Source organism: Mesoplodon densirostris, chromosome 3, assembly GCF_025265405.1.
Source record: "Mesoplodon densirostris isolate mMesDen1 chromosome 3, mMesDen1 primary haplotype, whole genome shotgun sequence".
In the NCBI taxonomy this organism is placed as follows: domain Eukaryota; kingdom Metazoa; phylum Chordata; class Mammalia; order Artiodactyla; family Ziphiidae; genus Mesoplodon; species Mesoplodon densirostris.
In genome coordinates, this window is record NC_082663.1 from 154,938,499 (window position 1) to 155,002,548 (window position 64,050).

Below are 64,050 nucleotides of genomic sequence, written 5' to 3' on the forward strand. Positions count from 1 at the left end.
AAATTTGTAAAACATATATCTGATAAAGGACTTGTGCCCAAAATATACAAAGAATCTTAAAATTCAACAAGACAACAAAAATCCAAGTGAAAAAATGTGCAAAAGATCTGAACAGACACTTCAACAACGAAGATATACAGATGGCAAATAAGCATATGAAAAGATGTTCAACATGATTTGTCACTAGGGAATTGCAGATTAAAACAACGACACACCACTACATACCTGCTAGAATGGCTAAAATCTGAAAAACTGACAATACCAAATGCTGGTGAGGATATGGAGCAAAGGGAAGCATTTTCACCATTGGTGAGAATGCAAAATGATACATCCACTTTGGAAGATGGTATGGTAGCTTCATACAAAGCTGAACATAATCATGCCATATGATTCAGCAGTCTCACTCCTAGGTATTTACCCAATCGATTTGAAAATTTGTCCTCACAAAAACCTGCATGTGAATGTTTATAGCAGATTTATTCATAATCACTAAGTACAAGAAGTGACCAAGATTACCTTCAATAGGTGAATGGATAAACAAACTAGTGGTACATTTATACAATGGAACGTTATCCAGCACTAAGAAGAAATGAGCTACCAAGTCATAAAAAGACATGGAAGAACCTTAAATACATGTTGCTGAATGAAAGAAGCCAGTCTAATAAAGCTATATAGGGAATTCTCTGGTGGTCCAGTGGTTAGGACTCCTCTCTCACTGCCAAGGGCCCGGGTTCGATCCCTGGTCAGGGAACTTAAATCCCATAAGATGCGCGACATGGCCAAGAAAATTTAAAACAAATTTAAAAAACTGTATAGTATATGATTCCAATTATAGGACATTCTGGAAAAGGCAAAACTATAGAGATAGTAAAACTATAGAGACAGTGGTTGCCAAAGGTTTGGGGAGAGGGAAGGAATGCTGAATAGATGAAGCACAAGAGATATTTAGGGTGGTGAAACTACTCTGTGTGTAATGGTGCACACAGGGTAGTTGATGTGCATGACATTATGCATTTGTCAAAACCCACCGAACTTTTAGCATAAAGAATCAGTCTTGGGAAATCGCTGGCAGTCCAGTGGTTAGGACTCTGCACTTCCTCTGCAGAGGGCATGTGTTTGACCCCTGGTGGGGGAACTAAGATCCCGCAAGCCACACAGCGCAGCCAAAAAAAAAAAAAAGTGAGTCAATGTATGCAAAATTTTTTTTTTTTTTTTTTTTTTGCTGTACGTGGGCCTCTCACTGTTGTGGCCTCTCCCGTTGTGGAGCACAGGCTCTGGACGCGCAGGCTCAGCGGCCATGGCTCACAGGCCCAGCCGCTCCACGGCATGTGGGATCTTCCCAGACCCGGGCATGAACCCGTGTCCCCTGCATCGGCAGGCGGACTCTCAACCACTGCGCCACCAGGGAAGCCCTATGTATGCAAATTTTAAAAAGTCATTTAGTAGGTAAGGGGATCCCAGGAAGGAATGCAGACTATGACAAGAAAATCTAACTACATTACAATCGACAAAACTGCCTCACTGAAGGGGATGGGGGATTAGGTGCTGACCTAAGTAACACTAGAAACAAGTGGAATCTGTAAGACTAAAGTCAAAAGGAAGTGCACATATGCACTATCCTCTAGTTGTTTCCCATGGGGATTTGGGGTGTGGTATAACAATTCTGTATATTAGGATTGAGCAATTAAGTGAATGGATGGTGGGAGCCAGGTTTCTTACTGTTGGAGTGGGAATTTATGAATAAGCAAAGGGCAGAAGGCTAGCTAGAATGAGGCATGTGATGATGGATTAGAGTTGGATAAACCAGTATGAGTTTACATTAATTATACAGAGAAATATTTAGATATGTGTGTATACACAGGTATCACACACACACATCTATCTCCTTGTCCTGTCAGCTGAGAGGACCTAGCAGCAGTGACACTCCAGGGGCAATGAGCACAACGAGTGCCCAGATCTTGGTTTCAAATACCATCCTCCAATGAAAGGGACCACGGCTCCACAGACAAATGGCTGAGTCGAGGACTGGGGTGGAAAATATACAAGATGAGGGCTTCCCTGGTGGCGCAGTGGTTGAGAGTCCGCCTGCCGATGCAGGGGACACGGGTTCGTGCCCCGATCCCGGAAGGTCCCACATGCCGCGGAGCGGCTGGGCCCGCGAGCCATGGCTGCGGAGCCTGCGTGTCCGGAGCCTGTGCTCCGCAACGGGAGAGGCCACAACAGTGAGAGGCCCGCGTACAGCAAAAAAAAAAAAAAAAAAAAAAAAAAAAAAAAAAATACAAGATGAGTCTGGAGCATCTTTTAGTTCCAGAAAGTAAGGAAATGTTTTTTAAAACTTGATGGGGGTATTGTCAAAGGAACGCAGGAGCCAACTTAAAGAGCTCTCAATGGCCAAAACTGGAACAATTTGAGGAAAAAAAAAAAAAAGAAAGAAAAAAGAAAGTAATATTGGGTTATAACCCAATGCATAAAATAAAAATACATGCATCCATACTGATAAATATCAATAAATAAGTGGGGGAGAAGAGACAAATGTCTTATGCAGAATTATTCCAGGTAATTTATGTCGATACTCTGCCCTCAAGAAAGGGGAGCATAACTCCCCACTCCTTACCTGTCAACTGCGTATAGTGACTTCCTTCCAAAGAGGACAGTGTGGAAAGGGGGTGAGGTGGGGAGAGTAACTGTACAATGGAAAAACGTGACAAACACTACCCCAGCCAGGTGATCAAGGACAACATCAACAGTGATAAATCATCTTGATAGTATGTACCCTTGATACGTTGTGATGAAAATGATACTTTGTCTGTGGTCTTCCCCCAAATCCATAACCCCAGTCTAATCATATGAAAAACAGCAGCCAAATTCCTATAGAGGGCATCTTACAAAACATCTGACCAGTGCTTCTCAAAACTGTTGAGGTCATCCATACAAGGGAAGTCAGAGAAACTGTCACAGCCAAGGAGAGCCTTAGAGACATGACAATAAATATAATACGGTATCTTCAATGAGATCTGGGAGCAGAAAAAGGACATTAGCTAAAAACAAAGGAAATCTGAATAAAATATAGTTTTATTTTAGTTAAAAATACTGTGTTAGCATGCCGTGGAGCGGCTAGACCCGTGAGCCATGGCCACTGAGCCTGCGCGTCCAGAGCCTGTGCTCCACAACAGGAGAGGCCACAACAGTGAGAGGCCCGCGTAGCGCAAAAAAAAAAAAAAAAAAAATACTGTGTTAGTATTGGTTCATTAATTGTAGTAAATGTACCTTACTAATTGAAGTTGTTGATAATAGGTGCAGGTAGATGGGCACTCATTAATATCTTTGCAATTTTTCTGTAAATCTAAAAATGTTCTTAAAAACAGTAAATTTAAAAAAATATATTTATTTGGCTGCACCGGGTCTTAGTTGCAGCACATGGGATCTTCATTGCTGCATGAAATACCTTCCTTGCAGCATGCGGGATCTTTAGTTGCAGCATGCGTGATCTTCCTTGCAGCATGCGGGATCTTTAGTTGCAGCATGCAGGATCTTTTTTAGTTGCAGCATGCGGGCTCTTAGTTGCGGCATGCGGGATCTAGTTCCCTGACCAGGGATCAAACCCGGTCCCCCTGCATTGGGAGCATGGTGTCTTAACCACTGGACCACAAGGGAAGTCCCAAAAATAGTCTATTTTTTTAAAAGGGGGAAACAAAACTGTGTGGTGGGAACCAAGAGGAGGCAGCTTTTGAAAAGTCTAAGTAGCCCTGTTTCATGGAGGTTGGGGTAGGGGTGGTCTCAAAGGCACACGCTTTCCTCCCACTGGTTTCCTCTATGTGTCTGCCCAGCCCCCAGTCCCAGCCCAGGTTTTACTGTGGCTCTAGAGTTCAAGCAGAGAGACTTTAGTGCAGGGGGTGTTTGGCAGTGTCTGAAGACCTCTTTTGTCATCACAACTGAGGTTACAACTGGAATCTAATTGGTAAGAGGCCAGCAATGTTGTCATAGGACAACTCCCTACAACAAATAATTATCCAACCTTAAGTTCAATAATGCCACTGTTGAAAACCCTGGGTTGAGGAAAGGGCTTCTGAGGATGCTGGGATGCAGGCAAGGCAGTGGAGGGACGAGTGTGAGGAGGCCTTTACTTAGCAGGTGCCTGGGGATGCTGGGCTCCCTCAGTGCAGGTACTTCTGAATCAGAAGGGTCCTCCCTGGGTTGAGGGTGGAAGGGAAGGTGGCTAAGTCAAGAACTATCTAATTGGATTACTCATGTGGGTGAATGTTTGGTTCCAGAATTTCAGGACCAAGCACAGGAGGCTTCTAGAAAGAATCTGCAGAAGGAGAGCCCAGAAGCTTCAGACAAGATACAAAGCAAGGAGTACTGGGGGCCAGCAGGAATGGCTGCCCTGCGGACACTGACAGGTTATCCAAGGACTCCCCAGCTACAGGACATGCCTGCTCCACTTTGGGAAGAAATCTTGTTACTGGGTCTGGAGCAGGGCCAGTACCAGCCCTCCCAGAGGTTAAGGAATCTTTAGGAAGAGCAGCCAGGCAAGTTTGAGATGGCAGAATCCCCCAGAACCCACAAACCATACAGAGATGAGATGGTGGGTCTATTCTTGAGTATCGGGTGGGTTTGTTACTTTCACTAGAGAGCCAGCTGCCAGTTGGAGGAACTCCCTGATGCCATGTCACAGGTCCCATCACCTCATGCCGTGGCTGTGTGACAGCAGTTCTTCTACACACCCAGAGGTAAACTGGAGGCTTAGCTCTGGGCTGAACTGGTTCTTCTGGACCTTCCCATGCTCTTCTGGGTACATTTCTCCATCCAGCCTACAGTTCAAGTGTGTAGTGGAGTTTGATGGCAGAAGAGGAAAAGGAACCCTAAGAGATACTGTGGTCAGCCTTGACAGTGAGTAAATCAGGTGTAATAACCAGGTGTCATGTCTGGGTTAATCCAGAGAAACAGAACCAATAGGAGATATATATATATATATATATATGGAATTGACTCATGTAATTATGGAAGCAGGCAAGTCCCAAGATCTGAAGGGTGAGTCAGCAAGTTGGAGACCCAGGATAGTCAATTCTTTTGTTTCATTCTGAGTGTGAAGGCCTGAGAATCAGCAAAGCCAATGTTGGAGTTCCAGTCCAAAGGCTGGCAGGCTCCAGACCCAGGAAGAGCCAATGTTTCAGTTCGAGTCTGCAGGCAGGAAAAAGCAGGTGTCCCAATTCAAAAGCAACCAAGCAGGAGGAATTCTCTCTTACTAGGGGGAGAATTTTTGTTAGATTCAGGCCTTCAACTGATTGGATGTGGCCCGCCCATATTAGGGAGGGCAATCTGCTTGACTCAGTCTACCAATACAACTGTTAATCTCATCTAAAAACACTCTCACAGACACACCCAGAATAATGTTTGACCAGAATGTCTAGGGTCCCTGTGGCCTAGGTCAGGTTGACACATAAAATTCACCATCATTTTGGGATTCCTGAGCTACCAGCTCTGCCAGGGAGCTGGCGGATCTCCAGTAGGGCAAGGATCCTTCACTTGCTCACCTCCTTGGACCTCACCCTTCTGATCAGCAATCTCCTCCATGAGCATACCTGAAAGGAAATACAAAATTTCTCTGCATTTCTGACTGTGGCAGCTATTAAACTGTACTTTGCTCAAACTCCTACTACCAGAATCCTTAACTGGCTGAGGGCTCCAGCTGCCACACTTAAAACCCATCACATGGTTTACTGAGAGCCCACCTCCCACAGGTTGCTCTAGTCATCCACTCAGAAAGGACTCCTTTGTTGGCACCCAAACATCTTTCTCCCTCTCACTCAGGGTCAGACTCTCATGGAAATCTGACAACTCTCCCTACCTCTTCTGGCTCCCTCCCTATTTCAGGCATTTCCCCCAGTAAAATAATTGCATGGTTAATCACATGGTTAATCATGTCTTGGCGTCCACTCCTCCAAGGACCTAGACTAACACACTGACCTCCTCCTTCAAAAAGACAGCATCATCTAGAGAGCACACATTTCAGAGTCGGACAGACCTGGACTGCAACCTGAATTTCCCCCACTTACTTGCTGCATCATCTTATTCAAGTCACAATGTCTCTGAACTTCAGTTTGGCCAGAGCTGTTGGATGATTAAATAACATATTAAAAGTAACATGAAATCCAAATTTCTTTCAGGAATTTAGTATCTTGGTCTATTTGGGCTGCTTTAACAAAAGCATCATAAACTAGGTAGCTTAACCAACAAACATTTATTTCTCACAGTTCTAGAAGCTGGGAAGATCAAGATCAAGGTGCCAGCAGATTTGGTGTCTGGTGAGGGCCCTCCTCCTGGTTCATAGATGGCTATCTTCTTGCTGTGTTCTCACATGTCAGAAAGGGCAAGGGAGCTCTCTGGGGCCTCTTTTATAAGGTCACTAATCCCATTATTCAGGGTTCCACCCTCATGACCTATTCACCTCCCAAAAGCCCTCATCTCCTAATACCATCACAATTGGGGGTTAGGACTTCAATATATGAATCTGGGGGGAGAGGGGCACATTCAGTCTATAGCATGTAGTTATGAGTATTGTACTGCTGTCAACGTCTTAGTTTTGATAAACGCACCATGGTTATGTAAGATGTTAACCTTTGGGGAAGGTCGGTGAGGGGTATTCAGGAACTTTTTGTAATATCTTTATAATTTTCCTGTAAATCTAAAATATTTCCAAAGGAAAAAAAAATTAAAGATAAGTTACAAATGAACAATGTAGTAGTTGCTCAATAAGTGATAGAATCCTCCCCTGCCCTTCAGGCTGACAGAATTGGGAACCGCCTCTGCTATTGTATCTGTATGAGCCACGCCCCCCTCACCCACAAATGTTTAGTTGTGGACGCCCCAGGCTGTGATACTGGATTAGAAAGAAGTATTGTTTTATTTAACAGAAAGGTATTTTGTTGTCTGAAAGTGCAGCACTGAGTATTTCCTCACCTAGGAAGGAAGAAGTTTGTCCTTGATGACCATCCCCAGGGTGCCCCACTTCATAGGGGCCTCCCTGACTACCCATTCCGGAGTTCACATGTGTGCACACACATACACATCACCCTTACTGCTCTCACAGCTATTACCATTAACTGAAATCATATTTATTGTCTCTCCCCCTCCTCCCCCATCCCTCTAGAACACTGGAGACCCCAGGCTCAGCGCTGAGGTATCACTACTATAGCCTCAGTGCCTAGGACGGTGCCTGCTGCCTTGTAGGCACTCAGTTTTTATGGAATTGAAGTTCTCTGGCGCAGGTTCCAGCCCCCAGCTTCAGCCACTGTTGTTCAGGCCTCCTCTGCCCTAAAGGCTGATGTCCTGCTCTTCTGTCCTGCCCTGAAGACCGGCACCACCCCTTCCCCGCACCTGGGCTCCATCTTTGTTCACTGGCCCTTTCCACCCTCTTTACCTGTCTGCCAGCAGCTGCCATGCTCCCTGCCAGCTTTAATTCTGCTTAATTTAAGCTCATTTGTACCAATTTCCTTTTTAAGAACAACCATCACAGTCCCCTGAAGAGCAGCACCTGTTCTGGGCAGCCCGTTTCCCTTTCCCTAATTAGCCCAGAGCCTCATAGAGAAGGTTCTCCTGAAATGACGGTTCCCTCCCCTCTGGGAGATTGCCAGAGCAGAGCCCAGTTCACAGGCCCAACAGCAGGTATTTCCTGGGAAGCCCCTCTGCCAGGACAGGAGGAAGCCTAGAGAGACTCAGAGATGCTGAATTCCTACCAGGCTTGCAGTCGGTGGAACATTCTGTGAAAATTCTGAATGTAAGGAGACGGGAAGTCCAAAGTGCTTTGGGGGCTGACCTGCCTCCTGAGGTGACTTTTCCTCCCTCACAGTTATGACCCACCCTATGTACTCACTGCAGGGGCGTTAGACCTCAGATAGTCCTGGGGGCTACAACACAGGAGGAGGGTCAGTTCTACTCTCGGGAAATTGGAGCGAGAAGGAGGCTCAGGAACGGTGTCCCTGTCCCAGGGAATATTTTCTTTTCACCCTGACAGCTGGCAAAACCAGAAGGCCTCACTGACATAAATTTTTGCCCAACCAGAACTACCCTTTCTGGGTAGTGCTCTAGAATCTCACCTCAGCATGGGATGAGGCAGGAGATGGGTGGGGCCCAAGCTAGACATTTACAACTGGCCTCCTGTTCACACTTCCTGGGGTGAGAAAAAGATGGGCTCCAGGGCAGACATTCATTACCAGCCCCCTGTTTACATTTCCTGAGGCAAGAGACAAACGGGCTCCGGACTACATATTTATGACCGGAATCCTAAATTTCGGGATCTGTGCTTCGATATAAGAAACAACAGTAATAGGGTAGATAACTGGACATGGGACATTTTTATGGCAGGAACAGAGAGGGGCTAAACCCTTGTTTGAGGAAAGGATCAAGAGGTCACATATTTCCCATCCTTGGGGAAAGGGAGACACTGCACATGCGCAGAAAGGCTCCTTGGGGGTCAAAAAGAGGGGGCACCACCCCAGAATATGTGATGCTAAGGCTGTCCCATAGGCCTCTGGGCTGGAATCCATCTTGGAAAAAAGTTGCGCATGCGCGTTGGGGAGGGCCCTAGGGCAGGTCAGGTGTGGGAAAGGAAATGAGATAATTGGCCAAAGGTAAACAAAGACCCCGAAGAACTGCCCTATGTAAATGACTTCACCGCCTCTTTACTGCGCTCCCCCTCCTTAGGGAGGATGCCCGCACCCTTTCTCTGCAGGTGTGTATCTCTGCCTTGCTTCTATCTTCACTAAACAGTTTCTCTGTGTGCTCTCCCGCTGTTGTGCTATGTCTCTAATAATAAAGTTTGTACCTGTTTTTACAGTTTTCGCCTCCGTGAGAAATGTATTTTTCAATGGGGGCAAGAGCCAGGGGGTCTGGTGGCTAGGATTCCTGGTTTTCATCCAGGCTACCCAGGTTCCATTCCTGGGCAGGGAATTAAGATCTCGCTTCAAGCCACTTCTCACTGCTGCCTGTCCAAGATCAGGGAGACCAGACTGTCCTAGCACGTTGTCACACCCCCCTCTCAGCTTCTGCTGCATAAGACTCATTAGCATATAATTAATTCATCTTGCATTTCATGGAAATGAAGCCAAGGTGGGAAGTGGGGGAGGCAGAAACAAAAGGCCCCTTTTCTCCACCCAGAAGAGGAGAAATCGCTGGGGCTATAGGTCGGCCAGGGTCACAGGACTGGAACTTTGGCCTCAGCCACATGAGGTGTGAGTCCCACCTCCACCATTAATAATTCACTGCGACCACTGGCAAGTCACTGAACTCTCTCAGCCTTGGTTTGCACATCTCTGAGGTAGAACTTTTAATACCTGCCTGCCTTACATGGCTGCTGAGAATAAACAAGATAATGTCAGTATCTGGTATAGTACCCATCAACTTTCCTTTGCACCAGAAAGCCACCCCCATATCCACCCCCATATAGACTACCTAGGAGGAGACAGACCCTGGAATCTGTATGGTTGGAACACAGCCCCCATTCTCTGTGCCACACTTGCAGAGCCCAGAAAATACTCATTTCTTTTTTTGTTGTTGTGGGTGGTTTGCTTTTGTTTTGCTTTTTAATCTAGACCACTACAAATGTTATAGGGAACACAATCTAGCTAATAGCAATTAGTTTTAAAAGTGAGTTCAAGGTCTGAGGCCAATTCCCTCATGTGTAGTTGTGGAAATGGCCTGCATCTCTCTGCAAGGCATATCTGTGAGGCCCTCCAAATCCTCAGCAAGCTCCAGTGGACTTTTAGGTTAGAATTGTTGACATGATGAGGTAATGTGACGCTCTCTGAAATAAGATAAAGGTGGCCTTATTGTTTTGAAGCCTTCCAATGGTAATAAAAGCTACTATTATTGGGTATTTATTGGGCTGTGTTCCAACCATACAGATTCCAGGGTCTGTCTCCTCCTAGGTAGTCTATATGGGGGTGGATATGGGGGTGGCTTTCTGGTGCAAAGGAAAGTTGATGGCAAGATTTGAACAAAAGCAGAATGTAGGGCTTAGAATTAAATAATGCATTAAGAAAATAAGCTCTATGGGCTTCCCTGGTGGCACAGTGGTTAAGAATCCGCCTGCCAATGCAGGGGACACGGGTTCGATCCCTGGTCCGGGAAGATCCCACATGCCGCAGAACAACTAAGCCCATGCACCACAACTACTGAGCACATGAGCCACAACTAGACAGCCCACGTGCTGCAACTACAGAGCCCACATGCTCTGGAGCCTGCACACGGCAATGAGAGATCCTGCATGCCGCTACGAAGATCCCGTGTGCCGCAGCTAAGACCCAATGCAGCCAAAAAAAACCCCACACAAAAACAAAAAACAAACAACAACAAAAACCCAAAAAGACACAGGAAATCCCACTAGAGAACACAGCACAATTTAAGCATCCAAAAAAAAAAAAAGGCACAGCATAAAACATATCAAGTAGATAATCCCTGACACTTAGGATGGTTCAACTTATGATTTTTCAACTTTATGATGGTGTGAAAGTGATACACATTCAGTAGAAACTGTACTTCAGATTTTGAATTTTGATCTTCTGTTTTTCACATTCAGTACAGTGTTCAATAAGTTACATGAGCTATTCAACACTTTATTATAAAATAGGCCTTGTGTTAGCTGATTGTAGGCTAATGTACATGTTCTGAGCACATTTAAGGTAGGCTAGGCTAGGCTAGGCTATTATGTTCAGTAGGTTAGATGTTTTAAATGTACTTTCAACTTAAGATATTTTCAACTTGTGATGGGTTTATCAGAACATAACTCCATTGTAAGTCAAAGATCTGTATACATAACATGTGAACTCATACTCCAATGCAGGGGGTGGGGAGGAGTGGGGAGGAGAGAGAGGAGAGGTTCATCATTGGTTACCATTGGAGATAACCAGAGAAGGCACTGAATCTTCAAACAATTGGCAAGTAAAGGAAAATATTTAAGCATTTATTCTGTGTGTCTTGTATGAGCAGTCTTACATAGTAATCAAATAATGCTAATTGATGAGGGAGAGGTGATCTTTACAAAGAATGACAGAATATCATTTTGCAACTCTTCATGAAGTAGTTCATTAAGGTAAATCTATCAGTGGATGAAACCGTTGGACAAAAGTTTATTATGGAACTTTTCTTTTTTTAAAAAAAACTGGGCTTCCCTGGTGGCGCAGTGGTTGAGAATCTGCCTGCCAATGCAGGGGACACGGGTTCGATCCCTGGTCCGGGTAGATCCCACATGCCACGGAGCAACTAAGCCCGTTCGCCACAACTACAGAGCCTGCGCTCTAGAGCCCGTGAGCCACAACTACTGAAGCCCACGCACCTAGAGCCCGTGCTCCGCAACAAGAGAAGCCACAGCAATGAGAAGACTGTGCACCGCAACGAAGAGTAGCCCCCACTCACCGCAACTTAGAGAAAGCCTGTGCGCAGCAACAAAGACCCAACTCAGCCAAAAATAAATAAATAAAATAAATTTTTTAAAAAAGAAATAAATCTAACAAGCAAAAATTACATAACTTCATTGTAAACATTAAGAAAACCTAAATCAGTGGCGAGATAAACTATGTTAATGACTCAAATAATACCGTGTTAACAGCTCAGCAGGATAATGAATTAGGTTCTCCCCAAACTCATCTATAAATTCAGTGCAATTCCAGGCAAATTTCCAAAAGGGCTTTTCACAGAACTTGATAAGCTAATTCTAAAATTTACATGGTAAAACAAAGGCAAAGAATATTCAAGGGACTCCTGAGAAAGTACAGAGTGGGGAGTTTGCTTACCAGATATCAAGACTTATTATAAGCCATGGTATTACAGTGTAGTATTGGCACAGGGATAGACAAACAGACTGATGGAACCAAAGAGAAAACCCAGAAACAGACTCATAAATGGAAATATGATACATGACAGAAAGGGCACTGCAGTTCAATGAAGAAAGAAAATTCAATAAAAAGTATTGGAACAACTGGTTTTCATATGGAATAAATGAAAGAGGATCTGTATCTCACATACTATATAAAAAAATGACAGATAGCTTAAAGATTTAAAGTGAAAGGCAAAACTTTAAAAGCCAATATGGAGAAATATCTTTAAGATCTTAGGGTAGGAAACAATTCACTAAACAAGATACAAAAAGTAAAAACTGCAAATGAAAAGTCTGATAGATTTGGCTATATTAAAATTAGAAATATCTAATTCATCAAAGATGCCATATGTATTCTTCTTTGTTTTATTGCTTTTCTCCTTCTTTCTACTTCCTTCCTTTCCCTCCTCTTCCCTTCCTGAAACATTCAGTACTAAAAAGTTAGGTGAGGAGAAGTCAGGTAGTTTATCACATTGGAGGGTGAAGGGAGAACAATGGTGGCACAGAAGGGACATCAGAGTCCAAGCAGCATGGAGGCATCTGCACAGGAGATGTATCAGAGCCTGAACAGCGTAAGCAGGGGGGCTGTACAGGGGCAGCAGCCTGGAATGGGCAAGCAGAAGGCAAGTTAGAGTACAAGGCAAGTGGGGAAGGCATCCAGACAGGGGGATGGCAAGGCAAGTGGGGAAGGCATCCAGACAGGGGGTGCATCCTTTCAAATATACATATGAAAATATATGATGTCTGTGATTTGTTTCAAAGTAACCCAGGAAGTGAAGGATGTGTGTGGAAGAGGCAGGATCAGCCAAGGGTTAAAGTCTGGTAAGTTTGGATGATGGGTACACTGGGCTGTATTAGTCTATGTTTTCCTATGTCCAAAATTCTCCATAATAAGCATTTTTCAGTGTAAACACACACACACCATAATGAAAATGAAAATATAAGCTACAAACCAGTATAAGAATTGTGCTATGCGTATAACTGATGCAGGATTAGAATCCATAATATATATTTAAAGAAAAAAAATCCCTCTATGTCAACAATAGACAAATAATCTGCTTCCCGGAAAAGGAAATATAAAGGCCCAAAAACCTGAAAAAATTCCTAACTTCAGAAAAATGCAAATGCAAATCAAAAGCAGAATTAGATACTAGTTTATCTTCATCAGATTGACACAAATTAAAAGCCAATGATACGCTGTGTTGCTAAGTCTCATGCACTGCTTGTAGGAGTGTAAATTCATCAACTGTGTTTTGGCGTCATTTAGCCAAGTATAAACTCTTACACGTGTGCACCAGGTCATGGGAGTTAAGAAGACTCAAGGTAAACTTGCTTGTAATTTAGAAAACAAAAGCAAAAACTGGAAACAAGCCAAATGTCCAATGGAGCAATGGATTAATAAACTGTGACACACAATGAAATGCCATAAGCAGTGCAAATGTATTGCATACATCAACATGAATGAATCCTGCAAACATAAGGTTGAGTGAAAAAGGCAAATCACAGAAGAATACAAAAAATATAATACCTTTTTATAAAGTTCAAAAACAAGCAAAACTAAACAATGTATTCTTTTTTTTTTTCCGTTACACGGGCCTCTCACTGTTGTGGCCTCTCCCGTTGCGGAGCACAGGCTCCGGATGCGCAGGCTCAGCAGCCATGGCTCATGGTCCCAGCCGCTCCGCGGCATGTGGGATCTTCCTGGACCGGGGCACAAACCCGTGTCCCCTGCATTGGCAGGCGGACTTTCAACCATTGCACCACCAGGGAAGCCCTAAACAATGTATTCTTCAACGACACACATACATACATACATATGTGGTAAAATATAAAGGAAAGCAAGGAATGATAAAAATTCAGGGCAGGTTTATCGTGGAGGGTGAGGATGGAGAGGAGGGAGAGGCTTCAAAGATATTCTTAGAGTTCCATTTAAGACTGGATGTTGGGCACATAAGGGCTCATTTTATTATTTTTATATACATATAACAATACACACTTATACATATATACACATTTATACATATAGAAATGTATATATATACATTTATACACATATATGATTTGTATTGACAAAATATAAAATCTCCTAATAAAAATTTTTAATCGAAACAGAAAGAAGACTATTGATATCTGTAGTAGTTATGAGCAATGAAGATGCTTTTGTCAGTGCTCCATGAGAGCCAGGGCAAGCACACATGCAGTTTATGCCTGTGGTCTCAGCATCCTCACATGCACCCCCTTTTCACTCTCAGAAGTTCTGCAGGTGGGATATACTAGCAAGAGGACCCTGTGCTCTTGGTGATGGCTGCTGTCACCATTGCTTGTCCCAAGATAAACAGAAATGCTAAGGAGAAACAAACGTGGTCTGTGGAATCAGGTAGGTAAAACCTTCCGATGAAATAGTCACTTCTACTTATTTGGAAAGCCTCCCTCAAACCTATTTTCATCATCTGTAAAATGGGCATAAATGTTACCTTGTTAGGTTGACATGAGAATTAAATGAGATTATCTATGCTCAGGACGCAAGGAATGGAAATCTCCTTTTTCAAATTACATTAGAAGAGCTCCAGCATTTGGTGGGAATCTGCTATTACCCTGGGAGGAGGGGAGCCCCACCCTCTTTCTACATCATCCTAAGACTGTCCCAGGCTTACACAGTTATGAGCAATGAGATTTAAACAGACCTAAGAGAAAAATAAATACTATACTATAGTATGTCAGATAGTGAAAATGATAAGAAAAAGCAGGAAAGATGGATAGGAAGTTGGGAGGATTACGGGAGAAGGGGTGGTAAACTATCTTCAAATTATGATGTGTTTTATGTAAGATAAGCTTAGATAGGTCACTATCAGTCAATTTTTTTATTCCTTAAAGGGAATAAAAATATTTGAATTATTTGAATTCAAAATCAATTGAATTCAAATATTTGAAGAGTGAATATTAAAACACAGATTAATTGTAAACAAAATAAATCTTTATTCACCTTCTCTCCAGATGGACAGGAAATACTTACATAAAGATGATCAAGAAAATCTGTACTTTGACCTGAACCAAGTATCTTGCATGGTAGTTGGAGTGCTAAATGTGCCAGTTGGCTGAGTTGTCCAGCTAAATTTATTTTTTAAAAAAGAAGAACACATCTTTGGAAACATTGTTCTCATCAAACATTAAAATACTAAAATGTTTTTTAAAAAAGAGAGAGAGAGACCTAAGGGACATAGCCACCAAATGTAAAGTGTGGATTTTAGGTGGATCCTGATTTGAACCAATCAACTATAAAAATACACTCTTGAGAAAATGAGGAAAACATGAATAAGGATTGGGTATTAAAAGATGCCAAGGTGTGATAATGGTATTGTGACTGGATTAAAAAAATTCTTATCCTTTAGAGATGAAGCCTAAAATGTATGGATAAATGTTAGAACAGCTACAATTTGCTTTAAAATAACCCAGTGGTGGGAGAGGAGGGGAGGGATAAAGATGGAACAAGAGCGGTCCTGAGATGCTCACTGTAGATGACTGGTAGGCACAAGGGTGCATTGTTCCCTTTGCTCTACACTCTTATTCTGTGTGAAATTTTCCGTGGGAGAAGGGAAAGATGGGAGAGGAGGATGGAGGGAGGGAAGCAGGAAGGAAGGAAGATCCTTGGAACAATGCCTCGTATCCCTCAGAGCAAGGGTCCAGCTCTGCGAGTGGTTTCTGCTGCCCTCCTGCAGGAGATAGCGTCACTGGCCAAGGAGAACTTCAGAGGAGGGTGGTTTCACGCACTATGCCACTTTCACCATTCTGTTGGGGCCAAAACCTACCCAAAGGGCTGCTGTATCAGAATGCAGGGTCTGAGCAGGCCCAGGCATCCATCCCTTGTGGGTTTCACAACCCTGGCCTTTCTCAGTCCCAGGAAACCATGCGCCAGAAGTGGGGCCACTTTCCTTTTTAAACCTCCTGAAAGACCAAACCAGTTCTGATCTTGGGTAGCCTCGACCTGCAGCGGCTTGAAGCAGGATTTTGGTTCCCTGGCCAGACCACCAGGGCCAGTGGCCAGAGACAAGGCCCTGGCCCGTCAGCTTTGTAGAAATGAATTCCCACAAAGAGGTGGAAAGTAGTGAAACAAGTAAAGTGTTTATTAGGAGGAAAAATGGTACGTGTGGAAAGACACACGTGCAGGCTCAGAGAAACAGTCGCACCCTCGTGGTAGTTTGAATCACTATTTATACAGGGGCATTTCTTCTGGGTTTCCTCTGGCCGATCACCTTGCTTTGCCTGGCTCTGAGTCCACATTTGGTTTATCTCAGGGTCCTCCCCTGTGTGCGTGTGCATCCCTTAGCCAAGATGGATTCTAGCGAAGAGGGCTATGGGTAGGTTGACATCACCTACTATGGGGTGGCACCCCCTCCCTTTTGGCCCCCTGAGGAGCCTTTCTGCACGTGTGTAGTCGGGAAGGTCTCCTTAACCTCGAGAATGAGAAATATGTGGTCTCTCTATCTTTTTTCTGGGCAGGGCTCAGCTTCTCTTTTGCTCCTGCTATTATCTTCATCTTGGAGTATCTGTCCACAGGGGACAAACTCCAGCTGCTCAGCTTGGGGCCCATCTATCTCCTGCTTCAGTTCCTCTTGAAAAACACCAAACATTTTCATTCCACTCCTTCTGGAACAGCCTGACAGCCCTTGAGAAGGAGTTTGGAGCTAAGAACAAGAGCCTGGCCGCCCCACACCCAACCCCAGGCCTCTGCCTTCTCCTGGGAAGGGGAAAGACATGGTGTGGACTCTGGGTGGGGATAATCTTTCCTGATAATTCCTGTTTCTCCCCTATTCTACCTCCCCCAACCAATACAGACAAGGAGACGTCTCACTATAGACGTGCCAGGATAAAAGTTATGTGCCCTTGGGTCCCTGTGTTATAAGTAAAGGGAAACTTTCAGGGAGACTCCAGGTGCTGAATGGGGGCTGTTCATTCCCCCTCCCAGCAACAGTTCCTCACTCAGCCACTGGTTTTTACTGCCCCCTTATGGTCATTTGCTTCCTATAGACAATCCTGCATTACAGATTTTCCACCCACAAAGCCAAGTCCGTTGGTCCCCTGCAAACCTTGCATTGGGCCAGTCTTCATTAAAGGTCAGACATTTCGCTCAGTAGTGAGAAAACTTTCTTCCAAAGCAAGTAAGTACATGAGTATCTTCCAGACAATTTCTTTGCTTCTTTTTTGGGGCGGGGGGGGGGGCATGCCCTGCAGCTTCTGGGATCTTAGTTCCCTGACCAGGGATCGAACCTGGGCCCACGGCAATGAAGGCACCGAGTCTTAACCACTGGACCGCCAGGGAATTCCCTCTTTGCTTTTTAAAAACATTAACGGTTGAAATTTTTTAAAACAAAAATTTGGGGAGAAAGAAACCTCATGAGGTGGCTATAGGGAAAGGGGATCAAGAAAATGTTCCCTGCCTCTATATGGGTGAAGGAAGCTCTGTAATTCCTGTAAAAAATGATGCCCCTCTGGACACTGCACTTGTTCCTGGCAGGGTTGTGGCTGGATCTAGCTTAAACTGAGTCCCCCTAAAACCAAGTTTCCCTGTCAAGTTTATGATTAACCTCTCTATCCAAAACAGTATTCCCTTTCTTGTCCTGCCCGTGTTCCTCTCAGGACTGAAGAGTATCAAAGAAAAGGGGAGACTGAAACGGAGCAGGACCCAGCAGGACCCTCCCAGGTACAAAAGGCCGTCTGTGTCCCCTGTTTCTTGTTTGTAGAAAAAGGCTTTAGTCTCCTATGCCTTCCCTGAGTTCCAAAGAGCAGACTCAAACAGTTACTAATTAGGGAAGTGAGGGAATGCAGAAACAAAGGAAAAGCAGTCAAGAAACAATAGTTCAGTGATAAAGCAGAGTCCTGGCTTCTTCTCAAGGGATATACATAACAATCTGACACACACCTTTGAGCTGTTCTGTAGAAACTAAGACCCCTCCCCCAGGTGGAGGATAGTGACTACTTGCTGACCACCAGACTAGACCCCAGACTGGCTGGAACCAGGTTGATGATTAACATTCCAGAAACATCACCTTATTACCTCATCACCAACCAATCAGAAGAAAGTCATACACCCTATAGCCCTCACCCCAAATGTTGCCTTTAAAAACCCTTCCCTGAAAGCCATTGCGGAGTTTGGGTCTTTTGAGCACAAGCTGCCCCTTCTCCCTGCTTGGTGTCCTACAAATAAATGCTGAACTTTGCTTCACTACAAGCGGGTGTGGGTGATTGTCTTTGGTGAATGTCAGGTTATAACAGGAGGGAAGGAGGCAGGACACAACCTTTAAAAGAATGACATAGCCATTAAGGATACAACAAAGAACGGTTAGAACTGATTACGCCCAAGATGGCAGAAGATTTGGCTTCCAGGAGACCTTGATCCTCATTATAAGCTCACTGTAATACATTAGCATTTTAAATGACACACAATGCACCATGACAGTTCCTAGGCCAAAAAGTGGATGGTGGCCCAATTCCTGGAAATCCCTACACCTTCTCCAAAATAGTTGGAATAATTCTCCCGCTCATTAGCCTATGAAATTACCCAGCCCATAAAAACAAACCACCCCATGTTTCGGGGCCTCTCGCCTTTTGAGATGGCCCACACTCTATGGAATGTGTATCTCTCTAAATAAATCCCCTTCTTACCTATCACCTTGTATCTCGCTGAATTCTTTCTGCAATGAGACATAAAGAACCTGAACTTCAGCAAGTCCTGAGGCCAGGTTTGCAATCTCAGTTAAAAGACAATGGGGGGCTTCTCTGGTGGCTCAGTGGTAAAGAGTCCGCCTGCCAATGCAGAGGACAAGGGTTTGAGCCCTGGTCCGGGAGGATCCCACATGTCGTGGAGCAGCTAGGTCTGTGCGCCACAACTGCTGAGCCTGCACTCCAGAGCCCGTGAGCCACAACTGCTGAAGCCCACACGCCTGGAGCCCGTGCTCCACAAGAGAGGCCACTGCGGTGAGAAGCCCGCACACCGCAACGAAGAGTGGCCCCCGCTCGCCACAACTAGAGAGAGCCCGGGCGCAGCAACGAAGACCCAACACAACCAAAAATAAATAAATAAAATAAATTTAAAAGACAATGGGGGCTTCCCAGGTGGCGCAGTGGTTGGGAGTCCGCCTGCCGATGCAGGGGACGCAAGTTCGTGCCCCGGTCCGGGAGGATCCCACGTGCCGCGGAGTGGCTGGGCCCGTGGGCTGTGGCTGCTGGGCCTGCACATCCGGAGCCTGTGCTCCGCAACGGGGAGGGGCTGCAGTGGTGAGAGGCCCGCATACCGCAAAAAAAAAAAAAAAAAAAAAAGACAATGGGTTCAGGGACTTCCCTGGTGGTCCAGTGGTTAAGACTCTGAGCTCCCAATGCAGGGCGCCTGGGTTCCATCCCTCGTCAGGGAACTAGATCCCGCATGCTGCAACGAAAGATCCCGCATGCCGCAACAAAGATCCCTCATGCTGCAACTAAGACCTGGCACAGCCAAATAAATAAATAAATATATTTTTTAAAAAGGACAATGGGATCAAGTCCCAGCCTGAGTTTTGGGTGGGTTCAAGTCCCATCTGGGTTGTGCGGTTACAGGGTGAGCAGACCCAAGTTCAGTTTGGTAACATAACTCCCAAGAGTCTTTTTCTGAGCCCTGATCATTCTCAGTGACTCTACCTGGTCACAGAAGAATAGCATTTGGAGGCACAGACAGCATGAACCAGAGGCAAAAGTCTCATCCCAGCTTGGGCAAAAGCCACTTAACCTTCCTGCTTCTCTGTGATGCGGCTATGACTACTGCATCCACTTCAGAGTTATCTACTGGGTGGGGGTGAGGTTCTGAAACAGGAGGGAAGGGGGCAGGACACAACCTTTGAAAGAATGACATAGCCCGAGGACATGACTTAAACTGATTAGAACCAAATAGGTCCAAGATGGCGGACAAGTCAACTTCCACTAGACCTTAAGCCTCAGGATATGCTCATTGTAACACATCAGCAAGCTAAATGACACACCCACAGGCACCATGACAGTTCCAAGGCCAACCATAAAGGTCAAAAAGGACAAGGGTTTGAGCCTTGGTCCGGGAGGATCCCACATGTCGTGGAGCAGCTAGGCCGGTGCGCCACAACTGCTGAGCCTGTGCTCTAGAGCCCGTGAGCCACAACTGCTGAAGCCCGTGCTCCACAACAAGAGAGACCACCGCAATGAGAAGCCCACGCACCGCAACGAAGACCCAACGCAGCCAAAAATAAATAAATTAATAATAATTAAAAAAAAGTAGGCAGTGGCCTAATTTCTGGAAATCCCCACCTCTTCCCCAAAGTAACTGGAATACTCCTCCCACTCATTAGCATATGAAGTACCCACCCTTATAAAAACTGACAACCCCATACCCTGAGGCCACTCTCATCTTCTGAGATGGCCCACACTCTGTCTGTGGAGTGTGTTTCTCTCTAAATAAATTCACTTCTTACCGATCACTTTGTCTCTCACTGAATTCTTTCTGACAAGACATCGAGAACCTGAGCTTCATTAAGTCCTGAGACCAGGTGTGTGATCTCAGTTAAAAGACCGTGGGTTCAAGTCCCAGTCTGGGTTTTGGCTGGGTTCAAGACCCAATCTGAGTTACATGGTTTCAGTTTTAGACCCCAGGGTGAGGACACAGACAAATGATTTGATGAAACCTGTTTATGGCTTGCTGCTTTCTGTCCTGTGTGGGCTGGTTCTCAGAACACCAAAGAGCAGGACTATCCCCGACCATTCCATACGTCTTACGCCTGAGCAGATAGTGCCAGAACATTGCGAATTATTCCAGTTTACACCCAGAGGCCCTCAACTAGAAACACATCCATCTTCTTCATAACCGTAAGTTTTTTTTTTTTTTTTTTTTTTTTTTTTTTTTTTTTGCTGTACGCGGGCCTCTCACTGCTGTGGCCTCTCCCGTTGCGGAGCACAGGCTCCGGACACACAGGCCCCGCGGCCATGGCTCGCGGGCCCAGCCGCTCCGCGGCATGTGGGATCCTCCGGGATCGGGGCACGAACCCGTGTCCCCTGCATCGGCAGGCGGACTCTCAACCACTGCGCCACCAGGGAGGCCCCATAACCGTAAGTTTAAGTGTCTGACAGTTGGGTTCTTTTTAAGTTGTAATGCAAGTGCCTGACTTAAGCTCTTGATTGCAACCACTCCAAAGACTGCCATGTGAACAAACATATTGCCAGCCATACGATTAGATAAAGATCTAGGCTGACCCCATTAAGTTCCTGTTTTAAAGATCTTTGGTTTGGCCACTTGCTTTTCTCTCCCTGAGTTTTAATTCCTGCTCTTATGTTTTACATTCACTACTAGGCCCCCACCTTCAACCCCAATAAAAGCAGAACAAGCCCATTCTCTCTCTCTTTCTCTCTCTCCCTCCCCCGACGACCTCCTGTGGCCTCAGGCATGTTGTGTACCCTCCAGAACTTGTAAGTAATAAACCTGGTTTACTTGTTTCATAGTTTCTTGATGGTTATTGCTGGGGGCGTCTTGCACTCATAATAAGAACCACAAGGGCTGGTCCAGCCACATTAAGGATAGGAAGCAGAGACCTGCACAAAACAATAGCTTTGCCCAAAGGTGACTTCTCTCTAAGCTTTTGATATTCACTATGAACACTGTGTGCGCGTAAGCAGTGCTTATCCATGACTTGGAAGAAAGCTTGCCTTTCTGACTCTTGCTGCCACAGCAATCTGGGAGAGACCAAGCTAGAGAGACTGGAGTCTCGGGAGGGAGCCCAGTAAAGTGGAAACACTCAGGGTGGGCAGCTGGAGAGTCCCAGATCATAACTCCATGTCCTTGGGAAACCAATTTAACCTCAGAAGGCTCTTTCATCATCTCTAAATGAGAGAGGACACCAGCACCCACCCCAAGGAGTGCTGGGGTGATACATGTGAGGATGGTTGAGATCTGCTCACACCACTGCTTAGACATGCAGAGAAAATGTGGTCAAGTGCATCTTCTACACAAGTCATGGCGGTTAGGGTGCCAAGACTATAGTTTGGCATCTCAATCTCCTCTGGTCCAAACCTTCTCTTCCAAGTTCCTTTCCAAGTATAACTTTGGGTTTTTTTGTTTGTTCGTTTGTTTTCCAAGTGCACCTCTGAATCAGGAATTGTTTAACAGTCTCTTCTGAACAACAGTCTGTTTCAAATGAATTTTCTGTCACTTGGATGGAAATGATACTGTATCCCATCCTTGTGCACCTCTCCAAAATGGTACCTAGGTACACATGAATGTGGGAGAAGGGCCAGGGATCCACTGGAGGTCCCTGGGTCCACGCTGACTCCTGCAGTAGAGAGTCAATCTGGTTTGGTCTGGCCGTGAACAAGTGACCACTATAGGGTGACTGGTCCCATCTGATCTTTGGGCCACTGCTGAAGTCTCTGTGTCCAGTCATTTGCCTGTGACAATGAAGGCCAGGCATCTTGCAGCCCTTCTGTCCTCACCCCAGATCTTTGCTGACCCACTTGGCTGACTATCAGGCTCCCCTATTGTGGTTTCACCCTGAAAATGAATTAAACAGAACATATGCCTCTTAAGTCCCTTCCCTCTCTCTGCCCCTCTTCGTCCCTCATTCTGTGGGGGCAGGAGGAAAGGACAGCCTGAACCTCCCTGGTTACAGTCCCTTCTGCCCAGGAGCCTTAGTGGAATCTCTGTGCACCATGGAAGAACCTCTATGATCTGGCCCACTGTTTTCTAAGATGAAACTGTTCACTAAGTATTCCCAGCCCTCTGCCTTCCAGGACCACACTTCCTGCCCTCTGTGCTGAGTAGGCCATGTGACTATTCTGGCAGCAGCAAGACCAAACATGTGTCACTTCCCCTCACAACTCAGAACCACCCACCAACCCATAATGGATGTGAAGTGTGAGTGAGAAACCTTTGTTACAAGCCACTAAGGGGCTTCCCTGGTGGCGCAGTGGTTGAGAGTCCGCCTGCCAAGGCAGGGAACACGGGTTCGTGCCCCGGTCCGGGAGGATCCCACATGCCGCGGAGCGGCTGGGCCCGTGAGCCATGGCCGCTGGGCCTGCGCGTCCGGAGCCTGTGCTCCGCAGCGGGAGGGGCCGCAGCGGTGAGAGGCCCGCGTAACACCAAAAAAAAAAAAAAAAAAAAAAAACAAGCCACTAAGTCATTGGGATTGTTATTATAGCATAGCCTAGGTGATCCTGACTGATACACTTTATAGCTCCTAAAAGAAGTTTTTAAAAACGGTGTGTACCCTCTTGCACACTTTTAAGATGACATCTAAAAATTTCACTAAACATTTAAATGGTTGCAAGGGATATAATTTCCATCTATTGTAAATACTAATATTTTAAATAAAAACTGTTACACCAGCCTGCTAAAATATCCAATGGAATCTAAATATTGAAACACTTTCTTACGCACTATCATCAGTTGTTTAAATCCATGAACAAGCTCTTCTTCAACATTTGGAAATTTTACATTTTTTCCCTCTCCTTGAATTCATGTTTCCATTCTGTTTCCATCCCACATCCTCTGTGTATCTTCACCATAAGGCAATATATTTTTAGGCTTTAAAGTCTTTTATCCATCACCTTATCAAACTTAGCTATAACAAAAAAGGCATATAAATTGAAATTTTGAAGTTTACTTTATTCCCTGTCGACCATAAATCCTAAGTGTTAAACATATCTTCTGAGTTGAATTATTATTACAAATAGAATTAATACAAAATTGACCAAAACAATATAAATATAACTTTTGATAAATAATTCTTAAACATAGAAAGCATCTTTTAGCAGGGAGGGGCAAGACAGATGGAGGGGATTAAGAAGTACAAACTACTATGTGTAAAATAAATAAGCTACAAGGACATATGGTACAGAACAGGGAATATAGCCAATATTTTATAATAACTATAAATGGAGTATAATCTTTAAAATTTTTGAATCACTATGTTGTACATCTGAAACATAAATTGTAAATCAACTATACCTCTATTAAAAAAAAAAGAAAGCATCTTTTATTGATGTATATACAGTCATCCCTCAGCATCTGTGGGAAATTGGTTCTAGGATGCCCACAGATACCAAAACCTGAGGGTGCTCAAGTCCTTTATATGAAATGTATTTGCATACAACCTACGCACATCCTCTATCCTCCCTCCCATATAATTTAAATCACCTCTAGATTACTTATAATACCTAATACAATGTAAAGGCTATGTAAATAGTTGCCAATGCAGCAAATTCAAGTTTTGCTTTCTGGAACTTTCTGAAATTTTTTTTCCCCTGAATATTTTTGATCAGTAGCTGGGTGAATCTACAGATGTGCAACCCTCGAATACAGAGGGCTGACTACACTGCAAAAAACAAATTGACCTGGTGCTAAAATTCTTTCTTATAACAGAAATAGAAAATACCAAACATTTTATGAGATGAAGACTGTAATAAGGCTATTCTATACGATTTGATAAAACAGGTTGACTCCATTTTTTAATAACACAAAGAATCTGAAAGAAATATCATAGAAATATCATCTGTGAGTTTCAGCCAATATGTCCTGAAAATGTTGGTATTCCCGGAGAACATGAGCATGGCTCAGCATCACTATCCTCTGCTGTGCCCGCTGTTCAGAGGCTTGTCCACCAGCTGAGGACGCTTCTAAGGATGAGCACTGAGAACACAGGAGCTGCTTCCCAGGGAGGTGTAATTCCTACTGTGCTCTCTTTGCTTCGCTCCTGGGGGATTCCTTCAAGTGCAAAGCATTTTTAGGCAAAAGGAGAGGTGGATAAGAGATGGAGAGATCTTAAATGTTTTCATCACACACAAAAAAAGAAATTGTAACTATGTATGGTGACAGATGTTAACTAGACTTGTGGTGGTCATTTTGTAATATATATAAATATTGAAATGTTGACCCCTGAAATTAATATAATGTTATGTCAATCATATTTCAGTTAAAAAAAAGAGAAAGAGGGGCTTCCCTGGTGGCGCAGTGGTTAAGAATTCGCCTGCCAATGCAGGGGACATGGCTTGGAGCCCTGGTCTGGGAAGATCCCACATGCCGCAGAGCAACTAAGCCAGTGTGCCACAACTACTGAGCATGCGCTCTGGAGCCCGAGAGCCACAAGTACTGAAGCCGGCGCACCTAGAGGCCGTGCTCCGCAGCCAGAGAAGCCACCGCAATGAGAAGCCCGCGCACCGCAATGAAGAGTAGCCCCTGCTCACTGCAACTAGAGAAAGCCAGCACGCAGCAACGAAGACCCAAACACAGCCAAAAATAAATAAATAAATAAATAAATTTATTTAAAAAAAAAAAAAAGAATTTGCCTGCCAATGCAGGGGACACGGGTTCAAGCCCTGGTCCGGGAAGATCCCACATGCCGCGCAGCAACTAAGCCAGTGCGCCACAACTACTGAGCCTGAGCTCTAGAGCCTGCGAGCCACAACTACTGAAGCCTGTGTGCCACAACTACTGAAGCCTGCGCGCCTAGAGCTTGTGTTCCGCAACGAGAAGCCACTGCAATGAGAAGCCCTCGTACCGCAACGAAGAGAAGCCCCCACTTGCGGCAACTAGAGAAAGCCCGCGCACAGCAACGGAAGACCCAATGCAGCCAATAAATAAATAAATAAATAAATAAATAAATAAATAAATTCTATTTTAAAAAACAGAGAGAGAGGTGGAAAAAGCAAAGAGATTAAAAATCTCCGCAACTCCCTGAACCCCAAGCTCGCATACATCTTTCTCTAGAACTTCACAATATGACCAAAATTCCTCACCTTACATTTAAGAGAGGTATGTGTAAGAGAAGAAGCCCTGCAGAACCCTTGAGTAATCATCAGAGGAGCAACCCCACAGAGGGAGATCTGGGGTGGGTGTCACATGTGAGAGGAGTAGTTGTCACCTCAGATGCTTTTACAGGCAGATCAACTTTAGCAAAGAAGCTGAGATTCTGAAAACTGACTCCCTTGAAACCATCTATGTACCTGGGATACAATTCAGTTACATAAAATACGATGTGATTGGAACATTTTCTGGCACTACCCAAATTTTCAAGATACAATGACTAAAAACTCATGGATGTATCTTTTACAAGATTTTTTTCAGGTTCCATGTATTAGTCGAAGTAGTAAAAATTATTTCCTGGTTTCCCTGCCCACACCCTCTCCTGGAAAGACTTTGTGCACCCCAGGAGTTTTGTGCACCTTGTTTGAAGAGCTCTGAACTTGTCGACCTGGCCTGGGAACTAAAGAAATTTACAAAACCCTTTTTTCTTTCTACCTGCTAGCTCTCAGCTCTGGGCTGGACTTAAAGATTTGCATTCCAGCAGCAGGACCAAGGCAAAAAATGTCTTTGGGGCCTCCCTGGTGGCGCAGTGGTTGGGAGTCCGCCTGCCGATGCAGGGGATACGGGTTCGTGCCCCGGTCTGGGAGGATCCCATATGCCGCGGAGCGGCTGGGCCCGTGAGCCATGGCCGCTGGGCCTGCGCATCCGGAGCCTGTGCTCCGCAACGGGAGAGGCCACAACAGTGAGAGGCCCACATACCGCAAAAAGAAAAAAAAAAAAAAAAATGTCTTTGGCAATTCATATCCAAGGGAATGCAAGAGAAAAAAAATCACAATGATACAATTCAAAACTCTTGTCCCCATTACACCTGTAAAGTACTTCCTGCAGTGAGTGACAAGTAGAAAGTAGTAAATAAAGGACAGCATCAAGCAGACACATCTCACATGCATGCACCTCAGTCCAAGCCTGGCTCTGAGGCTCAAATGCCATTGCAGGCATTTAGGAACTTGGTGCATAGTTGCTGCTGCTGAGCTAACAAAATAAGGCTCATAAGGAAAGCCTTTCTCCCCAGATATGAACAGTGTACCTACCACATGCCAGCCCCAATGCCTGTTCTGTCATCTAACTGCTCAAGGACATCACTGTGGCTTCAGGCTCTATGAGATAAAGGTGGAGGGTCCATGGTGGGTGGGCTGGGAGGCTTCCAGCCATCCTGGGTGGTCGCTCAGGTCTTCCTTCCCAGGTGGGAAGCTGAAATCTAAAGAAAAGGCAGAGAAAGGTTGAGAGCAGAGGAAGACCTCCCTTCTGCCCAATCCAGCTAGAAGTCCCTGGAGAACGGGCCACCTCTTTGCTAACCCCCAGCATCCAGCAGGTGAAGGAACTCAAGATCTGGAGTCAGGCAGACCTGGGCACCCACATGGCCCTGCTTTGCCCATCATCATGTCCAGGCCAGTCACTGACTGCTCGGCCGTGGAGGTCTGCACTGGCACGTGGGGATTAGACACACCTTGTCTGGTTATCACAGCCATTGACCCAATGATTAACCAGGACACCCAACAAAGAGCTGCCACCTGGCTCTTCCTGGCTGCTCCAGATTTGTGGCCCCCATGCCCTCCCACCTTGGTTTTCTAACCCAACTCATGTTGAGACAGCCTCTCCCCATATCTGATTTCATCCTCAAGACCATCTGGAGAGCTACTTTTCCATTATCTCCACAGGATGAAGGCGGGACTCTCCCAGGTTAAGACATCTGTCTGTAGACTATTAAGAGGCAACTCTAGGGCTTCCCTGGTGGCGCAGTGGTTGGGAGTCCGCCTGCCGATGCAGGGAACACGGGTACGTGTCCCGGTCCGAGAAGATCCCACATGCTGCGGAGCGGCTGGGCCCGTGAGCCATGGCTGCTGAGCCTGCGCGTCCGGAGCCTGTGCTCCGCAACGGGAGAGGCCACAACAGTGAGAGGCCCGCGTACCGCAAAAAAAAAAAAAAAAAAAAAGAGGCAATTCTAGCCCTCTAACCTCGTTCTGTCGCACTGTGGAAACGGTCCTTTCCATTGGCCCATAACTGAATCGTGAGAAAGACACAGACTTCATGAGTACAGATATCTTCTCCCATAAAATCTGGGGGAAGGAGGAGGATCCGCGTTTTGGTGTTAGAAAAACTAATTTGTAATAAATACACAAGAACTGTAAGAGGGGGTGGGGGAGGCAGGCGCTCAGCAAACATCGTCCTGCAGGGGGCGCTGTCCACTCAGGCACACGCAATCGCCTTGCTGGGTTGGGGGCGAGGGTTGGGTATGTGTTGTTTTCACAGCCTGAGGCAACCCAAGTGCTGCGTTATTTGGTGTATATCTACTTATTAAAGTGTTTGCTTTGCTATAAACAGTCCCAGAGAGCTCAAGCAAATAACACTCCTTTAAAATCACAAGATAATACATGTATCCTGCACACAAACAGAACCCTTTCAGAAATACACCCCCAAATCACTCCTTCAACAAGCCTCCCAAGCAAAGGTGAGAGTTTCTGGTCACTTCTTTTTAGCCTTAGAAAATGTCCTGTTATTGGCTTCAAAGTTGCTTAAGTGTGTGTGGTTGGTTATGTTATTCATTTTTTTTTTTTTTTTTTTTTTCTTTTTGCGGTATGCGGGCCTCTCACTGTTGTGGCCTCTCCCGTTGCGGAGCACAGGCTCCGGATGCGCAGGCCCAGCGGCCATGGCTCACGGGCCCAGCCGCTCCGCGGCATATGGGATCCTCCCAGACCGGGGCACGAACCCGTATCCCCTGCATCGGCAGGCGGACTCTTAACCACTGCGCCACCAGGGAGGCCCTATGTTATTCATTTGATACATTATTGGGTGTAATTTTTATTCGTATTGTTTCAGGTTTGCGTTTTTTAATCTTTTTCAGTTTAACTTTACTTTTTGAATATCTAAAACATTTTCATGATTCAGAAGTCAAAGCTATATAAAAATGTTAGGGGAGCCACTGACCCAAACTACCTGCCCTGGCCAGGCCCGATGGTAACCAACTGCATGAGTTATCTTACAACAGGAGGTCCTGGTAAAGAACCCAGAACTAACAAGCTACCACCAACTGGAAGAATTCGGGAAAGGTCAAAAGGAGAGAGGAGACACCCGTCCATATGTCCTACCAAACCCCCAGAATCCTTCTCGCTGGAATCCATCTTGGCTGAGCTATGCGCACACCACCAGGAAGGACCCTGAGTCAGAACGACTGGCCAGAGAGAACCCGGAAACTAACTCCATGACCATAAAACCTGAGACTGTGTGCATCCTGGCAGAGCAGTTCTCCTGGGCCCCCTTACCCTGCTGCTCTCTACTCTGGTCCCCTTCCCAATAAAGTCTCTTGCTTTGTGAGCACGTGTGTCTCCTCAGACAATTCATTTCCAAGTGTTAGACAAGAGCCCACTCTAGGCCCCTTCCTGCAACAAATGGCGATGCTGGTGGGACTTTTTTTTTTTTTTTTTTTTTGCAGTACGTGGGCCTCTCACTGTTGTGGCCTCTCCCGTTGCGGAGCACAGGCTCCGGACGCGCAGGCTCAGCAGGCATGGCTCACGGACCCAGCCGCTCTGCAGCATGTGGGATCTTCCCGGACCGGGGCACGAACCCGTGTCCCCTGCATCGGCCGGCGGACTGTCAACCACTGCGCCACCAGGGAAGCCCTACATGTAATTCTTAAAAATCTAGTATGTACTAGTAAAATGTTATCAGTCAAAATTCTAGCTATTTTAAAATGTTGCATGTCACAGCAGTAAGTTTCTTTTGTCAATTACATTGTGATCAGATGTTTAATAACCATGACTTTTTAAGTCTTTCTGTCATCTATAGACAGTTATTGTTGTACTTTGATAAATCTCAGGTTGTACTGGGAAACTGGGTAAGATTTTTTTTTTTTTTTTTTTTGGCTGCGTTGGGTCTCTGCTGCTGTGCGCGGGCTTTCCCTAGTTGCTGCGAGCAGGGCTACTCTGCCTTGCAGTGCGCGGGCTTCTCATTGCGGTGGCTTCTCTTGTTGTGGAGCACGGGCTCTAGGCATATGGGCTTCAGTAGTTGTGGCACGTGGGCTCAGTAGTTGTGGCTCACGGGCTCTAGAGCGCAGGCTCAGTAGTTGTGGTGCACGGGCTTAGTTGCTCCGCGGCATGTGGGATCCTCCCGGACCAGGGCTCGAACCCGTGTACCCTGCATTGGCAGGTGGCTTCTTAACCACTGTGCCATCAGGGAAGCCCTGGGTAATATATTAAAGAATCCCAAGGAAAAACCTGATGGCTTCATAAAACTGTTAACAAAAGGATTAGTTACATAGGACTGAGTGAACGGGTGAACACTGATATAATTTTTATGGTTTCTATCTGAAAAATTACTGGTTTAAATCTGTGTTTTCCAGCTGTAAGGAAAACCCTTCCCTGCAAACTAATTATAACTTACAGTAATTTGGTAAATTATACCTTTGTAAGCAGAATTGAAATATTTATCTTTGCTCTCTATCTGCTCCCTCCAGAAACTGGAAACTTTTAGGTTCCTAGCAGCTTTATCAGATAAATTAGGGAGGCCACCTCCTAACAGGTGTAGGAATCTTGATATTTTGGGGACCTCTGAAAGCGAGAAATTCACCAAGGCAAAATTTGATGATGCACCTTCGGCATGAATTTCCTGGCCCAGAGAGGCCTTTTGGGGAATTCAGTCTGAGACTCCTGAGAAATTACACCAAAGTCAGTGTGGAAGAGCCTATTTGGTTGATGGACCAGATTTACTTTAGAAACAAATTAATCTTGATTTGGCTATATTTGACAAAAATGAGGGTAATTTTAGAGAGAAAGAGATATTTCAATGGATATCAAATTCTAATTCTGTTTATGAGGTCTATATTCACTAAGACTCACTTCTCAGATAATTCCTTGCTATTATGTTATATTGTTGCAAAGTTTAATTGAATTATTAATAGGACACTCTAAGTTTGTTTCTGAAACTTAACTCAGTAATCTGTCTTTGGCTGAAGATCAAACGGTCCATGATCTGCAACCAGGAAGTTAATACCAGGCTATGGTCATTTAAATTTAAAGGCTCCCTGAGGTTGGGGACAATTAAACCATACTAGGGATAACCAGCCTGGTAACACCAGGAAATTGGGCTGGGTGCCTCATGGACAATAGCAATATACAACTTCCCTTAAAGATAAGGATTGTACAGAACAGACTAAGTCAGATGACCTGGGATATACTGGGCTGCACCTAATGGAAGTTCTTGACTTATATTCTTGCTTATGACCTTACTAATACTGCTAACAGTACTATATTTATATTGCCTGTTTTACAAAATTGCTGTATCTTGCATTACCAAATGTGTGACTGAGCCTCTGATAAAATGATGATATATAGTTCCATATGAGATCAATGATTGTAACAGTGTAACTCTAGATATGGAAAGAAGCAACAAGAGGGAATATTTTCCTGGACCATAAGAGACTAGTAAGACAGGTGGTCCAGAGACTTTTGGCTACTGTTAATAAGGCCTAGTCCAGTAATAGCACACTGAGTGACCTATCAGCAAAATCTTTGCCAGACCTAGGAATGAACATTCCTAGCACCATGAGATGAAACGGTCATGAAATGACCCCTAAACCATGGTCAAATTTATGACCCTGAAGGGGCCCTGCCAACTGAAAATTGGCACTTGCCATCTGCCTCTGCAAGGATTAGGTCAATGGCCACTGCAGCCACTGACCTTCAACACACCCTGAAAGGAGTTCAGGGTGGAGATCAGGAATGAGGCGCTCTGTGCTCTGGAAAAACTGGCAGAACAGGCCTTCAGATAGTTAAGATACTTTCAGGAAAAGACTTTATGAGTCCAAATTCTTGCATCTTCTCATATCTAGAAAATCACTAAAATCATTAATGGTGACATCTGCTTTGGCCATTAAGGAGAGAAATGCAACTGAAAGTCAAAATGCAGGAGCTGTGGTTCAGACATCCAAGGTAATACTAGGTGGCATTATGGACGTGATTTCAGACAAGTCCTTGTATTGTTAAGCACTTGAGTTTTCTGAGCTGTGTCAGACTTGGGATGCCACCAGCCATTCTCAAAACAATGTCTGCTGGGCTTCCCTGGTGGCGCAGTGGTTGAGAGTCTGCCGGCCGGTGCAGGGGACACGGGCTCGTGCCCCAGTCCGGGAAGATCCCACATGCCGCGGAGCAGCTGGGCCCGTGAGCCATGGCCGCTGGGCCTGCGCATCTGGAGCCTGTGCTCCGCAACGGGAGAGGCCACAACAGGGAGAGGCCTGCGTACCACAAAAAAAAAAAAGCAAAAAAAACCCCACAATGTCTGCTGACAGCTGGTAGCTGCAACCTTATGGTTTCAAGATATCCTCTTGTAACTGTTAAATTTTCAGAAAATGAAATTGCTTTAGATCAGAGAGTAGGAAAAGGAGACATGTAGTGGCCAATAGCTCCTGTTATGTATATATATTAATACCACATTGGAAGTTAAACCTACTTAGATAAAAGCAAACAACTGGCTACCTGGCTACAAGTCTCCTCAAGGTGTGAGGTCCAGACTGGGTTTCAGACTTAGTCTTCTGAATTCCTCATGGAATGAGATTTATTTTGTCTATTAAAATTCTAGTTGTCACTCCCCCAACTACTTTTAATAGGGTCTGTTACACCAAAATGGCAGGCCAAGGAATTGAGATTTTGATCATACAAGACTCAGATACAGGACTCAGAACTGAGAAATATTTCCAGTTCAGTGTCTATTCTCCAAATTGAGGCAGGACTATGCCCCATTTTAGCAGAAAGTGGCCAGAGCCGTTGTCATCTAGTTCCCTGAATTGAAACTGAGCGGGACTCTGTGGGGCTCCGGAGTACAAATCCTTTCTGTGTCCCCTGTTTCTTGTTTGTAGGATATAGGCTTCATTCAGCCTCTTTGACCTTCCCTGAGTTCCAAAGGGCAGATTCAAACTGTTGCTAATCGTGGAAGGGAGGGGATGCAGAAACAGGGGAGGAGCAATCAAATGGGGGTGCACCCTTGTGGCAGGGTCCTGGTTCCTCCTCAAGGAGTAAGCGTAAGAATATCTTTGAGCTCTTCCACAGAGCTGGGTCCCCCACCCAGGTGGAGGATGGTAACTTAAGGCTGAATTCCAGGTTCCTGGAGCACCGCTCTGTTACCTCACCACCAACCAATCAGAAGAAAGTCACATACCCTGCAGCCCTCACCCCAAATTTTGCCTTCCTTTTCTGGGCCCAGCAATGACCACCCTGTTAGGCCTCCTGTTTGGCCCCTGTCTATTTCAACTGCTTACAAGGTTCATGTCCAACAGGGTCCAACAGTTTCAGGCTAAATTGCTGTTATTACAAGGGTGAATGCCGGTTTTGGGCACAGAATACCTCGATTTAGATCAGGTGGAGAGAGACTTCTACTCTACTAGACAGGACTACGCCCACTCTCAGCAGGAAGTAGTCACAGAAGAAAGAGACCTCCGCCCCGATTCCCAAGAAGTATCTTGAGTACGAAGTCTCTTCGCAGGGAGTCAGGGGAACCACTAACCGAAACCGCCCGCCCTGGCCAGGCCGATAGTAACCACCTGCATGAGTTATCTTACAACAGGAGGTCCTGGTAAGGAACCCAGAACTAACAAGCTACCACCAACTGGAAGCATTTGGGAAAGGTCAAAAGGAGAAAGGAGACACCAACCAGTCCGTATGTCCTACCAACCCCCCAGAATCCTTCTCGCTGGAATCCATCTTGGCTGAGTGATGCATGCCCCACCAGCAAGGACCCTGAGTCAGAATGACTGGCCAGAGAGAACCCGGAAGCTAACTCCATGACCATAAAACCTGAGACTGTGTGCATCCTGGCAGAGCAGTTCTCCTGGGCCCCCTTACCCTGCTGCTCTCTACTCTGGTCCCCTTTCCAATAAAGTCTTTTGCTTTGCCAGCACATGTATCTCCTCAGACAATTCATTTCCAAGTGCTAGACAAGAGCCCATTCTAGGGCCCTGGAAGGGGTCCCCCTTCCTGCAACAAAAAGATGACCTCAGGGAAGTATATGCTCCTCCAATTCTGCACCCCAGTTCCAACGTGTGGGCTTTTTTCCCACATCGCCAAGCAATTGATAAGAGAAATGTTCACATATTGAGGTATGGGGAAGTCACTCTGGCTTATACATGAGTTAACTTGAATTTTATGCTAACTAGAATAACCTGTTTGTGGCCTATCAAACATACTTTGTACATCTGCTTTAATTATTAAAGAAAAGGGCACATTGACCAGAAGTAAAGAATGTTCATGTTAAAAATAAAGATTAAATGCCTCCCTTCCTGGGACGCCAATGCTGGTCCTCCTTCAATGGTAAGACTCCCCTCCCAGGTGCTAAGGCCATACTGACTTGCTGTGTACGTGCTGGTCTGGTTTTTTTGAAGCCTTCAAGAAATGTATCCCTGACTTGTTTAATGGTCTTTTTTCTGCCAAGATGTAAAGCTGTGTTGAAAACCATGCTTCTCTGGAGCAGTTTCTCAGAGTAATCTAGAAGGCTGGCTTCTGGTTTATAGTCCTCAGTTTGGCTCAAATAAATCTCTTTTCTTTTCTTTTCTTTTCTTTTTTTTTTTCCACCACAGCTTGTGGGATCTTAGTTCCCTGACCAGGGATTGCACCCAGGCCCATGGCAGTGACAGCACAGAGTCCCAACCACTGGACAGCTAGGGAATGCCCCAGGGAAGGGTTTTTAAAGGCGGTGTTTGGGGTGAGGGTGGCAGCTCATGGACTTTCTTCTGACTGGTTCATGGTAAGGTAATAGGGTGATGTTTCTATAATCTTAATCATCAACCTTCTGGTTCTAACCAGTCTGGGGTGTAGTGCTTGTGGTCAGCATGTGGTCACCATCCTCCACCTGCGTGGTGGGGGTGGGTCTTAGTTTCTGCAGAAGAGCTCAAAGATATGTGTCAGATTGTTGAGGAGGAGCTAGGACTCTGCTTTATGGCTGAACTACTGTTTTAGCCATCTTTACTTTCCTTGTTTAACAGCTTTTCCTTTGTTTCTGCATTCCCTCACTTCCCTAATGAGTAACTGTTTGAGTCTCCTCTTTGGAACTCAGGGAAGGTCTAGGAGACTAAAGCCTTTTTCCATAAATAAGAAACAGGAGACAAAGAGGGCTTTTGTATCCAGGAGGGCCCTGCAGGTTCCTGCTTGGTTTTGATCCCCCCATTTCTTTGATCCTCCTCAATCACGAGGGAAACGAGGGTGAGACAAGAATGGGAATAAAGTTTTGGATAGAGAAGTTAATCATAAACTCAGCAGGGAAACTTGGTTTGGGGGGCGTTTGGTTTCACTTCTGACCAACTGGCTATATCAAGAGATTCCCAAGAACCTCTCCTTGGATTCAATTAATTTGCTAGAGTGGCTCACAGAACTCAGAAAAACATTTACTAGATCACCACTTTATTAGAAAAGGATATAACGGAGTTCCCTGGTGGCACAGTGGTTAAGAATCTGCCTGCCAATGCAGGGGACACGGGTTCGAGCCCTGGTCCGGGAAGATCCCACATGCCTTGGAGCCACTCAGCCTGTGAGCCACAACTGCTGAGCCTGCGCTCTAGAGCCCACGAGCCACAACTACTGAAGCCTGTGTGCCTAGAGCCCGTGCTCTGCAACAAGAGAAGCCACCGCAATGAGAAGCCCACGCACCGCAACAAAGAGTAGCCCCCACACCCGCTTGCCGCAATGAGAGAAAGCCTGCATGCAGCAACGAAGACCCAACGCAGCCAAAAATAAATAAAAAATAAAATAAAAATTAAAAAGAAAGAAAGAAAAAGAAAGAAAGAAAGAAAAGGATATAACTCAGGAACAGCCAGATGGAAGAGATGCACAGGGCAAAGTATGGGGAAGGAGCTCGGAGCTTCCACACCCTCTCCGAGGAGCACGCCACTCTTCCCAATCTCCAGGTGTTGACCAACCCAGGAGCTCTCCAAACCCAATCCTTTTGGATTTTTATGGAGGCTTCACTGCCAAGGAATGATGGATTAAATCATTGACCAGTGCAACTGACCAAACCTCCAGTCCCTCTCCCCTCTCCAGAGGTCAGGGGGTGGGATTGAAAGTTCCAATCCTCTAATCACATGGTTGATTCTCCAGGCAAACAGTCCTCATCCTTAGGTGCGTCCAAAAGTCACCTCATTAACATAACAAAGGACACTTTAAATCTTCTTAGCGCTTAGGAAATTGCAAGGGTTTTAGGAGCTCTGTGCCAGAAACAAGAAGACCAAATATATATTTATCATTTTAAATCACAATATCACAGCTCCCTTTCACATTTAGGAAGTACGCTTATAGCAGCTGCCTTCAGGAACCCCCAACACCGACTACTCCAACTCCTACCCTGTCCCTCTTGGACAGAGGGCCTAGCCATCCAGACTCCTATCAGGGCATCGGGTGGCCTAAGCAGGCAGGGTCCCTGGAGGTCATCCAACATGCCTCTCCTCTTACAGACCCAACTGGTCTGACCCAAAGCTTTTCATGCTGCACCACAGAAATCCTGCCACTCAGCTGCAGCCTAAATTCCCTGCTTCTCCCAGCAGCAGCAGCAGCCGCCATATTCAGGCTTCTAGGACAGCTACACAGGAGCCAGTTTAGCTAGTCCCTCTCCCTCACCCAGGCATCCAGTCTATGGGCACAGAATCCAACCCTGAAGGGCTGAAGAAACCGTGAAGAGCATGCAGTTCAGCTACACATGCAACACTTGGATTCCCTCTGAATGGCTGAGGCGAAACGGTTGTCCAGGCTCAGCCTGAACATTCCCCCACCTCCACATCAGGGAGTTGGCCACTTCCTGACATTACCTGTTACATCTTGAAACAGTTATGATGTTGAAAAACGGCCTTAGGCTGAGCTGAAAATTGCTTCCCACACACACATTTTCACTGGTCCTAAGTTTTTTCTGGGGTTTCACAGAACAGACCTGCCTCCTGCGCCTGCATCTTAGCCCTTTAAACATGAAGGCTACGATCACACCTCCAGAGGGTAAATATCCCCCATTGTTCTGGCTGGTCTTGTATAACATGTTTCAAGTCATTAACTGATCTGTCCCCTCCTCCATGTATGTTCCAGTTTATCCAAATCAGGTGTTGCAAACTCAGTGCCTACGGGGGCCAAGCCAGTGACATCAGTGTGTGAGGTGGGTGGTGCACAACAGAGAGTGGCAGCGACTGCAGCAAAGAGAGTATGTACCTCGGTTACTGGAAACAAGCCAGTTGTTACCATGCAGAAGTGGGGCCCCATTGTTGCCAGTTCTCTCACTTTCCAGTAGAAACAGGAAATCTGGATTTGTATTTGAAATGTCTTGATTTCTTAAGTTGGTAATTAATTAAAACAAAACACTACATGAGTCAATACTGTGCAGGCAAAACAAAAACCTATGGACACCAGTATGTAATCTCTGGTCTACAGGCATCTATTGATAAAAACGTGTCACCTAAAACTGAATGTGACGCTCAGAGGTGGTTGCTGACCTATCCCATCCATCCTTCCTTGGGAAAGCCTCTTCCCTCCCTCTTGACGTCTGCTGTTTCAGGTCTTCACCGTCTCTCACCTGGACCAGGCCTGCAGTATGCTGACCAGCAGCCATCTCTCCCTCTCCTGCCTCCTCCTCACCACTGCCCAGTGCACGACCATCACCCCAGCCCCCGCCCTACGACCTACTGTGGCCAGACTTCGATCAGCCAGGTCTGGTTCCTTCCAGAGAGCCGACAGGCCAGGGCCTCGGTTAACATGCCCCCTTAGCCTCTGCCCCTCTTCTGATGGAAGCCCCACACTTTTCTGCCCAGTCCTCCACACCTTTACTCAAGCCAGGCCTCCCTCCAGGAGTGCCTTCCTCCTCCCCCACCCACAGGCTTATCTCCTCCCAGGGCCTTCCCTGGCAGTGTCAGCCCTTCCCCACCCCTTATACTTTGCCACATCTGTAATATGGGGAGAGTGACAGACCAAACTCAGAGGGTGTTTGAGGAATAAACGAGGTGACCCGTGTCACCTTGTTACTGAGTCCAAGCTCACTCTGCTGGCCGCATGACAGGCCAGTAAGTTGGGAGATGAGGTGTTGAGACAAGGAATAGCGACTTTATTCAGAAAGCCAGGTGTCCAAGAAGATGGCAGACTAGCGTCCTAGAGTACCATCTTATGGGGTCTGGATGCTAATTTCTTTTATAGAGCAGAGAGGGGAGGAGGTGAGGAAGTAAAGTAAAAAGGCCATAAGTCTTGCAAAATATCTCCTGGTTTGGGCCAGCCTCAGGGGAGGAGATGTGTTAAGTTCTTCTTTTCTGCAGCCATTCACAGGTGGGCAGGGTCAGGGTGTTTCCCTGTGAGCTGAACAAAGGCACTTTAGTTTAACATTCAGGCAGAGGGGCAGGGTTCCCCGAGGCAGGCCATTATGTATGCCTATAGTTATAGACAGAACAAAAGTAACGGAAAGCAAAGGTCAAAGGAAAAGAAACAGGGCTTCCCTGGTGGCGCAGTGGTTGAGAGTCCGCCTGCCGATGCAGGGGACAAGGGTTCGTGCCCCAGTCCGGGAAGATCCCACATGCCGTGGAGCAGCTGGGCCCGTGAGCCATGGCCGCTGAGCCTGTGCATCCGGAGCCTGTGCTCCGCAACGGGAGAGGCCACAACAGTGAGAGGCCCGTGTACCGCAAAAAAAAAAAAAAAAAAAAAAAAAAAGTAAAAGAAACAGATCCAACATGGAGTCAGATTTTGTTCTTCCCTGTTACAACCTGCTTGGAGCAGTACCAGGCACACAGGAAGTGTTCAATGAACATAAGCTGTGACCATTAATACCTGCTCAGCACGGAATCCACAGGCCGTCATGTGCCTTTTCACATTTGCTACTCACATCTTTCCAGGTAAATGATGAAAGAAGCCTGGATGTGGACACTGGCAGACCTGGGTCTGAATTCCATCTCTCCCACGTTTTACCCTGGTGAAGTCATACAACCTCTCTTGGCCTCTGTCTCTGCATCTGTGAAATGGAGCTAATGGTTCCCACTTCTCAGGGCTGTGATAAGGATCAAATGAAGCAATGTCTGCAAAAGCTCTAAGTAAACTGGGAAGAAATGTTATAAGAATGACCAGTTTCTGGAGGAGGAAATTCCAGACCAGCCACCATACTGCTGGAGACAAGAGCACGTGGTTCTGTCTTTGAGTAGACCTAGAACATTCTTTTGTTGAAAGTTCAACAAATAGTTCTTGAGCAGCTACTCTGGGCCAGACACCATGCAGAGTTGCTGCAAAGATGAAGGCCCAACCCTCAGAGTAAAGGCAGCTAAGTCACCTTAGAGGTGGACCCACCAGCCCTCTGATCATTCCCCCTGTCCATGCAGACCCTCACCTGGGACCTGGTATTCCCCACACCTCCTGACTTCCCTTCCCAGGCTCTTCCCACTCCTGTCAGTCCTCTCACTGCTCCCAGAATGACCTTCGTGCAACACATTCATTCACTCATTCACACAATTACATAAATATTTATTCAGTAGTTACCAGCCTTCTGAAAATAAATCAGACCAGAATCCCTGCGCCTCAAGGGTTTTACATTCTAGTAAGTCTAGTAGCTCATTACCTAATTTCTTTGCTTTAAAAGCTCCACTGGTCTTCAATTACTTATGCTAGAGTCAAGTCTTGAGCTTGGCTTTTGGGACTGCTCACATCCGGCTCCACTGCTTTCAGCACCTTCCCCCTTTCCCAGGAAGTCGCTCCCACTGGCTCCAGGTGGGCCACACCCCTTCAGGCTCAGTTTCCTGAGTTTCCTGGTTGTTTCCTCAGTCTGGGAAATTCCTCTTCCAAGTTAGAGGCAGCTGAAGGTTTTCTCTGTATGGGAACCTGTTCTCAGCCCTGCCCATGAGCTCTGCCACACTTACCTGGGAGCTCACAAAGGTCATTTTCCTTTTGTTTCCCCAGCATCTACAGAGTGGATGCTCAGCCACGGGGATCTATTTGTGTGTATGTGTGTTGAGAAAGAAGCTGGCAATGAACATAAATGGTTTTGTGGATGGCCAGAGAAGAGACGCAGAGAGCACCTTTCAGTGGGGAGGTAACAGAGGGCGTCTCAGGGAGGCTGTCCTTGTTGCCTGGGCCAGGATGTGACCACAGGAAGGAGGATCACCTGTTAGGCAGACGGGTCAGTAGGTGCAGGCACAGTGTGGCCAGGATGGGACAGGCTAAGGAGCCGTCCAGCGCTCCATGGGCCAGGAGAAGAAGGTAAGAAAAGGAATGGAGGAAGAAAGAAGGTGGGAGAGAGGAGATGTCTTCTGAGTTGGAAAGGCCTTGAATGTCAAGCTTGGTAATCTGACTTTAGCACATCAGGGGTCAAAAGCTCAGATGGAACAAGGGCGGGTTAAGGAAGTGAATGTGGCCCACGAGACCCAGGGGAAGTGCAGACTAGGGCCTTTCTGAAAGGGAGAGGCATTCCTGGCTCCCTGTGATAGAGGCAAAGGTGGAAATCTGGGCTCAGGGCTGCCATAGCTTCACATTTTAAAAAAAGAGAAGCCAGAAGTCCAGTCTTTATAGTGAAATGTTCTGATGGAAAACACCACCACCACCACCACCAAACATGTTTATGGGTCTTGAGTTGCAGCCTCTGGGCAGGGTTTTAGGTGGCAAGACCAGAGATGTGCGTTGGCCCGGTAAACTGGTGACTGGTGTGGAAAATGGCCCAGCGAGGGCCAGAGTAGAAGCAGCTGCAGAGGATTCGAGGGGGCTGCAGTAGTTCAGGTGGGCCTGAGCCAGGGGTGGGGATGGAAAGGAGGGGAGAACTGCGGGAGGAGTGTAAGGTTGTCAGACAAAACGTTGAAAGCCCCAGTTCAATTTCAATTTCAGACAGATTATTTTTTTAGTATTAAAAAGTGGTATAAAAAATAACTCATTGTTTACCTGAATTTCCAATTTGCCTAGGAGTTCTGTGTTTTCATTTGGTAAACCTGGCTGCCTTACAGACAGGTCCCAGGTGGCTCAGGGCAGGGTAGCAGCAACCTGGCTGGGGGGCCTGGTGAGGGTGGCTCGGCCCTATGAACCCAGACCCGACCCACCATTCTGGATCAAACAGCCGGTAGAATCCCAGACACCTGCACCCCTGCTTCCTTGCTCCAGTCCAGTCTCTGCACGGTGACCCTCAGGCTGGGCTCATGAACAGTGAGGAGATCCGGGGCCCCTGGAGTTGAGGAAGAACAGCAGGACTCCGTCCTTGCAGGGGGCCTCTCCCTTCAGCACAGCAGAGCACTCCCACCACGCGTCTTCCCATCAGGTCAGCTGAGCGGGGCTCCCCGTCACTCTACTTTCCCAACCGACTGCATGACGGGCAGGGCAGCGCGTGCACACCTGGGCCCAGCCAGACCCGGAGGGCAGGCGGGGGTCCGAGCCAGGTTTCCTCCTCCCTCTCTGAGGGTCTCGCTGGCTCCTCATCCTCCTTGACTTGCCTTCAATATGGTAATCCCACCAGCCTTGACCTTGAGCCCCGTTCTCTCTCCAGAGGATCTGAACCTCAGGGCTTCAGTGATATACAGAGGACGACAGCAAGGCAATTTTTTACCCTGCCTGTTTAAACCCCAAGGGTATTCTGTCCTGCTGTACCCTGCATGCTCTCCTGTCTCCCCAAATCCTCCGTTTCTCCCTCCCCCTCTCTTTCTGCCCCCCTCTGCCCTTTCTCCTCTCTTCCTTCCCTCTCCCTCCATGTCCTGGTATTCCTCAACTATTCTATTCTCTCACTCTCCATTTCTGTCTTGATCACAAAACTCCTCAAAAATTTCTCCTGGATTCCCTAAGAAACAGAGACAAACTATCACTCTTCCACCGAACACCACCAAATAAAACTGACAACAGCTGAAACTGCACCGGCAAAATGTATGATTGGCTTTAAAATGTTGGAAAAATTCAAATCTTCTTGACATAGCTTAGATCTTCAAAACCTGATCCAGGAGATTGGACTTGATAGACATAACAGTCGCAAAAGGAAATGCGAACTGATGGATGAAGAAATTGATTTTATTTTAAAATTGGATTGAATAAAAAATTGAAAAGCAGTGATAACCATGAAAATAATTTTTTTGCAAAATAAACTTTAAATGCAAAAAATAAGAAGTCGTTTGACTGTTCTGTATTTAAATTTTTTTCATCAAAATAATTTGCTTTAGGGCTTCCCTGGTGGCGCAGTGGTTGAGAGTCCGCCTGCCGATGCAGGGAACACGGGTTCGTGCCCCGGTCTGGGAGGATCCCACATGCCGCGGAGCGGCTGGGCCCGTGAGCCATGGCTGTTGAGCCTGCGCGTCCGGAGCCTGTGCTCCGCAACGGGAGAGGCCACAACAGTGAGAGGCCCGCATACCGCAAAAAAAAAAAAAAATAATAATAATAATAATTTGCTTTAGTGCAATTTATTCAAAAAATGCTTTATTGACCCAAGAAAAAATCATCAGTGTTGGCAAAAATTCTAATTAAAATATTTCCATTCAAGAAAAACACAGGGTCAAAGTGCCCCCTTCCTACTGAAGACTCACAATGTTATATATCACTGCCTGAACTCCAGACCCAAATATGCAACTGCCCATGGAACATTCTCTCTTGGATATCCCAAAGCCTCATCAAATATACATACCCAAAGCCAAACTGTTGATCTTCTCTTCCCAAATTGTTCTTCCTCTCAGACACCTGTTTCTGAGACTGGGACTATTACATTCAGTTACTCATGCCAAACACACAAAAAAACCCAAGCCCATCATCTCAACATCCAGAGTAGCTCTCAGAATCTGTCCTCTTTCCAGTTCTGCATCCAATGCCTTCATCCAAGCTTACAGCATCTTCCACATGGATTAACATAACTTGTCTCCCCAAAACCACTCTTGTACTTTCTGATCCACCCTCCACACTGATAGTTTAATAGTTTAGAAGACAAACCAGGCAGTCCAGTGGTTAGGACTCGGCGCTTTCACTGCCGGGACCGGGTTCGATCCCTGGTTGGGGAACTAAGATCCTGCAAGCCCTGCAGCGCGGCCAAAAAAAAAAAGGCAAACCAGGACCTTTCTTCCAGTAAAGGCAGTCTAGATATTTTGGACAAAACCTCCTGCTGAAGACAGCTAAAGGAGCTGGGCAAATGCTCATACAATTCTTACACACACACACTCACATACATTTTTTTGGGGGGGGGGCCCTGCAGCATGGCTTGCAGGATCTTAGTTCCCTGACCAGGGATCGAACCTGGGCTCCAGGCAGTGAAAGCCTGGAATACTAACCACTGGACAGCCAGGGAATTCACACACACACACACACACACACACACACACACACACACACACACTCACTTACTCACTCTTAAAAGCATCAAAGAGCTAACAAGATATTGAGGAACTGCTGTGCTGAGGTCCCAGGGAGGACAGGATTCCAAAGAGGTGACCCTGATACTTGATGTTGTGGTTGCCCCCAGAAACTTTTGCCAATTGGAAAGAAGTGGCTGAGAGGTCAAGCTCACCTCATGCAAGTGGCCTTGCATGGCTAGAGACAAAAATCAGAGTCAAGGGCCTGCCAAGGCCAGGGGGTGGGGGGGACTGACAAACCAGCCTGACACTGGATTCAGCCCCAAATGACTGCACCCCAGAAGTAAGGGTTAACTGAAAGCAAGCCAGCCCTGCCCTGAATGGCAGTCAGGCTCTGACTCATTCAGGTGCCCCAGAAAACATCATGCCCTAAGTATGAACTAACATGATCTCAGTTTGCTAATCCCTCGAGGCACCTGGCAAAAGCAATAGAAAATTCTCCTTGAATGACAAAATCACCCCATTTCAAGTTATCTCTACAAATAATTTCACAAACACAATATTCAACATACAAAAATAACCAGACACAGGAGGAAGCAAGATTCCTTGAGCAAAAACCTTTGGAAATAATAATCAACAGAAATAGAGCTGGAGGAACTCCAGACTACAGAACAAATTATACTTACTATGTTTAAGAAATTAAATACTAAAATTGAAAATGTTCAGCAAGGAACTGGGAACTCCATAAAATTATGTATCATACGCAAAAACAGAATAAATAGAAACTCAAAACTCGAAACTCAAATTATAAACTGAACGGATGGGTTTAACAGCAGATTTGACACGGCTGAAGAATGAATTAGAGAACAGGAAATCTGCTCAGAAGAAACGAACCAGAGAGAAGTATGGGAAGGCAAAAAGATGGAAAATACAGAAGCTACGGAAGTTACAAGATCTGACATATTTCTAATTGCAGTTCCAGAAGGAAAGAAGAAAGAGAAACCAGAACAGAGGCAACATTCAAAAGATGGGTTGAGGGGACTTCCCTGGTGGCTCAGTGGTTAAGAATCTGCCTGACAATGCAGGGGACACAGGTTTGATCCCTGGTCTGGGAGGATCCCACATGCTGCGGAGCAACTCAGCCCGTATGCCACAACTACTGAGTCTGTGCTCTAGAGCCTGCGAGCCACAACTACTGAAGCCCACATGCCTAGAGCCCGTGCTCCACAACAAAAGAAGCCACCTCAATGAGAAGCCCCCGCACCGCAACGAAGAATAGCCCCCACTCACCACAACTAGAGAAAGCCCGTGCACAGCAATGAAGACCCAACGCAGCCAAAAATAAAATAAATAAATTTTAAAAAAAGATGGGTTGAGAATATTCCAGAACGGATGGAAGATATTAATCTACAGATTTGAGAACTCAAATGGATCCCAACCAGAATAAATAAAAAGAAATCCATGTCTTGACCCAACATAGTGAAAATGTAGAAAATCAAAGACAAATAGAAAAATAGTAAAAGCATCCAGAGGAAAACAGGTAATAATGCTGGTTATTTACCTCTTGTCTCTCAGGTCTCAACCCACCCTTCCATAACCTTCTCTGTGATGTTGGGGCGAGGGTCTGAAAACCATATTTCCAAGGTCCCCTTGCCAGCTGACTTTCTGTTCCGTTCGGCCAACGGGGAGGCACTAAAGGGAGATTAACAGGTGGGAGAAGGGGATTCCTTCCTGTAGCTTCGCTTTAGCAGCCCCAGCTCCTTTCAACGCTCCCAGCACCAGCCACACCAAACCCCCTCCCAGGTAATAGCCCAAGCCAGCAGGGCCCTTCTTATGGTCAGAGTCCCAGCTGCAGGTCCTCCTCCAAGCCTGTAGGTCCTGCTAACCCTGCCTCTTCTCTTTTATCCTCCCAGGCCAAGGGGTGGCAGCTGCTTCCTGTAATTACTAATATCCGGGTAAACTCAGCATCCTCTTTTGCTCTTGCAGCCTCCAAAAATCTGTGTAAACAATCCATCTTGTGTATTATATCCCCTTTGTTTGAAAAAACAAACATAGTTTATATTTCCCTGGGTGTACCCTAAGTGCTACAGAACTCTTGAAAGAAGAGTATCCCTCAGTATCCACAGGGGATTGGTTCTAAGATACTGAAGTCCCTTATATAAAATGGTGTAGAATTTGCATATAACCTACACACATCCTCCCATATACTTTAAATCATCTTTAGATTACTTATAGTACTTAATACAATGTAAATGCTAAGTAAATAGTAGGCAGGCACAGAGCAAATTCAAGTTTTGCTTGTCGAAGTTCCTGGAGTTTTTTCCAAAAAATTTTTTTTTTAATTTTTTTGCCGTACGCGGGCCTCTCACTGTTGTGGCCTCTCCCGTTGCGGAGCACAGGCTCCGGACGCACAGGCTCAGCGGCCATGGCTCACGGGCCCAGCCGCTCCACGGCACGTGGGATCTTCCCAGACCAGGGCATGAACCCATGTCCCCCGCAGTGTCAGGCAGACTCTCAACCACTGCGCCACCAGGGAAGCCCCCAAATATTTTTGATCTATGGTTGGTTGAATCCACAGATGCAAAACCCTTGGATATGGAAGGTCAACTGTATTTGCCGCCAATCCCCATGGGAGGCTAGTATTTTTCCACCCTGCTGAAGTCAGGCATTGGCCAATAACATGTGTGGATAAACGACATCTGCCACCACTTCTCAGCAAAAGCTTTACAAACCATCACATGATTTTGCCATGGTTCTTTTCCCTCTGCTAGGAGACTAGCATGTCCCAGGTAGGAGCTGCAGCCAACACTTGCAGGACATGGAAATGAAGCTAGAAACAAACCTCTGATGTTGCAAACCAAGGAGATTCAGGGGCTGTTTGTTACTGCATCATACTCTAGCAAAACCTGACTGATTCACAATATTCGACTACATCTGGCTCCTCAACAGCAAAAATGGAAGCCAGCAGATGGCTGAACAATAGCTTCGATGTACTAAAAAGAAAACTAGTGCCAACTTAGAATTCTATACACAGAGACACTATCCTTTAAGAAGAAACATTAAATATACACATTGTCATAAAAAACTGAGAGAGGAAGGAAAATTCCTTGAGATGGCAGATCATGGATGCAGGAAGGAATGAAGGACAAAGACCATGGTAAATACGTGGGTCAATCGAACTGAAGATTGGCTGAGTGAAAGAACAGTAATAAAGTCTGTGGAGGGACACCCCTGGTGGTCCAGTGGGTAAGACTCCATGATCCCAGTGCAGGGGGCCCGGGTTTGATCCCTGATCGGGGAACTAGATCCCACATGCATGCCACAACTAAGAGTCCACATACTGCAACTAAGAAGTCCACATGCTGCAACTAAGAAGTCCGCATGCCGCAACTAAGACCCGGCACAGCCAAAATAAATGAATATTAAAGAAAAAAAAAAAAGCCTGCAGAGTTATACAGAGAACAGTACCTCGGAAATCAAAGGGTAGTAACTGGAATTTAAGTGTTCTAAGGTCTTCGCACAGTCACCAGTAAGGAGATACACTAATATCTTATAGCCCCTGATACGCGCTGAGAAGGCACACATCTCTGTGGTACCCTTCCCCATGCTGCTCAGCCTCAGGTAAACACAAGCTGAGGATATTCTACAACACACCTGGCCAGTGCTCTTCAAAAAGTGAGGTCACAAAAGATGAGGAAGGATTAAGAAACGTCAGAGCCTGGAGGAGACTAAGAAGACATGACAACTAAACGCCTTGTGGGGTGCTGGGCTGGATCCTGAACCAGAAAGGGGGTATTAGTAGAAAAACTGGTTGAATGCAAATGAAGTCCACAATTTACAGTACCGAACCACTGTTAACTTCTCAGTTGTCAACACTGTACCTGGTTATGTTTGACATTAACATGAGTGGAGGCTGAGTCAAGGGTATAAGCAAACTCCACTATTTTTGTAACTTTTCTCTAAGACCAAAACTATTTCAAAATTAAATCTAAAAACAAATCACCCAGAAACACTGACTGTTAACATTTCTGGTGTATTTTCTTCCTGTTCCTTATCTTGCACGGGGTGATGTTCTACGCTCCACATAAGTAAGATCATGTCAGACACGTGGTTTTATTCTAAACCAGGCTTTCGGAGATGTTACCATGTTTAAATCTTACAACAGGCATCATCACCCTCATTTTACAAATAAGGAAATTAAGGTCTAGAGCAGGTTAAAGGTCATACAGTTAATAAAGGCCCAGACTCAAGGTGAGTGCAGGTCCCCTGATGCTAAATTCCAGAATCGCACTAACCCAATTTTTGAAGAGTAAGTTCATCCACTTGTTCACATATGCATTCGACCATACCCCGCACCTGCTGCGTAGAGACAGTCTAGGAGACCATGAGCCCACCATTAACCTGCTTCCATGCTAAAGGTTTTATACTGCAGCCCAGGGCCCCCAGCCACACAGCCTGCCTGGTGTGACTGGGTAGGACAAGGTGATGTGCCCCTGCAAGAAACAACTCATTGGGCTTCCCTGGTGGCGCAGTGGTTGAGAGTACGCCTGCCGATGCAGGCGACGCGGGTTCGTGCCCCGGTCCGGGAAGATCCCACATGCCGCGGAGCGGCTGGGCCCGTGAGCCCTGGGCGCTGAGCCTGCGCGTCCGGAGCCTGTGCTCCGCAACGGGAGAGGCCACAACAGTGAGAGGCCCGGGTACCGCAAAAAAAAATTAAAAAAATGGTAAAATACACATCACACAATTTACCATCGTAACTATCTTCAAGTGTGCAGTTCAGTATTAGGTACATTTATATTGGGCCACCGATCTCCACAACCCTTTCATCTTGCCATAGACTTCCCCAGACTTCTCTCAATCCTTCCCCCTCCCTTCCATACTTCTCCACTGCCAGCCACCCATCAATCACTATAACCAAGAGACTGGAGCCCAGGCCTCACAAGTTCCAGGGCAAGGTTCCCTGCTACCACCCTAAGCGGCAGCTGGGCCTGGGCCTGGCTGTGGGGCCAGCAGGCTGGCCAGGCAGCCTGGACTTCCGGGCAGCTTTCCCACTGCAGTCCTGCTGGCTCCTGCAGATCTGAGCTCTCTGCCCCAGGGCAGGCACCTGAGCAAGTCCAGGCAGCTCTCAGCTTCCACCTGCACCTGTTGGCCTGAGGCTGCCCCAGGTCACCAGGGGAGGGTGGGCAGGGAGGGCAAGAGAGGTGAACTCAGGCTCCTCCCCAGCACGAGTGACTCAAGGAGGGGAGTCCAGGTCCCAGGAGTCCACTTTCAGCCCAAGGCAGGAGGTGCAGGCAGGTGAGCAGGGTCCTACTGCCTCCACCCCGACAGCCGTAACACCCCGCTCGTGACAGAGGTCTCAGGTTTAGAACAATCTTGGACCTGGCAGAAGCTACAGCGGGCACCAGGAGTTACCTGTTAGCCTGCTCTGGCCGTGGTCTGAAATCCTCAGTTGCTGCCTCTCCAGGAATGGCCAGCTCACCTCCCTTCTCCCTTCACCCTCGGGCTAGGGCCTGGCCCCAGGGGACAAGAGAAGACAAAGGAGGACAAGGAGTGAAGAGCGGGTGGGAGGTGGGGGGTGGGGGGGCACACAGCTGTGAAGCCTCTGTAAGTGCCAGTTCTTTCCCATGGGTTAAGCCATTTCATTTATGACCTGGTTCTGCCTGTTTACAAGTGAAGAAACTGAGGCTCAGAGAGGTCACCAGGAAGTTACACTCAGGATTAGAGCCAGGGCCGCCTTTCTTCATCCTGCTCCTCCTGGTTAGAAAGCAGTCATGAATTGGCTTTTTTGCAGATGGTGGGTTGGAGCTGAGCATGGTCAACCGTCAGGTTTGGGGAGGCACTGGGGGATGTGGACTGGAGGCTCAGAACTCGCTGTCTCCTGGGGGTGACAGCCAGATGACCCACAAGTGCCAATGCACTGCATCAAGCACTGCATCAAGCACTGCCCCAGTGACAGAGGACGGGGGAGTGGTTTTGCCTTGGCGGTGGGAGGAGGGGCCTTGGGCACAGTGGATGCCCTTAATGGATTTTCCCAACAACAAGCACTTACAGATGAGGACACTGAGGCAGTCCCCAGCGCAGAGGTCCGTGAGGCAGGGGCCAGAGCTGGGCCTGAAGGAGCCGTGGGACCAGTCCTGAAGATGGGACGCTACCTCTCAAACAGAGGAGAGTGGAGACATAATGCATAGGCTGGAAAGTGCCCTCCAGGGCAGAGTGGGGAAAGGCCAAGAGCAGGCAGTAGGGAGCCCAGGCAGGCTGCTGCAAAAATCAAGGAGAAAGGTGATGAGGCCAGAGGTGGCAGCCAGAGAGAAGGTGAAAATTCCAAGCCTCCGTGGGTGGCTCCAGGGTTTTACAGTCTTGGCCACTCACAAGTAGCATGGATGCACATACTACCCAGCGCAGGGAAACTGACCCAAGACAATGTGAGTGGGTGCTGGGTGGGGGTTAACAGCCTTCCCAGCCACTTTAAGCCAGGCTCTGTGGCAAGCATTCTGACCTTCCCATCAACCTTCCCTATAAAAAGGAGAAGGACAAACTGACATTTACAGATGCCTACTATCTGCCAAGATACTGTGCTGCGCATGTGCTTCACAAATGATACTTCATTTAATCCTCCCAGCCAAATTATCATCCCCTTTTTGAGATGAGAAAACCAAGGTGCAGAGAAAGAAATGAAGTTGTCCAAGGCCAGCGGATTCAGGAAGTGGGTGCACCCAGGGAGCTTCTTTCCCTTCCCCGGGACCAGGCATTAAGTGCCTTCTTGCCCCTTGACACCTGGGCAGTGTGGCTCCTGAGCCAACTCCACAGGGATGCCGAGTCTGGGGGCAGGTGGCCCAGGCAGAGGTATCTGCCCTGTGAGCCCAGGAAGGTGAGCAAAGTTCACTGCATACAACCCCCACCCCGCCCACTCTGGCCTCTCCCACGCTGTCCAGGCAAACATGTATGAGGGGACAGAGGCCTGGTTCCTGCCCAGCCCGCCTTCTTTTTTTTTTTTTTTGCGGTACGCGGGCCTCTCACTCTTGTGGCCTCTCCCGTTGCGGAGCACAGGCTCCGGACCTGCAGGCTCAGCGGCCATGGCTCACGGGCCCAGCCGCTCCGCGGCATGTGGGATCTTCCCGGACCGGGGCACGAACCTGTGTCCCCTGCATCGGCAGGCGGACTCTTCAACCACTGCACCACAAGGGAAGCCCCCACCTTCTTTTTTTTGTTTTGTTTTGTTTTGTGTTTCACTGAGGCTGCTGGCATTTATTTTTGCTGGCATTTATTATTTATTATTGTAACCACATCAACTCTGTGGTTACCCATTAACCTTGGGTAAATGTCTCCACACCTCTCGGAGTACTGTTTTGCTCAGCCTTCAAAAGGGAATAATACTGCTTACCTAAGAGGAGGCGGCGAGAATCAAGGAGGTGATGGACGGAACGCGCCTCTTCCGAAGCTGTCGGGTTCTGGAAACGGAGACGGGCGGTCGAGGCAGGAGGAGAGGAGACGGCGGAGGAGGAGCGGGACGGGCTGGGCGCCCTCTGGGAGCATCGGCCACGCTTCGGGCTGCGGACTGGCCCGGCTCCGAGCTGGCGCACACCGTGCGGCCGCGGCGCAGAGCGCAACCGCCAGGGAGCTCAGGCGCCACCGCCGCGCGACATCTCGACTGGCTGGGTTAGGCTGGAGCCGAGAGCCCGGGCGGGGCTCAGGTTGGCACGCAGTGGGCGGGGGTGGCCCCTGTCCCCGCCCCCCACATCCGGGGGCCTGGGCCCGGCTGTGGGCCGGCCGTGCGCCAGTGAGTCAGGCCGGGTTTTCCCTCCGCCTCTGGGGCAATCTAGGGAGCGCTGCCGAACGAATTGGCGTCCGTCCCTCGCCAATCCGGCTTTGGCGCCCGCCCGCCCGCGTTTTTCCGGCGCTTGCCGCCTGGCCGCTCCAGCCTGGTTCGCAGTCTCGGCTGGAGCCCGCGCCCTGGAGGGAGGGTTCAAATCCGTTCAAGGGAGCTGCAGCGCGCGAGGGGTGCGGAGCGGAGCCGGCATGGTGAGTGGGGCGCGCAGCGGCCTGGGGCCGGACTCGGGGGGTGGGGCCGGCCGCCGAGGTCTAGCTTACCCCGCGACCTTGGCCAAATTGGAGCCCTACGCCGGCCGAGGTTCACGTCTGAGAAGTGAGCGAGGGTGGCAAGGTGCGGTGTGCGCCCAGGTACCCCTTGCTTCCAGATACTGAAGCACCGAGGTGCGGGATCGGGGACCGTCCGCGAGCAGGGACGCTCTGCTGGGAGGGCGGGCTGCAGGTTACGCTGCAAACGCGCTTTCCTTGGGGCAGCTCCTGGGACCCCTGTACCACCGCTGGGGTGGGGCAGGTGCCCTTGGCGCAGGAGTCTGACCTCGGCTTCCCCGCCCCCAGCCTATCCGCTCGGGACAAGCCTTAGAGAGGAGCCTGGAAGAGACATCCCCTTCCGCCCCTCAGGTAGCTGGAGGACCTCCCGCAGTTCTGGGGGAGCCCTCGCCTCGGGCACAGCCTTCCCCGGGAAAATTCCATGGAGATGCCAACCTCGTCTGCCCCTCCACCTTACCCACGAGACCCCTCTCCTGCCCTCTCCCGCCCCCTCCTGGATACCCGCTTCCTCCCCTACCCCCTACCCTGTACGAGCGGCAGCTGCCAGCCTGCTGCCAGGGGTCCCATGAATCGGGGACGCTCCCAGGTCTTGAGCACCATCCCAGTCTGGCCACAACCATTGGCCAAAGTGAGGGCCCGCCTGGGGCCGGGAGGAAATCGGGGACCTGACTGCGTCCAGAAAAAGGACTGGGACCTGTCATCTCCCACCCGACAATCTCCCCGCCTCCACGAGCAGATCGGGGCTCTCCTCGCTTGCACCAGGAGCTCAGCCTGTCCCTCGGCCTCGGTGCTCCCTGCCCTGGTGCTCCCTGCCCGGACTAGGGAGGGAGAGAGGCAGGAGGCTCTCCTGGGCCCGGTGATGGGCCTCCTCCCAGAGCCCTCTTAGGCAGGGCTTCTCTCTCTACCGGCTGGCTGTGTGTGGGTGTGTATGTGTGAGACTGAATGAATGCAGCCAGCCTGCTCCCGCCACCGCCTATACAGCTAGCAGCTTCCAGGGCTCAGAGTCCAAATGCAGCCGTGCTTCCACTATTTGTTCCTGACCCAGGGGCAAGCAGGGGGGATTCCAGGCTGAGGGGACTGGGATTCAAACCAACTTGGTTGCAGGTGCCCTTGCAAGTGTGGGGAGCTGAGCAGATATAATACACAGTCGTGTGTGCCCATGGAGGGCAGCTGGTAACCCCTGGCTGGGACAGCCTGGAGCAGAAGAGAGGGCCTTGCCTGGGGAGTTGGGATTGCTTGTCGTGTGGGATCTTAGGCAGGTCACCTCTTTCTGGGCCTCAGTTTCCCTAGCTGTAAGATGGGGTAAGGGTAACTACTGTCTTCCCTGCCTCCATGAGGCTGTCGTGGAGATGAGATGATGAAACGAAAGGGCTGATAAAAACTGTACAGTGCCGTGCAACTGTAAGTGACCATATAGTGATACTAAGAATCGCTCCTGCAGCATTTAGACGCTGGACTCTGCCTTTTCACAGGTCGAAGTGGGACTAGGGAATGCCAGCCTCTCCCATTCCCTTCTCGGGCCCCTCTTACTGACTGCCCCCTCTTTTGGAGCTGGGACATTCCAGTCCCATTCCTCAGGGGCAGCTGCAGTCATGCCCCTCAGCAAAGCTGATCCCGCAGCAGGTGGTGGGACCCTCCCCTGGGGCCAGGGCTCAAGAGGGGCTAAAGGCAGCCAAGGCCAGACTGGGAGCTTCCTACCCGAGTACTCTGGGTGCACCCCAGAGGAGATGCACAGTGCCTCCCTGAGTGTCCTCTCTTATTCTGCTTCATGGCCAGGGTGGTCCCCCAGCCCTGTTCTCCTGTCTCCACCAAGGGTTGGTCCAAAGGAGATGCTCCCAGTGTCCAGGCTGTCTGCGTTTCTGGCTAATCTTGGAGCGGGTGGAGGGGGAGGTGGAAGCAGGAGTAAAGGGGCCAACCGGGACCTGTGCAGAATAGGACCTATGTGGCCCAGCCGGAACCTTGCTGGCAGGGCGGTGGGGTGGTGGTGGTGAGGTTCAGCTCTGTGCAGAGCTCTGGGCCCCAGGCACGTAATGAGTTCTGGGCGGGGAAGCCCAGGCACTTGGAGGACGAGGCCCTGTTTTTCTCTCTGGCAGTCCCAGTGAGGCTGCAAGGTACTTGCTGTCTCTCCCTCCCTCCTCCCCGCCCCACATCCTCTCCTGCACAGCTGCCCTGGCCTGAGTGGACCAGTCCCTGGGCTTCCAAGCAATGGGAAGGAATGTGTGTGTTGGGGGTGTGGGGGAGGCAGAGGACGTGGATGGACTCCTTTAGGAAAAAGGACTGTCCCCAGACTGAGACCTGGGCAGGGTGGAGCCTCCCAAAAGCCAGGGGCCTTGGCCCTACTTGGGGAGCTAATAATATAGCCAGAGAAGTTATCTAGGAGGGGTGGAGGGTGGAGGGTGGGGGCCTTAGGGAAAGACAAAGGGAAGGGCTGTTTTTGCCCCTCCATCTAGCTCCATAGTTATTTCAAATTGCTCAACTCACTTGTGGAGAAAAGCCGGTCCCATGTGTGTGTGTGTGTGTGTGTGTGTGTGTGTGCATGCACACACACACACACACACACACACACTCCCCTACATCTAGCAGCCTTGGGGCTAGGGAGGACAATATGTATTCGTGTGTTATGTGTGTGTCTGGAAGGTGATCAGTGCCGTGTGGATGACCTTGAGCGTGACTGTGTCTGCTGTTGGATCCTCTCTGTGTCCTCTAACGGAGGGACTTATGTGCCGCTGGTGGCACTGACTGGACTGCCGTATGTGTGGGGTGTATGTGCTGTTTTGGCCCGTGGCTGCCTCTCCCCCGGACCTGAGACCCTTCGTGGGGATTATGGAGTGTCGCTTATTGCTCCCTGAGGTAGGCATCGAGGCTCTGGCGAGCAGGACGTGAGGCACTGTGTGTTTGGGGGAAAGTGGGCATATTTGGCATCGCTGCCACCATCCTAGCCACCATGCTCTCACCAGGCTTACAGTTCACAAGCCCTTTCACCTCCCCATCTCTGTGACTGTCACAGCAACCCTGTAAGGATGGCAGGGCAGGTAGAGTCTTTACCACTTTGGGGAAGGGTGGGGAAACGGAGGCATGGCGAAGGGAGGTGCCCCATGGAGAGATGGTGTGAGAGTGTGCTGGAGACCAGATTCTCTGCTGTCTACCTCCCCAAGAAGCAGTGACAGGAGTTCAGTGGGCTGTCCGACACAGCGGTGTCTGTTGCTGGGTGGGCTTGTCATGGTGAGGGGGTGTCAGATTGGGGGGCAAGATGCTTCAATTCCAGCTCTTGAGCTGTGGGTGACATCCTGGGTCCCCACTAGGCATTTGGCAGTCGTGGTACTAGAATCACAGGCATCCTCACTCTGACCAGCTCTGTGACCTTGGGCAAGCCACTTCACCTTTCGGAGCCCCCAGTGCCCTTACCTAAAAAACCAGATAGTTAACCATGTGCCAGGACTCCGTGAGACCCCTACGCAGGACCATGTCACTGTAGGTGCCCAGCACCTGTCATTCCTTATCTGGATGACTCCCTTAACCCTGTGTGGCTTGTGACACCCCCAGAGGGGTTGAGCTGTCTGGGGGCTGGTAGGGGAGGGTTGGGAAGGTTGCTTTTGCCCGGGGTGAGATTGAGGGCCACAGGGTGTGGGGGCAGGGCCGTGCCCTTCCACCCCCCTCCCTCCTTCCCACTCCCTGTGAGCTTTGTGTTCTACAAACACAAAACCTGGAAATGGTTGAGGAAGATGGAACCTCCTAACCATTGTTTGGAGCGGGAGTCAGTGTCCCGGAAGCATATTGGGTTGCGGGGCAGGGTGGGGGGGTGGACTGGCAGCTGCATTGTGCCTGCTGGGTGTCTGTCTGTGAATGGGAACAGCTGGGTGGGAGGCAGAGAAGGTGGCATTCGTTCATTTAGCAAGTCCTTTCTGAGCACCTACTATGTGCCAGGTGCTGGCCTGGACACAGGGGATCCAGCGGGGCACTAGGGACAGGCCCTGCCCTCCACAGTGTGGTCCCAGCACAGGTGGGAGACCTGGTCGCTCGGGAACTTGCTGGCGGCGTTCACGCATCTACCAGCCAAGCTCAGCTTCAGCCAGCCTGTGTTGATCCTGGCTGTAGGCCAAGCCCTGGACTGGGCGTTTCGTCCTCTAATCTTAGCCAGTCCTCCCAGCATCCCTGAGTGATAAGAGTTGTCATGGCCATTGTCCAGATGAGGAAGCCAGGGCCCACACACTGATTGGTTCCACACATTGGGTCAGGATGTGGGCCCCGCTGCCTGGTAGTGGGCTTTGGAGGGGCAGCATATACAGGGGCTGGCAGGGGCTCCAGCTGCCCTTCCCCCTCACGCCACTGCCCCAACATGGACACCTGTTCCGGAACTTGTGGCCATTGTTCCCACCATCCTCCTTCCCCTCGGGCCCTTCCTGTTTGTATCCCTCCTGCGGTAGTCCCCAACCCCACCCGTGCCAGGTGCTTCCCTTGGGAAAACTCTGACCCTCTGCAGGAAGCGGGGTTGAATGGGGTTTTTCCCCCTCCCAAGGGAAGAAGGAATGGAAATTCTGAGGCCACCAGCCCTGGTTCCCTGGTGCCCTCTGCCCACCCACCACACTGGGTGCCTGGCAGGAGAATGAACAAAGTTAGAGTCAGACAGCGATGGAGTCCTCAGCTAGCCCAGTCCTGGGAGGGGCCCCTATCCTGCTGCTTCAGGTCCTGGTCCCCCGTGACCCCAGTCACACACTAGCCCCTCGTCAGAGCTGGAGCACTAGACAGGTGGCCTTGGTGGCCTTGGGACCTCTACGCCTTTCTCTAGGAATCCTGTCTTGGATTCTCCCTGGAACCCACATCTGCCACTCCTGGGTGGGCCAGGTGGGGAGCTGACACAGAGAGCAAGCAGCTGGTTTTAGGGCATCAGGGGAGTTGGGCAGCAAACACCTACCTACTCTGATGGAGCCTCCCGACCCCCAGAAGCAGCCGCCTGTGCCCTGGTGAAACTTCATGGCCACAGCCCCAGGCCCTGCTGGCATTGCCATGGGCAACGTGGGCAGCCTGTTGGAACGGCAGGACTTTTCCCCTGAAGAGCTACGGGCAGCACTCGCAGGGTCTCGGGGCTCCCGCCAGCCTGATGGGCTGTTCCGGAAAGGCTTGGGCCAGCGCGAGCTCTTCAGCTACCTGCACCTCTCCAAGAAGGACAGCAAGACCACCAAGCGGGCCCCTCGGAACGAGCCTGCCGACTATGCCACCCTCTACTACCAGGAACATCCTCGGACTGGTGACTTCAGCAAGACTTCGCTGCCTGAGCGGGGTCGTTTTGACAAGGTGTGCCTCTGCCGTGCCCCTCCCTCCTGTAATAGTGTGGGGATGGGGACTTCCTTGGAGACCCTGATGCTGGGATGGGATGTGAAAGTCTTTTTTTTAATAACGTGCGGAATTTTTTTTTAATATATAATTTATTTATTTGGTTGCGCCGGGTCTTAGTTGTGGCAAGTGGGCTCCTTAGTTGCGGCACATGGGCTCCTTAGTTATGGCAGGTGGCCTCCTTAGTTGCAGCATGCATGTGGGATCTAGTTCCCTTACAGGGATTGAACTGGGGCCCCTTGCATCGGAGCGCGGAGTCTTAACCACTGCGCCACCAGGGAAGTCCCATGAAAGTGTTGCTATGGGCTGGCTTGAGACTTGGTCACTGCCTCCTGGCGACATGTCCCCCATGTTCTCAAAGAGGATTCCCAGGGGCTGCGGGAGGGAGCATCGGAGGGCAGAGCAGAGCAGTCAGCCCAGGGTCTCATTCCTGCCCTCTCTTCCTGGCAGTGCCACATTCGCCCATCAGTATTCAAGCCGGCATTGGGCACCGGGAAAGGCTTCCTGTCCACGCAGAGCCTGGCGGCCCACAAGGGTCAGAAGCTGTGGCGCAGCAATGGCAGCCTGCACACGCTGGCCTGCCACCCTCCCCTGAGCCCGGGGCCCCGGGCCAGCCAGGCCCAGGCCCGTGCCCAGCTGCTGCACGCCCTCAGCCTGGATGCGGGTGGCCCCGAGCCCGAGCCCAGTCTGTCCGACTCCTCCAGCGGAGGCAGCTTTGGCCGCAGTCCCAGCACTGGCCCTGGCCCCTTCTGCTCCTCCCTGGGCCATATTAACCACCTCGGGGGCTCCCTGGACCGGGCCTCACGGGGTCCCAAGGAGGCTGTGCTGAGCTGCTTGCCCGAACCACCACCCCACTACGAGTTCTCCTGCCCCACTGCCGAGGACATGGCGGCCGTGCTGCCCGACACCTGCGAGGAGCTCAAGAGGGGCCTCAGTGATGAGGATGGCACCAACCCCTTCACGCAGGTGAGAGCAGCCCCTGCCTTGGTGCGCTGTTCTGTCCCTTGGCATTAGAGTACAGGGCAGACAGAGGGTCACCAGCCAGCTCTTCCACACGGCTCTGGGCACAAGAGAATAAGGAAGAGAGAGGTGATTTGGCTCCTCTCCCCAGGCCCCATGTGGTGGGGATGTCATGACATTGGTGGTCCTTGCTGGGAGTTGGGTGGGAGGGAGACTCCCCGGGAGGGCCACGTGTTGAGGGCACTTCACCTCTGGAGGACATCGTGGGTTAGGGCACATGTGTGGCCAGAGCCTTGGACCCTGGACCCTGTGGTGTTGAGGCACAGGACGTTAGAAGCAGCTGGAGTGTTGGATCTGTGGGCCAGCCATGGGAGTGTAGGCAGCCGGTGTCCGGGGGGCAGGGCCGTGTGTGGATATCGGGGCATGGTGGGTGCCTCTTCCTCTTGGCAGGTGCTGGAGGAGCGCCAGCGGCTGTGGCTGTCTGAGCTGAAGCGCCTGTACGTGGAGCAGTTGCACGAGGTGACCCAGAAGGCCGAGCGTAGTGAGCGCAACCTCCAGCTACAGCTGTTCATGGCCCAGCAGGAGCAGCGGCGCCTACGCAAGGAGCTGCGGGCACAGCAGGGCCTGGGCACAGAGGCCGATCCCAGTGCCCGATCAGAGGAAGAAGCCCGCTGGGAGGTGAGAGACTAGGCATTCAGAAACTCCTGCCCTCGTTACTGTCGTCCCATCCTCTAGCTGCCTTCCAACTGGTCCCCCCTTACCCTGCTTTGCTTGGCTCTTGCCCATCCCTGTCCCCCCTTCAGGTGCGCCAGAAGACAGCAGAGATTAGCCTCCTGAAGCAGCAGCTGCGGGAGGCCCAGGCTGAGCTGGCACAGAAGCTTGCTGAGATCTTCAGCCTGAAGACGCAACTTCGGGGCAGCCGGGTGCACGCCCAGGCCCAGGACGCAGAGCTGGCCCAGCTGCGAGAGGCTGTGCGGAGCCTGCAGGAGCAGGCCCCTCTAGAGGAGGCCCCAGGCAGCTGTGAGACCGATGACTGCAAGAGCAGGGGGCTGCTGGGGGAGGCAGGAGGCAGTGAGGCCGGAGATGGTGCCGAGCAGCTGCGGGCTGAGCTGCTGCAGGAGCGGCTCCGGGGCCAGGAGCAGGCACTGCGCTTTGAGCAGGAGCGGCGGATATGGCAGGAGGAGAAGGAGCGGGTGCTGCGCTACCAGCGGGAGATCCAGGGGGGCTACATGGACATGTACCACCGCAACCAGGCGCTGGAACAGGAGCTGCGGGCCCTGCGGGAGCCCCTCGCGCCCTGGAGCCCTCGGCTTGAGTCCTCCAAGATCTGAGGCCAGCGGAGTGGGCTGACAGCAGAAGCACTGTCAGAAGATGGCTTGGACAAGCCCACTCTGAGACGGCCAGCTCCTTCCTTACATTGGTCTGGGGCAGAATCTGCTGTGACCAGCCAAAGATGGAGAGGCTCGCTGAGAGGAGGGATCCAGTGGGGCTGTGGGCCGGATGGATGCCAGCAGCAGGAGCCAGGGCAAGGCCCTACTGGCTGAGGAATACCCAGGCAGAGCCCAGCCCTGCTCCCTGAAGTAGGCGTGGCCCAGGAAAGGAGGTTTGGGAGTGAAGAGCCCTGTGATGCAAAAGGGCCAGCGTGAGGGAGGGAGGCTGGGGTGGGAACATTGGCCTCCCCAGAATAAAATCACATTTTCTACGAGGAGGCACCAGGTAATGATGTTGGGCGTGTCCCTGACCTGAGTCCAGAGGATCGTGGATGGTCAGGGTTAGGGCTGTTGTCCCAGGCTGTAGCTCCACCATGTTCATGGTCAGTGGGGAGGGTATGCCTTGTGCCTCTGTGTGCAGCTGCTGGACATGAACGTTGGGGACTGGAGGAATCCTTGCCCTGGCACCACAGAGTTCCTTAGCTGCCATGTGGGGTGAAATTCCTTTCTTTAGCATCAGTGGGACTTTTCAGAAGGCAAGTCAGCCAAGGTATTGCTATAACATGGAACGACGTCCTCTTTTTGGAAAGTCTGGGCCCCAGGTTCCCAGGCCCAGCTGGATGCAGGGCCGGCCTAAGACAGCTTCTGCTGGAGGGGCCCTGCCCCTCCCAGAACATACCTCCCACCTTTCTCTCTGGCTTGTGTACCCCTCCCTCCGTTGGGATGAGGGCCCTGGGAAGGTGCGGGAGATGAGGCAGAGAAAACTTGGTAAAGGGCCAGAACCACAGCCCTTTACCACAGAACGACAGGGAATGTGGACATTTCCCTGTAGGCATGGGGGGCCATGGGGTATTCTTGAGCAGGAGTGAGATATCTGATTTGTATTCTGGAAAGTTCTTTCCTGGGAGGAAGCACCCCCATCCCTGGCCCTGCATTAAGCTTCCTGACCCTTGCTCTTAGCCAAGGCTGGTCCTTGGCCCCTAAAACCCACTCCCATCCTTGCGCTCTCAGACATCTGGCTTCCCCTCTGGCCCCTTGCCCCCTCCTGTGTGGGTGATCTGGAGCACAGAACCAGTCTGGCTGTGCAAGAGGCATCTCCCTAGCCCTTGCTCTGAAGTTTGATGTCCTTACAGATGCATCCATATAACTGCTGCCATGCATGGAGCACTTCCTGCCTGCCTGATGCTGTGTTAGGCTGTCAGGGCGTGGGGGGGTCAGGGGTGAATTAGATGTGCTTCCTGCCACAGGGGAGCCAGCACACAGACGTCTCCCTCCCAGGCCTTGTCATGGTGGGGCAGTGGCCACCTCTGAGATCTCTGCAGAGACCCCCAGTTTGTTCCCTATGGCTGTGATCAGCTCCTTCCCTGGCCACGCCTGGCAGCCCCCTCAGGCCCCAACAGGTGGGTGCTGGTGGTGGAGCGGAGTCGCTGTGCAGGGGTTTGGATGCAGCTGTGGAGTGTGAGCCAGTGTGCCCCACCTTTTTAGGGCAGAGAGCAGGCTGTGTGTTGTCTGCCGTGAGGGTGGTGTGTTTATGTCTGTGTGAGTGTCAGGTGTGTATAGTAGAGATGTGCTGTGGGTGGTGGGTGTGTCTAAGGGGGTGTGTTTGGGGTTCCTGGGTTGGAGGCCTGGAGGGCTGCTTCCTGGCCCCTCCCTCTGTTGCATTCTTTCCCACCAGTCTCAGCCCGTTTTAGCACTGGCCAGGCTTGGCTGGAGCCTGTGGCCAGGGCAGACCTCTGGGCCTAGCTGAGACCCATCTGGGCTCACCCCTGAGCCCAGGTCCTCTGCCTGGGGAGGGAAAGCAGGGACACTTGGGTTAGGCTGGCCTGTCCATGACAGGCCTTAATACCCATTTCACACACCCCTTCTAATCGAGGTTTTGGGGTCAATGGTTCCTCCAAAGGGCCCTCCAGAGCTCAGTGCTAGCCTGAAGCCTGAGTCACCCCCAGAGCCTGGAGCTGGTCAGGCTGGGTGCCCATGTGCCCCACGGTGGCTGGGGTCCACCTTTTGGTGTCCCAGCTCTGCAGAACAGCTCCCCACCCAGCAATTAGGGAGCTGGGCTGGCCAGTATAGCCAGCGGGGAGTCGGCGGGTGGTACCAAAACTTGGCAACTGTGCCAGAAACCAAAGCCAAGCCCAGATGTAGGGGGAGGGCACGAGAGAGCCGAAGCTGGGGTGGCTCAGAGGGAACCAGATGCCTGTGAGCTCATCCCTGCTGGGAAAACCAGTTCCCTGTCCCCAAGCCGGCTGGGTGGCTCTGGGGCCAGCCGATCACAGGTGTCACTGTAGTGGCTACTGCTTGCGGCAGCCCCTCTGTCCTGCCCCTGGTGGATCCCTCAGCTCCCCAGCTGTCCTCAGACCCCCTCCCCCGGCAGACTAGGCCCAAGAGCTAATTCTCTCCAGACTGAGACTAGCTCCCTACACTGGGCTTCCTGCTCTTGGTCCCTCTTGTTCTCAGCTCAGATAGCTTCACACCCTCCAGTGGCTCCCTGGGCCCCTTAACCTGTCACTTGAGGCCTCTGACAGTCTCCCTCCAGGGTCACTGATAGTGGTGCCCCTCCTGATGCCAGCAGCCCTCTGGGCCCTCATTCTCCAGACGCCCCCTCACGGTGCTCAGATCTTGCCTCCTTAGGAAAGCCTTCCCTGCGCGGACACCTTGCCTAGGCAACTCCTCACTCCCTATGCCCGCAGCCCCTCCGTCTCTCCACCAGCTTTTTCTGTGCTGTTGGAATTGTCAGTTTGCCTCTGTTTCCACTGGGCTGTGGGCATGGTTGGGGCAGGGCAGGCTCTTCTGTTTTCCTCCCCAGAGCCTGCTCTGGTTCCAGCCCAGCAGGCACTGGGGGGCTTTGGAGTCAAGAGAGACCACACCCCTCCCCTGACTAGCATATGGATTCAAGCTGGTGGGGCCGGGGGAAGATGGCAAAGGCTCCAGCTCCGAGCGTTCATTCACCTTTTGTGCCACCTGGTCTGAACCAGGTCTGTGCCAAGCACTGCCATTCACTGCACAGTGATGTACTGAGTGCCTCCCTCGGGGAGGAAGCCAAGGTGGTCAAAGCATCTGCCCCCATGGCCCTTCCCGGAGAGTGGGGGAGAGAGACAACATACACACAGGTCCACAGTGGTGAGCAAGTCAGCAGATCACGGGAAGGCAGAGGGAGCCCGTCTGGGGGATTGAGAGTAGATTTCTTTCAGACTGGGGGAGCTGCAGGTATTAGGGAAACTTTTTCCAAAGAGGGTGCAGGTGACAATTCAGATTGCGTAACCACCACCCTAGTAGGTGGGGGCTTTCGCCCTCTGTATTGGATTTAGGAAAGAAAAAGAATGTGCTGTTTCTTGAAACAAAAACAAAAGTGGAATAGGTCATGAGAGGTGAAGTTTGAGTGCCATGGAGTTCAGAGGAGAGCTGGCTCACTTATCACTCCACGTCATAGGGGGGCCGGGGGATGGATGTTGACCAAACTTTGGTCAGCCACTTCCGAGCTTTCTTTTTGACCGTGCCTTCCTGTGTCCTTCCTTGTGCAGTCCAGTTCTAGCGAGAATCCTGCTAAGTTAGGTTGGACAGAGTTCTCCCATCCTCCATATTTGATCACCTTCCATATCCAATCTGGTTCCTCAGCCTCCACCATCTCCCAGGTTATGTCTGGTCACTCTGGCCTGCCTTCATTGAGAATCCTCTGAGGTTGTTTAGCCAGTTCACCCTGCACCTTGAGGTTTCCTCTTAGTAATTTTCCATCTGCTGACCTCCACCCTGCTCCTTGGCTACGAATTCAACATTTCCTGGTTATATTTGGAGTTGAGGCCACTCTCTGGCCCCTACCACAAAACCCCATTCCAGTAGCCCCCCTTGAATAAAGTCTTCCTTACCATTCCTTAACACGTGTCATGAGTAATTTTTTTCTTTAACAGGTAATCTTCTCAGAGGAGGGGAAGTTGGGGGGTATTTCCTCTGGAGTAGGGTGAGAGGAAGGCATTCCAGGATGGGCCTGGATTTGGTCACGGGGAAGCGTGGGGCAGGTCTATGGGAGGGTCTTGTCTGGAAAGGGGTGAAAGGAGGCAAGCTGGACAGCCTGGCAAGCTGGCACAGAAGGACTTCACCTCCTGTGACTGTGGGTGGGTCCCTCAGGCAGCCAAGGGGAAGGGCCAGAACCAGGACCGGCTTTGTGTGTGTGTGACCTGTGTAGTCACCAAGGGCCCCACACTCAGAAGGGCCTTAGACTTGGTGCAATGCTCTGCTGTCATCATCCGGAAGTTAATGATGTTTGAACAAGGGGCCTCGCATTTTCATTTTGCTCTGGGGCCTGCAAATGACATAGCTGCTCCTGGCCTGAACCAAAGCTTTGCAAGCAGTGGCAGGGGTAGGGAGAAACAGGGGACTGATTGGGAGCCACCTGGAGGGTGGAAGGAAGAGCAGGGCCTGAGTGGGCAACTTGAACTGATGTTGAGCCCTGGTGCTCCCAGGTTCTGCAGAAGGCAGGTGGTGGCTGCACTACCCACCGTTGCCCTCCATCCCCCCAGCTATCGGGGGGGTTCATCTTTTCCTAGCCTGGCCTTCCTGGACACACTCTGGGAGGTAAGGAAGGCTGTTTTTCAGGAGAGCACTCCAGGGCTTGTCCTCTCTATCAAGAACCTTCCTTCCTTCCTTCCTTCCTTCCTTCCTTCTTTGTTATCTAGTATGCTCTTTGTGTACTGGCCTCCCTGCCCCCTGCCATGTTTAAGGTATAATTTACATACAGGAAAATTCACTGCTTTGATAGTACAGAGAATTGTACAACCAGCCCTACAGAATAGCCAAGATACAGAATCGTTCCATCATCCCCCCCCAAATTCCCGTGTACCTCTGTAGTCATCCATTCTACCCCACCCTCAGGCAACCAGTGATCTGCTTTCTCAATAACCTTGTGTTTGTTTTTCTTTTTTGCCCTTTTTGTGAGCAGTGTTTAATCCCACCACATATTAGAACATATTACAAAGTAGTGAGTAAAACAATGACATTCGTATAAAAATAAAACTATACCTCAGTGGGAAGAATGAAGAGCAAGAAATAGATTTCATTTTGTAGAAAAATCTTTTTTTTTTTTTTTTTTTTTTTTTTTGCGGTACGCGGGCCTCTCACTGCCGTGGCCTCTCCCGTTGCGGAGCACAGGCTCCGGACGTGCAGGCTCAGCAGCCATGGCTCACAGGCCTAGCCGCTCCGCGGCATGTGGGATCTTCCCGGACCGGGTCATGAACCCGTGTCCCCTGCATCGGCAGGTGGACTCCCAACCACTGCGCCACCAGGGAAGCCCGAAAAATCTTAATATTATGGT

At 49.3% G+C, this 64,050-nt stretch overlaps 1 protein-coding gene and 1 long non-coding RNA gene across 3 annotated transcripts; one reads left to right on the forward strand and one right to left on the reverse strand.

Moving 5' to 3' along the window:
* Positions 1-23,533: 23,533 nt before the first annotated feature.
* On the reverse strand, positions 23,534-50,581 carry LOC132485867 (uncharacterized). Its single transcript, XR_009531427.1, has 3 exons — positions 50,315-50,581; positions 26,747-26,913; positions 23,534-24,617 (listed from the first exon to the last, which is right to left on the reverse strand). It is a non-coding gene; the product is annotated as an uncharacterized LOC132485867 (long non-coding RNA).
* A 187-nt stretch (positions 50,582-50,768) lies between these two features.
* Positions 50,769-59,083, forward strand: N4BP3 (NEDD4 binding protein 3). 2 transcript variants are annotated; one of them, XM_060092468.1, is made up of 5 exons: positions 50,769-50,952; positions 55,969-56,319; positions 56,809-57,324; positions 57,769-57,996; positions 58,122-59,083. In XM_060092468.1, the coding sequence occupies exons 2-5, from the start codon at positions 55,999-56,001 to the stop codon at positions 58,647-58,649; spliced, it is 1,593 nt and encodes a 530-aa protein (XP_059948451.1). In that variant the 5' UTR covers positions 50,769-50,952; positions 55,969-55,998; the 3' UTR covers positions 58,650-59,083. The 2 variants fall into 2 exon arrangements, with proteins under 2 accessions (XP_059948451.1, XP_059948452.1); XM_060092469.1 differs by having other exon boundaries at positions 55,972-56,319.
* The last annotated feature ends 4,967 nt before the right edge of the window (positions 59,084-64,050 follow it).

Bases quoted from the DNA above. Each gene is read 5' to 3' on its own strand.
- N4BP3 (XM_060092468.1), top strand. From the start codon at position 55,999: ATGGCCACAGCCCCAGGCCCTGCTGGCATTGCCATGGGCAACGTGGGC. The intron at 57,325-57,768 runs GTGAGAGCAGCC...TCCTCTTGGCAG, and splicing joins GCACCAACCCCTTCACGCAG to GTGCTGGAGGAGCGCCAGCG. The intron at 57,997-58,121 runs GTGAGAGACTAG...TCCCCCCTTCAG, and splicing joins AGGAAGAAGCCCGCTGGGAG to GTGCGCCAGAAGACAGCAGA.